General features: G+C 33.9%; 1 protein-coding gene and 1 pseudogene across 1 annotated transcript; one reads left to right on the forward strand and one right to left on the reverse strand.

Annotated features, from left to right (window-relative positions):
• Positions 1 to 17,256: 17,256 nt before the first annotated feature.
• Positions 17,257 to 17,635, forward strand: LOC124501217 (protein cornichon homolog 1-like; annotated as a pseudogene).
• A 31,542-nt stretch (positions 17,636 to 49,177) lies between these two features.
• On the reverse strand, positions 49,178 to 59,329 carry MGAT4C (MGAT4 family member C). Its single transcript, XM_047064857.1, has 3 exons — positions 59,180 to 59,329; positions 53,793 to 53,940; positions 49,178 to 50,319 (listed from the first exon to the last, which is right to left on the reverse strand). The coding sequence occupies exons 1-3, from the start codon at positions 59,324 to 59,326 to the stop codon at positions 49,178 to 49,180; spliced, it is 1,437 nt and encodes a 478-aa protein (XP_046920813.1). The 5' UTR covers positions 59,327 to 59,329.
• Positions 59,330 to 72,089: the final 12,760 nt, after the last annotated feature.

Genomic DNA, 72,089 nt, shown 5'->3' on the forward strand with positions numbered 1-72,089 from the left:
AGACATAACTGACCCCATTTTATCAGGCAGTAGGGATGCATTTACTTAATAAATGTGCTCCATTGATATCGTGGGGCATCTCTTGATACTCACTTGTCCAGCATATTTTCAGTCACCATGAACTGAGAAGAATATCGTGATCACCTCGTCTGGTAGATGTGGTGGCCCAAAGATGCGGTGGTATTTATTTTTACTTTTTATTTTAGAGAGGAAGAGAGAGAGAGTATGTGAGTGGGAGAGAGGGGCAGAGGCAGAGAGAATCTCAAGCAGGCTCCATGCTCAGCACAGAGCCCAACACAGGGCTAATCCAGTCAATCATGGATCTTAATGGGATCATGACGTGAGCCTAAAAGTAGCTGGATGCTCAACCAACTGAGCCACCCAGGCCCTTTGAGAAGGGGAATTTATAATAGAGGGTGGAAGAACTGGATAAAAATCAGTAACTAGTCTTGGGGCTGTGGATGACAATAAAATGGATAATTAATTCATACATTTAACATTTGGATACCCAATCTCATTTATTGGGAGTTGAAAAGAAATTTAAAATATGGAGGTATGTTCACATGCAGCAGAAATGGATGGTGTATTTCAAATACCTTTTGTCATTTCTCACCTGAGTTTATATAGATATATTACATGGTTCTTATCCAGATTATTGCTTCCGCTGTGATTTAATTGTCACAGTGTAAAACTGAGTCTCTTCAGGTAATTAGTCATAACGATCATTTGTTTGTTTAGTTACTAAGGTAAACACGACAGCTGCATATGTTGAAATTATAAAGTAAAATTCTGGATTTTATTTATTCACTATCATTCTGCACCACTAAACTCTAGTAATTATAATTTGCAGTTTTTAAATATAATGAGAATATGTTTTGTGGAAATTATAATTTAACAGAAAAAATACTGAGAACCTCATTGCTACAGTAAGCGTCTAAAAAAATAAAGGGCCTAGTTACATAAACAGTAATAACTAGAACAAATTTATTATTTTTTCTTTCCTGGGTGAGACATGGACATTTGAGCACTTCCTTTTCTTGATATGAACATAATTTAATGTGCATTTATAGTTTAAATGTCATTTCTTCATGTAATGAATTTCTATTGTTTAAAATTTCAAAGGGAGTTTATAGAGAGAATATAATGAAAATAGTGGCAATCATTCCAATTCAGAAGTATGCTGGCTTCAATTATCTACATTTTCAGAATAAATATATGGTAAAGGGACTCCGTTCCCTAATTTTATGTGAAACACAATGGTAAATTCTCTCAGAAAATTTAGGGAACAATGAGGTAGAATGCCACGATGCTATTTATTTCAAGAGTGCCCGTCTTCCCTATCCATAACCCAGAACTACATCCCCTAGCCTCCCTTTGTTGACTGGATTCCTATTGGATTTAGGTGATTAAAGCTACAAATAGCAATAATATTTTAAAATAAATGTTTGGTTCCTAGAATAAATCTGCTGTGATCAGAGAGTAAATTTTGGGTTACTTCAGTCCCTCAAATTTGTTGAGACTTGATTTGCTTCAACCTACTGTCAATTAAGACACATGGTCCATGTTCCACAGGCATTTGAAAAGAAAGTTTGTTCAGTATTTGTTAATGGCAAGTTTTACTAATATAACCATGGGTCAGAAGAAACAAGATGGAATTTTCCAGCCATTGATGTAAAGCGTTATAACCCTCCGAAGGGCTATTGGGAGCAGTATTTTGAGTTTTTGTCTGTATTTCTATGTGCACATTAACAAGTTGGAAAATATGCAGGAAAGGAGGTATGAAAAGCTCTACAAAACTCTGTACTTTCTCTTCTATACATATATCATGACATTTAAGTGTCTGTTTCACTTATATGATTTTTATTGTCTTTTATATTTGTGAATAATATAATTATATAGCTCTTTTGAGGATTTCACAAATACCATTGGCTTAAACAGAATGACACAGTATTATACATGTGTATACATTTTTACTTTCTAAAAAACATATACTTCGGAAATTATAAATTCCAAAATATCTGCATTACCATCTTTTTATTTTTTTGTTCTTTATTTTTGACAGAGGGGTTGAGAGAGAGAGAGAGAGAGGAAGATGGGGAGGGGCAGAGAGAGAGGGATACAGAAGATCTGAAGCAGGCTCTACACTGAAAGCAGAGAGCTTGATGTGGGGCTCAAACTCACAAACCGTGAGATCCTGACCTGACCTGAAGTCAGACGTTTACCCGACTGAGCCACCCAGGTGCCTTTGCATTACCATTTTTAAAATTCATATCTACCCAGTCATTTCAACTAAAAATGAATACTGTATCATATTTTTAAATATTTTTTTAAAAATGTTTATTTATTTTGAGGGAAAGAGAGACAAGAGGGTGAGAGGGGAGGGGCAGAGAGAGAGGGAGACACAGAATCCGAAGCAGGTTCTGGGCTCAGAGCTGTCAGCGCGAAGCCCAATTCGGGGCTCAAACTCACAAACTGTGAGATCATGACCTGAGCTGAAACCAGACGCTTAACTGTCTGAGCCACCCAGGTGCCTCTCATATTTTTATATTTTTCTTTGATTTAAACGTGATTGCTGAGACTCACTGTTTAAAGGAATAACTTTAAACATGAGTTATTTTTGTCAGTGCTAAATTATGAAAAGCTGAGATTATCTTAAAATTGAAATCTGAACATGAACACCTTCATTTTTTAATATTTTTTAATGTCTATTTATTTTTCAGAGAGAGAGAGAGATAGAACGTGAGTGGGGAAGGAGCAGATAGAGAGGCAGGCACAGAATCTGAGGCAGGCTCCAGGCTCTGAGTTTCAGCACAGAGTCTGACTGGGGCTCGAACTTGTTAAGTGGGAGATCATGACTTGAGCAGAAGTCGGAGAATTAACCGACTGAGCCACACAGGCGCCCCAACACATATACCTTTAAAATAGATGAAAGCCTTCATGCATGGAGTGCAGTTCTAAAGTGTTTTAAATTGCTATTAAAATTTGTAAATATTATGAAAGAAAATGAGAAAACAATAGAGATTGCAGTATTCTTTATTAACATGGTGAGGGGCCCTCAGCCAAATAAATCTCTTTTGCTACATAGATCAAAAGTCAGATGCCTGGGTTTGAAATTCAGGTATTTAAAACAGAGTAAATATTAGTTTATGTCAAATTCACAACACTTAATCTAATTTTGTTCTTCTCATAAAGGAAATCCTTAATGATTAGGTATTTCAATTTATTGAGTTAAGAGAATCAACTTAAAAAAAAAACAACATAGAAATAAGCTTAGGTACTTTTGTTTTTAATTCATCTATCAAAAATAAGCTTCATTGAAATGAAGGAATCAAATTTATAAAGAAATATGTTCTGGGGGCGCCTGGGTGGCTTAGTTGGTTAAGTATCCGACTTCTTTTTTTTTTTAATTTTTTTTTCAACGTTTATTTATTTTTGGGACAGAGAGAGACAGAGCATGAATGGGGGAGGGGCAGAGAGAGAGGGAGACACAGAATCGGAAACAGGCTCCAGGCTCTGAGCCATCAGCCCAGAGCCCGACGCGGGGCTCGAACTCACGGACCGGGAGATCGTGACCTGGCTGAAGTCGGACGCTTAACCGACTGCGCCACCCAGGCGCCCCAAGTATCTGACTTCTGCTCAGTTATGAGTTTGAGCCCCCTGTCAGGCTCTGTGCTGACTGCTCAGAGCCTGGAGCCTGCTTCAAATTCTGTGTCTCCCTCTCTCTGCTCCTCCCCCCCTGCTGGTTCTCTCTCTCTCTCTCTCTCTCTCTCTCTCTCTTCCTCTCTCTCTCTCTCAAAAATTAATAAAAACATTAAAAAGCCTTTATGAAGAAATATGTTCTATATGGAAAAACAAGTGTTACAGTGCAAATATTCAGCTTTCTGTTGTTACATTCAGAGTACAGATTTTCTTGTGGCATCATTTTGAGACAAATTATCTAGGATTTACTAGATGCAGTAACAGTTGTTTCAAAGTATACGCAAAGACATCCATAAAATCTTGAAGTCTGTATTATGACAAGGATTCATGTCTTTAGATGGTTAATAGGATATGAAAATTTATTGATAGCACAAACTTACATGTGCCATTTCAGTTACTTGTTTAGAACATTTAAAAAAAAGATCATTAATGGGGCACCTGAATGGCTCAGTCAGTTAAGCGGTGGACTCTTGATCTTGGCTCAGCTCATGATCTCGCAGTTCTTGAGATCAAGTCCCATGTTGAGCTCCACACCAACAGTGCTCGCAGCCTGCTTCAGATTTGGTGTCTCCCTCTTTCTCTGTCCCTCCCCTGCTCGCACTTGCTCTCTCTCAAATAAATAAACTTAAAAAAATTTTAAAGAAACAAATAGTTAAGAGGTAAGAGATAAGGTAGGAAGGAGATTAAAAAAAAGACGTTTTTAAAGGTGTAAAGATCTGAAAGTTCAGGTATAAAGGGAAATATTAAGTCAGTAGTAATTTTGATAGCAACATATGCCCACTATTAATATTTAGAGTCTGGAAGCAAAGCTCCCACTGTGTTTTCTTAACAACAAAGCAGCTGGTTCCGGGGCGGTAGTCATATATTTGTTATGAAAATAAAACACCAAGATATTTGAATGATTTCTCATTAGAGATGCCCAATAAACATCTCACTGCTTTGCCTTGTTGTATTTTGAGTATTACTATTTTAAAATCTGATTTTGGATTGTAAAAAAAAAAATCTGTGGACATAAAATTATTGGGAGTGTGAGAGAGACAAGCAGACGCGGAACTCTGTCACAATACATTATGAGCCTGGTCTCTGTCAATAAATACTGCGTGCACCTTTACTTATGCACCGGAACATATGTTTAAATTTGTCAGTGAAAAATTCTATCCATCACACCTATTTTCGACTTTATCTTCTCACAACAATTGGGATGGATGTGACACAATTAGGACATTGTGAAGCCACAGTTGTCGTGATATATACTAAGTCTCTTGAAATATATTCTGGAAAATAATACGGTTGATATAACTTTAGACCCTGAAAATTCATTTAGTTAGGCTTGCCTTTTTATCTGACTTATGTATGTCACAGTGCATCATTTAGAATGTTTTAGGATTAAAACTTAACACTACAATTCAATGAAGATTTATACTCCTGCTTCCTGAAACTCTAACTTATTGCCTGAGACTAATGCAGTGAATAAAGAACAGAAATCATTCACATTTATGGGAAGCCATCAAAATACAAAGAAAAGACTACTGGCCTGGGAATTCCAAATATATCTCAAGTTTGGCCCTGAAAAAAATTTTTTTTTCAGTCTACACAAATGCAAACTTCCTAATCCTCACTTTTTTTTAAAATTTTTTTAAAGGGTTAAGGAGCATAAGCAATGAATTAATGTCACTTTACCTTCAACAAAATACATGTTATCTCAGGATAATTTTAGTCATGTAATCATATTAATATGAATACACAATTTATTAAATTATTTTCAAAAATTGATTACGGTCATTATGAAAATTATAAGAATTTTCTGTAAGAATTAGGTGTGCAGTCTTCTTCAGCTTCCCTTTATCTAATGCAGGGAGCCAATTCAACTTTATCTTACGTTCTTAACAAAAGCTAAACCAGTAAAGTAGAGACCATTTAAATGTTATTAAAACCTCACACAATATCCACTTTTATAAACATAATGAGAGCAGAGTTGTATTTTGAAATCATTTTTTCTTTATACTTCTGCGTGTATAGTTAATTGAAAAGCTAAGTAATATGGCTTCTCCAACTGTGTTTATTATTCCTTTACAAAATTGTTTTAGAAATTGTAGTTTCTTTGCTTTTCCATAAAAATTTTCAAATCGGCTTGTCCATATCAGTAATAAAGTCCTATGGTATTTTCTTTTAAGATTTATATCTAAGTAGTTCATTTTTGGAGCTATTTTAAATTATATATATATGTGTATATTTATATATATATATATATATACACACACACATATATATATATATATATATATTTGTATCCAGCTGTATGCTGCAAATATACACAGTTAGTTTTGTGTATTAGTCTTGTATGATCTTTCATAAAATCATTTCCTTGTTTTAGGAGGTTTTGCTTTGTTTTTCAGAATCCTTAAAAATTGCACATAGACACTTATGTCCTCTGTGAACAGAAAAGTAGTTTTAACTCTGCCTTTCCAACTATAGGTCTTTTATTTCCTTTTTTTTTGATTTATTGCAGTGATTAGAACCTCCAATAAAGGTTAAATGAAAGTTGTAAGAGAAATTCTTGTCTTATCCTTCACCATAAGAAGAAAGCTTTCAGATTTTTACTATAATTATGAGGTTTCCTGTATGTTTTCTTTAGATTTCCTTAATCAGGTTGAGGAAGTTCTTTCTCATCTATTCCTGGCTTAATGAAGTGTTTTTGTTTTTGTTTTTGTTTTTGTTTTAGCATGAAAGGATATTTATTTAAATATGTTTTCTGCAAGAATTGGTATAATCTCTTTTTTCCTTTCTCTTCACAACTAATAAGGTGATTACATTGACTAATTTTCAGATATTGGACCAGCTTTTCATTTCTGGAATAAATATTACTTGGTTGTAGTGACTTATTCATTTTAATATGCTTGATTTGATTTGCTAATATTTTGTTATGGGTGTTCATGAAGGATATTGTTCTCTAGTTTCCCTTGTATATGCTCTGTAAATGTCTCATTGTGTTATCAGGATCATAACAGCCTTGTTAAATGAGTTGGAAAATGTTCTCTCCTCTTCTATTTCCTTGAAGAGATTGTATAGAATCAATGTTGTTTCTTTCTCAATGGTTTGAAATAATTTGCCAGTGAAACCACTGGGGCCTAGAGATTTTTTATTCCAGAAGATTTCAAACTATACATTCAGCTACATTAAAATAATTGAATGTTATAGAATATTCAACTTATCTATTTTATTAGGGTAAATTTTAGTAACCTGTAGCTTTCAAAAATTGGCCCATATTCTCTAAATTGGTCAATTCCTTTGCAAGAAGTTGTTCATTATATTCTCTTGTTATCTTTTAACATCTGTGGGGTCTGCGCTGATAACCAGTCTTGCACTGTTGTTATTAGTGATTTGCTTGTGTGTGCGTGTGTTTGTGTGTGTGTGTGTCTGTGTGTGTGTGTGTGTGCCTTTCTCCTGTTATTCTTTTGGTTCGTTTGTTTGCTTGCTTCATTTCATTTTTGTCTTAGAAACTTAAAAAGATAAACAGAAAGTGTGTGTGATAGGAAAGGGCTTGTTCACACTTCCCCCATCTCTCCTTCCCCAGAGGTAGGTGTCCTGACCAGCTCATCTTCCATCCATTTTCAAATTTATATGTAAATAAAAGGTCAGGTTTGGGTTTGTTTCTTTTCATAACTGGAATCACGTAGGTATTATTCTTTGATGTGTTTGTGGGAGATGTTCCTAGCCCGGCACACTCCTTTTATCCATTACGTATTCCACAGAATTGGTGTCATTTGGATTGCTTCATTCTGCTGTTACAAACATGGTCACTTTTGTGAATAAATTTGAGTACAAAGGCTGGAATTTGAGGGGGAGAGTCTGAGTTTGAGCTCCTGTTGATCTAGGTGAAGGTGTGTTGATTTGGCATCGAAGAGATGGCAGGCAGTATACAATGCCCTGGGCAGGAGAACCACTGGGCTGTGGATTTGGACTGAACAGGCCAGGGGCACTGTGTATAACATGGAAGTGGCTGCTTTCGCTCCTGGTTTAGTGGTCATGAGTTTCTTTAACTTTTGTTCTTGAAGGAAAAGAATTAACTTTTGGTTTCATGGATAATCTGTATTGTTGCACGTCTTTGGGGGACCAAATTTAATTGAAGGTTAATATATGGCTTGCATCAATGAGATTAGAAAATTCATAGAAATTATTTAGGACAATGGTTCACATGTTATGAATGAATGCTAGCTTTAACTATTAACATGCATTATTTATTTTATCCTGTAACAAGTCAGAAGTAAGTCACATGAAAAAAATATTACCATCCATATTTTATAAATGATAAATTTTGATTGCAGCAAAGTTAGAGAATGTGCTCAAGTTTAATTAACTTAGCTACTGAATGGTGGGAATAGGATTCAGAGGCAAGTAATATAACTCAAAATTCATGCTCTTTCAACTAAAGTAAATCTTTTAAAAAATTTAGAAATAAAGTACCTTTTCATTTCTTGATCTTAAAAGAACTGGAAATGTTCTATTGAGAAAATATAACAGTGTTTTAATGTGTTCAGCTTGGTCTTTGACAATTCTATGAACTAATATGGTTCCACTGAAAACATGATACAGAGGTTTTCCATTGCTCCCAGAAGTGTCCTCCAGTCCTTTCTAATCACTATCTCCTTCTCAAAAGCATTCATTTAATGGCTACTAACATCACATATTAGTTTTGCCTATTTTTGTACCTAATCTTCATGGAATCATACAGTATTCTTTTTTGTTGTTGTTGATTGGAATGTGGTGAAATCTGGCTTCTTTTATTCGCAGTAATATTTTCAGGTTCAATCCATATTATGTTTATCAGTAGTCCATTACTTTTAAAACTGCTGAGTAATATTGTATGGAATGTGTATATGACTGTTTATTTATTGTGCTTTTGGTGTACATTTGGGTTGTTTCCAGTTTTTACCTATTTTGATTAGTATGCCAAGGATATTCTTGTATAAGTATTTTTGAGGACAATTGTTTTCAATCTTACTGGTTGTACCTAGGAATAGAACCGCTCTATCATATGATAGATGTTTTTTTGATTGCATTTGCAGTGAGTAATCAAGAGATAAAATAATGTCTCTTTTTGGGACAAAAAGCAGGTGTGTCTACCACTTTCTATAAAAGCAGTGGATTCCCTGGGCTTAGAGTTCGTCAGCTACTATACAAATCTACAACATGTATAGCTTCTATTTGGGTTCCTCTGTCATCCCTTGGGATGTGGGAGACAGGAGAAACCAATGTGTACATGCTAATATTCATGCTATTTGTTGTTCTTTGGTCATACGACCCTTTATCTCTGAACCTGGAATCTCGGTCTTTCTGGCAGCATCTGTGAAACAGTAATTAGCAAAAATCAGCTAAGTTATTTAGTTTGTAAGGAAGAGGAAATCAACTCTGAGCCCTGGACAACATAAAATTTCAGCATCTAAACTTTTAAAAAAGAAATAAATAATGTAGTTATTTCTAAATGTATATAATCTAATATACAATGTAACTGTATATATTATTTATATAATGTATAAATATAGATATAATGTATATAATCTAAAGGTATATAATGTAGTCATTTCTAAAGATGTTTACCTGAACAACCAGAATTCCCTGGATTCTTCCCTTCTGTCTCAGCAATCTAGGAAAACATTATGATAACTATTTTCTGGAAAGGATAGTGGTTCAATGGACCACCTATTGCCTAAATATATACCCTAGAGAGTACTTTGAAGTTGAAAGGAAGTTGATAAGGCATTGGGTATCTCTACTACATACTTTGTCATGAAATATTTCTTATCTGTTTTAGTGGCTTCGGTTTCTTTTTCCAAAGAGGCACATAAGCAACTAATATGTAAGCAAATCCACTGACTTTATTAATATGGCTGTAATTACAGCCTCATGTAGGTTTTATTCATGCTCAGTAAGTCTAGTTTATTTTGTGATGGTAAATTTAGCTAATCATAATCCTGAAACACAGGCTATGGTTGCAGGTGGAAATCTTAAATGGTGCTTAAATTATTTCTATGAATTTTAAGTATGATTTGACAGAAAAATAAAAGGACAAAGTTTTTTCTTTGGTTCTTAAAATATGGTATGACCAGTAGCATTCTGAATGCAGACAGAATTTAGTTAAAAATATAAACCATAGGGGCGCCTGGATGGCTCAGTCGGTCGGGCGTCCGACTTCAGTTCAGGTCATGATCTCTCAGTCCATGAGTTCGAGCCCCACGTCGGGCTCTGTGCTGACAGCTCAGAGCCTGGAGCCTGCTTCAGATTCTGTGTCTCCCTCTTTCTCGGCCCCTCCCCTGCTCATGCTCTGTCTCCCTCTGTCTCAAAAATAAATAAAAACATTGAAAAAATTAAAAATATAAAACTATAAACCATAAAACTATTACAGAAAAGAGAGTTAATGGAGAGGATTCTATAAAAAGCATTGCATTAAATGATATAAGTCAGCCATTTTTTATTGTGAAAATTAAATATTTAATATATTAATTAAGATAATTCTTAAAACATGCTACTAAAATATTTTATGACATATTGATTAAATATTATGTATAAATTATTGAGGATGGATTTTAACCCTGAATGAAATTGCTTTGGTCAGAGAAATATTATTATTTTGAATATAGAATAAAATAAAGAGCAGTTTTTCATTTAATTCCAAAAAAGTTGACCCCTTTTAAAAAGTCTTTTTGGGGCGCCTGGGTGGCGCAGTCGGTTAAGCGTCCGACTTCAACCAGGTCACGATCTCGCGGTCCGTGAGTTCGAGCCCCGCGTCGGGCTCTGGGCTGATGGCTCGGAGCCTGGAGCCTGTTTCCGATTCTGGGTCTCCCTCTCTCTCTGCCCCTCCCCCGTTCATGCTCTGTCTCTCTCTGTCCAAAAAATAAATAAAAACGTTGAAAAAAAATAAATAAAAAATAAAAAGTCTTCTTTTATATTATTTTTCAACTTAGTAGAAGTTTACCAAATGGAGTTCATTTTGTAAAAGACCAGCAGTAAACTTTAATTTATGTTTGAGTAGACTGCTTTATCTGCTAATTTACAGATATGATGGTATGAATGTCCACTATAGTCAGAGATTTATCATACAGAAGGAACTCCAAAAGAATAAGAGCTATACTACTAAAGATCACTGTCTATCTGGATATAGGCTGGTTCTTATTACATGATCCTTTGAAACAAAATAAAGGATAATAGCATTTACTTTTCTCATGGATAGTTTCTCCACTATGTTTTATATACTTAGTTCACAGTGATTTTGAAGTCCTACGTATTCCAGAAAGAAATCATTGTAGAGATTTTTCTGTAAATAAAGGTTCTTTGTGACTTGAAACTGTCTCATAAAACAAAATTTGTAAGCATACTATCTGTCCCATGAGCTTTTGTTCAGTTTATATACCAAATGTGAGTATCGTTTTTATCCATATGCATAGCTTGCAATAATTTTTTTTTAAATAAGATCTTTAAAAATCAAGTTTGCCTCTAGATCATGTATCATACTTCATATCTATCAGCCAAAGATACAGGCATACAATTGACAATATTTGTCTCACTAATTTACTTAGTGGGCTTTCCATAGTACCCGCCTGGGTTAGAAAACTGTGGGAAAACAATTGAAATGGTCAGTTGCTCTAATGTGCTATCAGTGTCAATAAATCATAGCTAGTAATATTATTTCAATCTGTGTTAATTTCAGAAGCCGTGAATTAACTGACTTTTGGTGGTAGAATATAGAAGTTTTAAGATTAGTTACCAACACATGGGAGTTATGGGTACTATGCAAACAATACTCAATAGAAAGGTCTGGGTTTCAAGATTCAGAAATCTTAGAATTTATATTAGTGAAGTGTATAGCTTCAAGCAAACTTTCAGCCAACAACAGCACTCGCAGGAATTTTATAGCAGAAGGAATAACAGGACCAATTCAGATTTATATTGTTGACTCACGGTTAAACTCAGTCTTTTCAAAGAAATTTTAAAATTGTGACCATCATAATATAGTTACTTAATAAATATGGTTAGGGGCGCCTGGGTGGCTCTGTCGGTTGAGCATCCGACTTTGGCTCAGGTGATGATCTCGCGGTCTGTGAGTTCGAGCCCCGCGTCCGGCTCTGTGCCGACAGCTCAGAGCCTGGAGCCTGTTGCAGATTCTGTGTCTCCCTCTCTCTCTGACCCTCCCCCGTTCATGCTCTGTCTCTCTCTGTCTCAAAAATAAATAAATTTTAAGAGAAAAAAAATATGTTTAATCATAAGTAAAACATTACATTAGGAAAACCACATTATTACCTACCATTGCCCCACCATTACCACCTCCATAGCCCATTGATTTGGAACAAACTCTGATTTCTCAAACAGCTCTGGTGAAATCAGGGCATTGAAGAAATCCTACTCTTACCAGAAGTCAAGGAAAACAGGAAAGTAGCATCCTCTTTCATTGGTTTTCCTACCTTTTCATGCAAGGGTTCATAAATTATAATCTAAAGAATGTCTCTTCTAATGTTGTCTTCAAGGGGCAATGAGTGAAACTTTTACCCAAGAATTATTTGGTGAGAGAGAAATAACTATGGGTTTTCATTTAATAGTTTTATATAGCTTTCCAACAAGAATTATCACAGTCTCATGAACTCACCTATAAGGGAATAAAAAGGCAAGCTCAGGGAGGAGGAATAACTATTTACCAAGTAAAAGTGTAAAATTCTGGCATGCAGAAAATATCTTGAACAATAAATTTATAAGAAAAAGTAGGCAGAACCATATAAAAATGGACGGGAGCCTTGTTTAACCATTTCAAAAACGAAGACACCTGAATGTGGAATATGTATGTATCTATCTATCTATCTATATCATCTGCAAGCTCTTTAGTAGTCAGGGAAAATGAATCAAAACTATAGTGGGATTCTAATACACACTCACCAGAGTGGCAAGAGTTAGCAAGACTAACAATACCAAATGTTAGTAAGGATGAAGAATTTTTTTACATTGCTGGTGGTACGATAAATTTTGACAAACTGTGATAGTACCAACTAAATTGAATATATTCATAACCTATAATACAGTGATTCCAATCACAAGGGTATAATTAATAGAAATACCTACAAATGTGCACTGAAAGACATCTTTACAAGATGTTAATATTAGCATTATTTATAGTAGCCCCAAACTGTAAACAATCTGATTGTTAGTTAAAGGTAGAATGGTAAGTAGTTTTTGGTATATGTCTTACAATGGAATACCATTTGACAATGAAACAAATACACTAATAAAGCACACAGCAACATGAAAGAATCTCCAACATAATATTCCATGAAAGACACCAAACACATAAGATTATGTACTTGATTATTTTCATTTAGATAAAGATTATTTTCATTTAGATAAAGTTTAAAACCTAGCAAAGTTAATCTATGGGCTGTTAAACATGAACATAGCAGTGATCGTTTAGGAAGAGGGTGAGGGTGTGATTAGAAGCTGTTACCAATTTGTCAAATTAACACTTGTTAAGGGGAGCACAGGGTGCCAGATGGTGACTTCAGACCACAAGAGAAATTGAAATACAGAAGCTTATTTTTCACAGGCTCTGGAGGAATTTAAGGGGCCACAAAGAAAGGTTAAAGCAGAGTTGGGAACCTGGGACACATGCCTTTTTTAGGGTCCATGAATGGAGTTCTTTGGGGTTCCCGAGACAAGGCCAGATGGGTCAATCAGTTCAACTCATAAGATTGGGTTTGGTAAGCCCTATAGAGGTTCCTCTAATGGGCACAGAAAGGGAAGGCATTGGGAGGCAGATGCTACTGCTCATAACAAGGCTGTTGGGGTTATACGAGGAGCTTATGTTCACCTGTGACTCTGCAGGCTGCTATCTAGGGCATGCACTTGCATGAGGGGCTAGGGTCAGTTCAAGGTCCCCACAGGCTGCAGGGCCCCCCGAAATAGATGCAGAACTATGCTGCCATACCATGAAATAGCTTACCTACACTCTTCACGGAGGGATAATAGGACAGACTTCTGGGGCTTTGGTAATGAGTGCTGTTCTTGATTGGGCGGAATGATATTACGTGACTATGTTCATTTGGACAAAACTTATCCAACCATACACTTATGCTTTGTACACCTTTCTGTACATATGTTCCATTTTGATTTTGTTAAAAAGTCACATGAATTTATGAAGTATCGTAAGCCTATAGGTTTTTCAACGTACAAAAAACACAATGCATTTTAAGTGGACCTAATTAGGAGGTTGTTACAAACTGGATACTTTTTCCCGGCTTTTATTTTTCATCAGTGAATGACTCATTCCTATTTTAACTAAAGCCTCCTTAACCTTGGTTTACTGAATAATTTAAATGAGTAAACATGCTGAGGTTAGAGGCAGAATCTTTTTTTTTTTCCTATAGAAAAGGAATTGACAAGTTTTCTGAATATTTCTAATGATCTACAAGAAAGCATAACTTCAAAAAACCTATGAGACTTGATGCAAGTGGGGTTTTCTAAGTCTTTTTTTTTTTTTCCTTCTTCAAAGTAGCCTCAGTCTTTGAAATAAGAATGAAGCTTTGTTTGGATCTGTCAGCAAGACACAAAGATGAACAATGTCTGGAACACCATTGTCCAGTCGATTTGAAATGAATCCCTTCAAGTTTGCTTGGTGTATCGTCCAGTGAGCTGGGTCATTGCAACACCTCTTTTGAGCAGGATAAAGTGAAGAGTTGTATGAATAACTCCTAAACTCTTTCTAGCTCTGCCTCTATGTCAGATGAACCAGAATGAACATTCAGCTGGATGCCATGTCCTTAAGACCAGAAAGGCAGAAGTCTCAATCTAGAGAGAGAAATGGACATTTTTTTTTTTTTTTTTTTTTTTTTTGCTAGGGAGGTGGAGGAATTTATCCCAGTACAGAAATGGTGAAGAAAGGTCGCCCTACCTCCTAGTCTGGGTTTCAATGAGAGGAGCCTTATGTGACAATTTTGTTATCAAGAGGAGACTTAAATAAAAACAGTTGGAAATATTTTGAGTATTTGAATATTAGGAATTCAAATTAAAAATTCAAATATTTGAGTGTTTGAATATTAAAAAGGAGTACCTCAAATTTTGCCTCTAGGTTGATGTGGACTGATAAATGATTTGCTGGAATTGACTATGGTCAAAAGATGACCAAATAATTATGTGAGGAGGAGAGCATTTGATCAAACTCAGCTATACTTTTTCAATTTTGCCAACAGCTTTATTAAATCGAGTAAATTCAGTCCCAAACAGAGAAGGTCACATATGCTTGGATCATATAACCTACTTTAGAGTCCCCATGGTATTTTTCATGAAGTTCTAATTCTTTGAAATATTATTGTGATCTCCCTGTCTCTCTCACACATACATCCAGACACAGTTTTACACATACTCTCACACACTATTTTACAAACACATACTTATGTTTTAATGCATTTGCATCTAATTTTCTTAATGGAGTAGGCCCAGGGCAGGCTGCTCTACTCTTTCCTTTTGAAACAGTATACATTACTGATTGTCCATATCCATATACTGATGGCAGTTACATTAAGCCCTATATAGCTACAATGTGATTAAACAGGTGTTGTGTTCACTCATCAGTATATATTGTGAGTAGCATAGTTTGTGCCATTGAAGAAGTAACTTGTAACTCCTTTTAGACTCAAGTAATGTCAGTTGCTAAAGGCAATTTTAGAAACCATAGAAAGTAGTTAAACTGGAGTTTTGGGTGATATGTAAGGGTATAATAAAATCTGTAAGGCCCTGATGATTTAACTTAACCTGCAGAGGCAGTGGCCCTGCAAAGCCACTCACCTGGCTTGACGAATAAACTTCAGAGAGTATCTTCAGGGCCTGGGAACTCCTGCTATGCTTTGCTGGACATATATAAATTTATGCTTTTTTTCATAGTAAATTCTGCTGTAAAATTTATAAGTCGGAAATTCCTTTCTCAGGCTTCCAACTCAGTCCCTTGTCTACTTTATGTGATAAAATAAATTGAAAAATCCTGGGCTAAGCAAAGTCTAGCAAGCCTCTTTACTGCAGCACTTCTTAGAGCCGTCAATATACTAACAGGCATTATGAACTTCCAGGCAGAGTATATAGCATATAGCATTAGCTGAACTCACTTGACCACATAACTCTTCTGCAATGGGCTTCTTCCAACACTAGTGTGTGGTTGAACACATTTGGAAATTCAAGAGTCTATACAGTAATTAATTCAACAAAGATGTATTATACCCTACTATATATCAGGAGCTACTTGAGGTATTAGGGATACAGAAATGAGCAAGCTTTAAGGTAACTACTGGCTTGGAGATCACATTCTATGAGATGGGAGACAGAATAAAGAACTAAACAATAGATAATGATGGTAATGTTATAAATCTATGGGACAGATACTATTTGCTGTGCCAAGAATAAGAAAGGTCTTTTGGTCTGACACAGGGATCTCACAGCTTCTGCCAGCATCCGGGAAAGTGTAGCAGGTTAACATGTTTACTTGGTGGTGGAGTAAATCTTGGATCCTTTATAGTTCTTTACACTCTTCCACTGCTCCCTGGAGTGGACTGCTGTTGTTTGATAGTAGGGGCTAAGCCATTCCAATGGTAGTGGAGGGGGTTCTTGGGTCAAAACCTAGCTGTAGCATCCCTCCCCTCAACCCACCCCTTCCCCACTTTGGAAGACAAACTCTACATTGTATTTCTGGTCGGTTTTAGTCAGGAGAATTTCCTATCTCCCTCCTTCCCTAGTGGCAGTAGGTCACTGCTTGTTATTCCTGTTTTATCCTGTTGGCCCTTCAGCCAGTGGAGTGAGATATATATGTATATATATATATATACCCTAACATAGAGGCAGCTTTGCTTCTACTCTTCTATGGAAAAAGTAGCTCTTTAACTAAGGCCTGAGGACAAAAGAGTTTGTGGCTTTCTTCCCAGGGTTAAGATTTTTGCATTTGAAAGAAGGTTCCTGGGAAGTGGGTAGGTTTTCTTTTCAGGAAACCCAGCAGCAATCACATCAGCAACACTAAACGGGCTCCCTCCCTTCCCTTACTCTACCCTTAATCTTTCTAGTGTGCACTAATAAATGCTCAGGGAAAAGAGCTTGCAAGGTAGTGTAAACTTCTCTTAGATCTAGGTATCCTAGCTATTGAAAATTTTCTGTTTAGCGCAAAATTTATTAATTTTTTTAGCTGATTTCTTTCATGTACAACGTAATCATCTCTTCCTCCCATGTTCTGCAGAAGGTTCAAGTGTCCATTTTTCATTTGGGAACCCCCTTTTCTTGGTTGCCTAGCAATCTCTTCTTCCTGAAGTATTCATTAAAAGAGTGTGATTTTTGTACATGATCCAGAGTCATCTCATTTTTCACACCTAAATTCGTTGCATACTTGGGTTGGTGCGCAGGCAATTTGGCAGGGCAGGATCAGAGGTGGTTTGGCAGTCATGGCTGTGGCCTGGGAGAAGTGAATAATTTAACCAGAAGGCTGGGCACTGTCCTTCTGTGCTGCCACCAGCATTGCTCACTGCTCCTTCTCCAGGGCCATGCTACATGCTGGTGACACTGCTCACCACTGCTCTCATTTGCCAGCTTGCACATTACAGTATTTGATGAGTTGAAGACTCATTATGAGAACAGCTTAGACCAATGTAATACCCTAAATGCTCTTGTTTTTCCAGAATACCTCATCCTTGCTTTCTTCTGTGTCAGCAGAATGGCTTATACTGGATCTTACCCCCTTCCGTATATTGTATTTGGAGGTATATGAATTGGCCAATCATGAGTAGACCAGGACTCTATGGTCCCAGAACCATCATGAATGCAGATATTCTAGCATACTGTCCCAAAGAAGAATGGTGAGAATCACCTTTTTATCTTCTACCCTTTTCACTACCTCAGCAGAATGATTCATGTTTTGGTGAACTCATAGAACAACACACAGAAGAACTGGCTCAACCAATGGCTTGCAAAAAGCGTGTAAAGGAAGGGATTCTATCCAACAAGATCCTGTTTCCAAAAGCAGCCTTGGAGATTTGATCAGAGTTACCTTAAAGAATGATTCAGGTTTAAATGTTCCCACATTTTTGCTTATGGAAAGACTACTTTCCTATGTTATACTGGGATAAAGAATTTAAATGGAATTATTTATAAAGTAATAAGAAAATGATTACCTCTGGGGTCAACAGGTTTGAGCTTGCACTCCTTAGGGAACAATCATAATCCTCTGAATGATTGCATTCATTATTGGCTATCCTTAGTCCATTGGAAGTTTTTGTTTATAAGAACTTGTCAGGATCATTTTGATTTTATTGAAATGCCATCTAATTGTAAGTTAGTGGTAGACATGGGGTGATTCAAATACTGAAAATATGTAACTGACCTGTGGGAAACTTCATGGTTTTCCTCATCTATCATGTAGATGATTATATATGGATAACATTTACAAAAGTAAGAAAAGTGTGATTTTTTTCTATCTGATTTGAATATTATTCCTGTGTATGGCAGGAATGAGATTTCCCATATTTCTATCAGAGTTAATACTTGCTTTAATCCTTAAGCATAAGTGAATGTGACATAAAAATATGTGATGAACTACTTAATAATGCATTTAAAGCCATTTTAAATGTGTTCATATATGCAAGACATTACCTACTAAGAAATTGATTATTATACTTAGCGTTCTAATCTGATGGTAAAGATATTCTCAAGAATTCACAGGTACTTTAGATTTTTAAAACTGAATGAGAGAACATTGCATAGCATCCTGCTGTTCCTTTAGTGCAATACAATAAAAGTATGAAATTAAAAAAAAATGAGAGCAACATTGTTTTGCAGTGTTCTACACAACATATAGTGTTTTAAATTCTGAGTGAATACATTTTATAATATTCATAAAGTAGGTACCTGTCTACAGAAACTTACATCTTTGTGACCAGAAATAGTGGCTTGACATTCCAATTTATACCTCACTTCCCAAGGTATATACAGATTAGTTCCAACAAAATTAAAGCTATTTCCAAACATTTAAAAAATTTTTTTAACGTTTTATTTATTTTTGAGACAGAGAGAGACAGAGCATGAACGGGGGAGGGGCAGAGAGAGAGGGAGACACAGAATCGGAAACAGGCTCCAGGATCTGAGCCATCAGCCCAGAGCCCGACGCGGGGCTCGAACTCCCGGACCGCGAGATCGTGACCTGGCTGAAGTCGGACGCTTAACCGACTGCGCCACCCAGGCGCCCCTATTTCCAAACATTTTAATGTAGAACTTAATTTTAAAAATATTTTAAGTGTTTAGTGACATAATACCTCTTTCAAGATAAGTATCTATCCGAGAAATAACAAGTGTTACTAAGGATGTGGAGAAAAAAGAATCTTTGTGCACTATTGGTGAGAATGCAAATCACTGCAACCACTGTGGAAAATAGTATAGGTTCCTTAAAAATAGATATACCATATGATCCAGCAACTCCACTGCTGGGTATTTACCCAAAGAAAACAAAAACTAATTTGAAAAGATATATAAATCCCTATGTTTAATGCAGCATTATTTTATAATAGCTAAAATATAAAAGCAACCTAAATGTTGCTAAATTCAGCAGATGAATGGGCAAAGAAAATGTATACACACACACACACACACACACACACACCCACATGCCCACACACAATGAAATATTACTCAGTCATAAAAAGAATGAAATATTGCCATTTGTGACAACATGGATGGACTTAGGGGGTATCATGCTAAGTGAAATAAGTCAAAGAAATATCCCTTAAATGTAGAATCTAAAAAACAAAACAAATGAGCAAACCAAAAAACAGACAAAAAACTGGATACAATCTTATAAAAACACAGAACAAACTGGTGGTTGCCAAAGGAGAGGGGGGTGGAGAGTAGGTGAAAGAGGTGAAGGGGATTAAAGAGATACAAACTTCCAGTTATAAAACAAAATCACTGATGAGAAGTACAGTGTAAGAAATAGAGTCAATAATAATGTAATAGCGTTGTAAGGTGACAGATGAAAACTATACTCTTTGTGGGAAACATGTATAGAAATGCTGATTCACTATGTTGTTCACCTGGAAGAAACATAACTTTGTATGTCAACTATATTTAAATAAAAAAGTTGTGTCCATCAAGCCTAAAAAGATAATGGAAATTTATGTGTAGAATATAATACTTTGTCTTTTGTGTATTAAATGAATTGCCTGAATAATATTGTAAATCAGGTGCTGTTATACTGAGATTGAACTGCAGCATATATTAACATTTTGTTTTTAGCATAACGTGGAAGTAATGTTTACTGGTTATACACTCTTTTTCCATCTACATATTTAATATCTACTATGTGCCAAGCACTGCAAAAAAAAATATAGATTAGCTAGAGCCTCTGCCCTAAAAGAGTGTATGATGAGGAGACAGACAATAAAACTTTGTTGTAAAATCTAGGATAGAAATAAGTACAGGTACAGATGGCTATAAAGGAAGAAAGACAGAGGAAAGGAAAATTCAACTTTTTATTAACTAAGCTTTACACTAATTCATTGAATCCTTACATTGTCCAATTAACAAATTATTATATCAATTTTTACAAATGGGAAAAATGGAGTTCTTTAGTCTTAAAAAGAATAAAAAAACTTACTCCAAGTCTGATGTCTAGTATGTTTTAATTTGGGTGAAATAAATCTACAAAAGGAGACTAAAAATTCTACGAAATCATCCAGATAGTATGCAATTTGATTAACTTTATAATGAATTGGTATTGTTGCTCTCTGAATAAACAACTTAAGGTCATTTGCAAAAATGATATTCAATTTGTTTAAGCATTGGAATACATTATGTGTGCATTGTAGTTTTATTGACAAAACATTCTTTCCAAGCAGTGGAAAGCTATTTACTTAAAGTCAATAAATGGAAGAGAGTTATAAGGTCATATAGGACCCACAAAAAATATGAATGTATGTATCATTTATCCTATCAAATGTGAGGCTCTCTTACCGCTTATGCTTTATCTACCTCTGTTGTTTAAAATTAGTTATGTTTACCAGGATGATTTTGAGAAGGATCTTTGAAGAATGTGAGGCCCCTGATAATTTACCCTGAATGGGTCCCCTCTATTTTCTTGAAAACCCTTAAAGCAGTGAAATAAGGTTAAGATAAACATTCAATGAGTAATTTTAAGAGAAAAAGTAAAGAACATACTTTTAAGAATGTGTATGGGGGCGCCTGGGTGGCTCAGTCGGTTAAGCGTCCGACAGCTCAGGTCACGATCTCACGGTCCGTGAGTTTGAGCCCCGCATCGGGCTCTGGGCTGATGGCTCAGAGCCTGGAGCCTGTTTCCGATTCTCTGTCTCCCTCTCTCTCTGCCCCTCCCCTATTCATGCTCTGTCTCTCTCTGTCTAAAAAATAAATAAACGTTAAAAAAAATTTAAAAAAAAAGAATGTGTATGGAAAACTGGGAAGGTGGGGGGATGAGTATCCATGGAAGTACGAACTCCACTAACTCTGGAGACTTTCTTCTCACTTGGCTATAGTCTGTCATTGTCCATTCTGAGATCCAAACCCACAATTCTCAGAACAGTTGTGTAATACCAAGTGCCTTTGAAATTAGCAAAGATGAGATTATATTTAGCAGGTTTTAAAGAAAGGATAGTCTCACGGCTTTTTAATTATTTTAAAAATAGACTATACATGTTAACTCAATTAAAAAAAAAGCATTTCCTGAGGCACCTGGGTGACTCAGTCAGCTGAGCGTCTGACTCTTGATTTTGGCTCAGGTCATGATCCCAGGGTTGTGGGATCTAGCCCTACATTGGGCTCCACGCTGAGCATAGAGCCTATTTGGGATTCTCTGCCCCTCTCTCCTTGCCCCTCCCCCACTTGTTTTCTCTCTCTCTCTCTCTCTCTCAAAATAAATAAATAAGCATTTTAAAAAATGCATTTCCTAATTCTAGAAAAGATAATATATACATTTTTCTAGAATTCCAATATGAAAGAATTTCTACTATTATTTGGATTAGAACACTTGACATTAGAATTAAAAATTACGACTAATAGAATCCTTTGCTATCAAGTAGCTAAAAAGTAATTTTTATGTATACTTTTTTTCTATAACCTAATAACATAAAAATCTTGATGGGAGGATAATAAATAGGAAAATGGTGTCCCAGTTATGAGTCAAACACATAGAATTAAAAAAAAATTATTTGCAAGGAAATGAAAGCTAGAGAACACTGCACTAAAAACATAGTCCCTTCACGTTTGCCTGGTTTATAATCTGCATTACATTGTCATCTACTGGTTAAAACGGGTATTAAAAATGAAAGTATAACACCTTGGTATCAGAGGCCAAGTATATAATTAAACACATAGGTTTACTAGAAGAGATAGGAATATAATGTGTGATGTTATTGTAAAGATTTTTTATTTATTTTGAGACAGAGAGAGTGGTGGAAGGGCAGAGAGAGGGAGAGAGAGAATCCTAGGCAGGCTCTGCAGTAACGCAGAGCTAGATCTCACAAACCATGAGATCATGACCTGAACCGAAATCGAGTCAGACGCTTAACTGACTGAGCCATCCAGGTGCCCTGTGTGATGTTATTTTAAACCCAGGACCATAAATCATATTTTAAGGTTGGAGGGAGAAAGAAACCCTTGGAGACAAACTCAGTAGAGCTACAAGCAAGGACTCCAATCAGCCTATCGAGTGTTTCATAGTTAGTGATTCTTTCTTGGTGCCCAGTGCTTAGTGTCTATTCACAAGCTGCCGTCCCTTGTCTGGAAACATAGCTAGCTCCAGGCCAGGCCTACCCAGACTGAATAGAACTTTTAAAGGTGGTGATTCCACCTTAGGGCTTCATAGATTAGCTAACTCCATGAAAGCCTTACTTCTGGCAAAACAAAACACAACTGCTTACATTGGACTTTCCCAAGTTACTATGAAGTTGTACAGTACCACAGACCTTGTCAAATATGTTAACAAGAGATATTCTTATTATAGTTAAACTTTGAATGATCTCCTTTCTAGGGAATTAGGAGGAAATAAGGAATTCTGGTGATCAAATTTCATTTTATTAGCCTTAAATTCATTTTTAAAGTCAAATCTTGTTTTATTTATTTATATATTTATTTATTTATTATTTTAATGTTTATTTCTTTGTTTTGAGAGAGAGTTCATGGAGGCAAGAAGGGGAGGGGCAGAGAAAGAGTGAGAGAGAGAATCCCAAGCAGGCTCTGCACTGTTAGCCCAGAGCCCGAGGCAGGGCTTAACCTCACCAACTATGAGACCATGACCTGAGCCAAAATCAAGAGTCAGACGCTTAATTGTCTGAACCACCCAGCACCCCAAAGTTAAATCTTCTTTTAAAGAATAAAATTTTATATCAAATATGTGAGAGGTCCAACATTGCTGAGCACAGTAATTTGTCAAATTTTGGTTGGATGTGGACAAACCAAAAAGCATATAATAAAAGTTAAATTCATAACGAAATTCTTATTAGAAACACACTTGTATTTTCTTTCTGAAATTTGAAGTGAAATATGGCAGCTTAAATCTGATTAGTATTTTCTTTCATTACTAATGGAAGTATCACTCTATAACATCTCTTTATTTATGAAATAAATATGAGGACTCAGGGCCAGAAGAAGGAAAGATGATACATATAATAAATTGAGAAATTCAGGACTATTCTGGGAAAACCAGGGTGTATGGTAACTCTAAGAAGGGGTCACACTGACACTTTCCTGAATATCTTTTTGGCCTTATATACAAGTTAGTTTTTTGAGACTGTGTTAACTATTACCAAGTGTTATATTGAACTAAACACTATGGTTTATTGTTTTCTGTACAGTAGTGTAATTTCCCCTTGTGTAAATGTATTTTTGGCTTTGTTGATAAATGGTTCATTTACTGGCTTCAACCATTAGTTAATAATCATTCTCAGCCCTGTAAAATCATTGAGAATAGACCATTTTACTCTGGAATATTAAAGCTGTTTTTTGGTTGTTTGTTTACCAAGGATCAGCACATTTAGGCCATCAATAATGAGACATGTGTACTTGAATACGGTGAATATTGGATGGTGAATGGTGAATCTTCCACATTTTCATGCTTCGTTGTTGTAATTTACTTGTTTTGCTTTGTTTAAACTTGTGTAGTTAAACCTCCTTGTGGTCTGGAATAGTAAGAAGAAAGCATTAAATCTGAGGATAATTGCAGGGAGATGCCAGGGAATGAGACTTTTAAGAGTGTGTGTATGTGTGCACATACACACATTTCCTTTTGTCTTTCTCAGAATCGGGTGGCTTTTATCCCATTTGCTAATTCTACCAAAGCATTTGCAGCCTCTTGGTCACCTCAGAGGTGCAGGGGTCCTAAATTCTTCCCTAATTTCTCTGATTGACCTCATTTGTTGGAGCAGGAAGACTCTAGGCTCTATTTTTTTTTAATGTTTATTTATTTTTGAGAGAGAGAGATACAGAGACAGAGTGCAAAGACAGGAGGGTAGAGAGAGAGGGAGACACAGAATCTGAAGCAGGCTTCAGGATCTGAGCCACCAGCACAGAGCCCAATGTGGGGCTTGAACTCCTGAACCATGAGATCATGGCCTGAGCCGAAGTCAGACGCTTAACGGACTGAGCCACCCACGCACCCCTGGGCTCTATTTAATGAGTGGAGCTATGAGAGCAACATGAGAGGAACAGGAGAAGATAAGTCTAATGTTTAAGTTAGTAGGATCTGAATCATTGGGCCATTTCTTTTCGACACGTGTTAAGAAAGAAAGTTTTAAAAAATTTAGTTATGAAGACAGAATTAAGCTAGCCGTTCTGTTATTTCATGTAAGAATACGTAATTGGAATTTCTTAATAGAAATCTTAATAGAAAATCCATGTAGATATTTACTTTTTCTTCTGAAATACTAGTGATGCAATTTAACCTTCAATTTAAACTTTAAAATGATGCTAAAAATTCAGATTCAAGTTTGTCTGCCCCCATATCTCCTCAGGTCTGTTTCACTTCCAACAAAAACATCCATAACTTCGCAAATGGTTAGTCCATGACTTGCAAGAAAAGTCACTAGCCTTTTATGTAAGATTATTTAATAGTATTATCTAGAGAAAAATGGTTTTGAGCTGGCTTACTCTTCATTAAGCACAATTACCTTTGTGAAGTCAGGTAAATAGTACTATTGATGTCAAACTACATCAGTGCTCTCACAGAAATTCTGAGTGGCGTTGGCCAAATGTTGCATGCTTTCACATTTTATTGTTTTATTTTCAAAATTTTAAAGGTTTACTTATTTTTCAGAGGGAGAGTTCAAGCGGGGGGTATGGGTAGAGAGAAGGGTGTACAGAGGATCCAAAACAGGTTCTTTGCTGACAGCAGTGAGCCTGATGGGGAGCTCAAACTCAGGAACCACGGGATCATGACCTGAGCTGAAGTCGGATGCTCAACCACCTGAGCCATCCAGGGACCCACTTTTACATTTTGGTATGCTGTTTGTTTTTTTTTCAGGTTTCTGTTCTTTTTCTTTATTAACACTAAAATGGTTAAACTGGGGATGAAACAACTTTGTTTTACATGATGCAATTGTTAATACTTATGCTTTTACTGTTTTAGGTAAATATGTTGTCACAGGATTAGAAAAGTTTCAGATACTTTTGTAAAAAATTCAGAACATCTGAACTGATAAAGGAAAAGTATATTCAAATGAAAATACTGGGAATAGGGGTCTTCAGGTCACTCATACTAAGAGGTGTGAAATTTGACCACTAGATGGGGCACCTATTCCAAGTAATCTGTAATTGAACAGTCCTCACGAGAGCTTCCCGTATCTTCTGGAAGTTCATTTTATTATTTTGAGTCAACTTTTACTTGTTTATTTCATAAAACATTTAATTAAGCATATTAGCTATTTCTTGTTATATTTTCCATCAATTTTACTCTCATATAGGAATGTTTTGATTTATATGCCCACATGATTTAAAATAAAAGAATAGAAGAACAGAATATTTTCTTCCCATTTCCGTTCATTACATTCTCTCACTTATCACCTTTAAAGTTATGCTTAAGACAAATGACAGTTTTTCTCTTTCTTTTTTTCTTTTGGGACAAATACAAGATACAGATGGTGAAAACAAATATTTATAAAAAGTATACACAATGCTTTTATGTTTCTTAGTCTTCACAATTCTGAAGGATTCTCAATTTGTTGCTTCAAATAAATGATAAACTGCAAGCACAAGTATAAAAACAGCAAGCAAGTAACAAACTACTTCACCATGTTACAGACTTCAAAAAATACAGGACCAAGATTTACAATAACTATTTGTGCTATCTAATGAAGAAACATCTAGAGCGTTAGTTTTTATGCATTTTATATACGTACACATTTCAATCAGTAAATGTGGACCACACAATCAGTATAATGACACTCTTTAGGGAAAAATTATTAATATTTCTGATGAAATTAATTCCATGAACACATCTAGTAAAAAGTAGAGTTTTTCATCTAGTGTAATGGAAGTATGATTTTTAGAAACCAAAGTCATAAAAAACAAACAAAAAACCAAATCTCTCTTCTGGAGGTCAAACAAGAGATCTAACTGGTAGGTAGTTCCGATGGGTTGTAATTTTTTAAAACTTGGACATAAGATTTAACTTTGTGTGAACAGTGGGGATTGCAATAATATTCTCTGAAAATTCTCTTTGGCCATGCAAACAAACAAGCATCAAATTTTCAATCAAACCAACTGGCAGAGAACCGAAAATATAGATTGTTCTCTTATTCAGTTTCATAGAAGAAACTAGATGAGCCATTTACACTAATATGGGAATTCCTTCTCAATAGCTTTAGTATTTTGTGCTGAAGCAATAGAACTAATATATGCATTATATTTGCATTTTAGATACCTCAAGGTAAACTTTTAAAAAATTACTGAAGCAATCTGATACACTTACAAAATATGATTTCAAGATTTGAGAAAATTCACAGAACGCTGTTTGGATTATGTTTTGGCTTTTAAAAAGATCTAGTTCAATCAAGTGAAATCCTTGATATAATGTAGAGGAAACAGAAATGACACAAAAATGTTCATTTTTCAGTTTTTTTTTTGTGTATAAGATTTAACCCAAACCACAGGGAGCAAACTACATAAATAGACAATAAATGATGAGGCCCAATTCTCTCCTCAGCTAATGCTAATCATGCAAATATGAAACACAGTTGAAGATTAGGGACACACATCATTTATGACGTAAGATTGAAAAAAGATTCTGAATCCACAGAAAATTTTTTTCTTTTACTATTGCCCACATTATATTTGGAATATCCTCGCTTGGAGAGGCTTTGTTGAGATGACACAAAAAAGCACAGAAATAGACCCATACGAAAATACCAAAGTCAATATAAAATCAGTTACACAAATGCTCAAGGAGATCTTCCTGTTGCAAAATCTGATTTCGTGCTTACAGACCTTTCAAGCAGGCGTGGAATCATTGGTAGGTCAGACAAAATGATGATAGAATATAGGTGAAAGCACTTTGCCAGTGTCAAACCTTAAAAAATAGAAGCTATTATTTTGCTGTCATCTATATTTCCTCATAGCAGTTCTCTTAAAGACCGCTATTCAGCATTCAGTTATTTATCAAAGAAATGATGTTAATTAACATCCTACCTGGCTGGAGGCAGGGAGCTGTGCTATGTTTACACATAATTGTTACTGTTTTTTTGAAATACATTTATGCCTAGTCTTTAATCTTTTTGTTTTCATCCGTGAGTGAAGCATATTATTTGTGAAGGACCAAGGTCAAGGATCTTGCAGTCATTCTATGATGAGGCCATGTCATTTATTCATTGCAAAAATTCAAGAAATTAGTTCTATTTCAGTCTATTTGAAGGGCATCTGGCTAGAGGTATATGTATAGAAATTGTTCTTCCAGCCTTCCAGTGGTTCTCTGACCACACGCATGAATTCCAGGAGCGGCCAGAAAGGAATTAACAGTTTTGGAAGTTGAACAACAGCCCTTAAGAGATACTTTTAAGTATCCTGCAAATGTCAGTTTGCTACAAAGGACGAAGAAAATGGACCTTTATCCCAGTATCCTTCTTCTAAATTTAGCTAGAGATAGCTTTGTTGTGTCAAAGAAAACCATGAATTTTCCTTTTATTGCAGAGTTGAACGAGAAAGCAAAAAACCTATCAGTCACAAAAAGAATGAGTCCAGGCAGCTCACATGGTAACGATATAAACTGAAATCCTTCAGCTAAAGATTTCATCTGTTCAGGGGAGTGCAGATGGAACAAGGATTTTCAAGATAGTTTAAGATATTAGAGTGTGATAGGTGCCATCATTGTTTATTGCTTCTGTTGGTTTGTTTCCATGTAAATTTGGAAGTGCTTCATTTGGCTCAAATTATTTCCCTTGGATTATGTTTATCCAGTAAGAGATTCACTAACTACAGCAAAATTCACAATTCACCATTATGCCAAATTTATATAAGACTTAATTAAATTTTCAACTTTTTTGGATGTTTCATATCATGTAAGCTTCAGCAGTCAAATATACTCATGTCTCAACTTCATTTAACTTTGTTATGGATCAATCTTCTTTCTTCCAAGATAGAAATTATCATATATCATAATAATTCACATTGAGTACCTACAATTGGCTATATACTGTGAAGAACTGAAATGTATATAAAAAAAGAGTTCATTGATATTTTAAAACTTACTGGAAAACACCAAGTTATTTGACAGTTAAATAAGCAAAGATAATTCTATTTACTTGTCCAGCGAGTGTTGGCACTTACCAATTCATCTTTGAAAAATTTATCAGAACTAGTGCTTTTAAATGCATATATGACTAAATTGAAACTTCTTTGAAAACTGGTATGTATTCATTAAGGTTAAACACAAGTGGCAGTGGGATGAATATTTAATTTCACTAAGCTTAATTAACACCCAAACTAAGTACTAGATGGTTCAATTGTATATAATCTTACAAAATCTTTACTTTGGCATACACCTATCCTCACATTTTGAAATAAGAAAAATACAAGTGAATGGGGCAGAGGACATGGTTCAGTTACATTTGCTATGTCATTAAATCTCTGCTAACTATTGATTACAATATATGTAGACTCCATATCCAAACTGTAGTCTTACTCTTCAAGTTCTACCTATAATATGGTAGAATAAAAACAAACTGCTCTATAATTTTGTTTAATTATAATCACTGATTCATAACCAAGTAATGAGAATTCTTAAGCAACTTGAAGAAACGAAAAGGGTAGAAAAATTTGGAAAATCTAGTGAGGACTAGATGACGCACACTTTTTTTTAAATTAATGTTCATTTATTTTTGAGACAGAGAGAGAGAGAGATAGAGAGTTGGGGAGGGGCAGAGAGAGAGGGAGACACAGAATCCGAAGCAGGCTCCAGGCTCTGAGCTGTCAGCACAGAACCCAATGTGGGGCTCAAACCCATGACTATGCGATCATGACCTGAGGGGAAGTCAGACGTTTAACTGACTGAGCCACCCACACGCCCTGAAAATGTACACTTCTAAACAATTCTTTCAATTTCTTTAGATACACTAATGAAAGAAAGAAAAAAAAAAGAATCAAAAGTTTGGCAAGTTATTAAAATTTTTGCTTTTCAGGCTTCAGGTTAGATTTTTCTTCCCTTCCTTTACTGTCTCTGTTCCTCCTCCTTCTTCCTCTTTATTTTTGACATTTCTTCTCAGGAGATCCTGTAACTTTAAACCTTGGACATTAGATTGAATTTGAGGAGGAAAATCTATATACAACTTTAGTCTCAATTTATTTTACCAGTTTAGACAAATGGAGGAAACTTTATTCAAAAATTGCATTGAAACCATGATTTTAAACCTGACAGTGATCTTTGAATGAATACTTTAAGTTGTACTATAGTTTCCCAGAGCAACTTCAGCTTGTCCCTCAATCCCCTTAAACATTTTGTCTGGTTTACTGCATTTTTCCATTTTTTGCTTTCTGAATTTGAATCAATATTTATTCTCTTTTAGGTTAACTCTCTTTAAAGTTAGCTGAAACAGTTTTGGCTTTGTTATTTTATGAAATTACTTTTATGTAGAATGTTGATGTTGATATATTAATTTTTAAATAAATATTGTGCTTATTAAAGAATTAAAATTCATGGGGCACCTGGATGGCTCAGTCGGTTGAGTGACCTACTCTTGATGTTGGCTCAAGTCATGATCCCAGGTCGTGGGATAGATTCCCACATTGGGCTCTGTGCTGAGTGTGGAACCTTCTTAAGATTCTCTCTCTCTCTTTCTCTATCTCTCTCCCTCTCTCTCTCTCTCTTTCTCTATCTCTCTCCCTCTCTCTCTCTCTCTCTCTTGCCCTCTGCCTCTCTCCTCTGCTCATGCATTCTTTCTCTAAAATAAAAAAAGAACAAAAGAAAGAAAGAAAGGAAAGAAAGAAAGAAAGAAAGGTCACTTCTAAACCTCTTGAATTAAGAGCCAATATTTCACTCTTCTGTAAAACTGTAAAAATAGAATATCCTGATCTCCTTATTTTGTAGTTTTATTTTGATGATCAGGGAAAAATTGCTTAAAAACTGCAATTCAATATCAAAGTAGTGTTGCATTCAGTACCTTGATTAGGGTCTTATTCGGCTTGTTGTTTCTGTTATTTTATTTTGCTGACCATGGTGTATCACTTGCTAATCTCAGACTATTAATTCAGAATGAAAGCATAATATAACTGGAAGATATTTTCATCAGACATCTTTGTCCTATCCCCTCCTTTTACAGATTAAAGATAGTGAGAACCAAAGAAGAAATGACTTAGAACAAACATCCAGGACATCTCACTTTCGGAGAGAATTTGACATAGGGAGGGGGGGCAGAATCTTAAGTCTGAATCCAACTTCACTACTAAGTACTGTGTCTTCCCTGGTAGAATAAGGATAACAATACTTCCCACACAAAATTGTGGTTTGAATCGGCTGAGAGAAATAGATGAAAAGTCTAGAAAAAGGTTAGTGTAAGGCAAGCTCTCAGCAAATTAATCCTTCACCCCCCATCTCCCTTCTTCTTTAAACTTCAAGGTAATTAGGATAATGATGATTGCTCTCTGTGCAGCCTACAATCACATAGAGAATGAGGCACATTGTTCTATGTATGGGGAATACTTTGCAAAGTGAGTCACAGGGAAAGTACTTTGAAGCCCATCCTGAATGAACTGGATGGACAACTTTTGACAGTTGGAGCCCTTAGGACATGAAGGGGCTTGTACTATAAACTCTTACTAAATTGAATTGCCAAAAAGGAATCATTTGATGTGAAAATAGGATGTTGAAAGAATTCTCTCCTACCACTAGTTTGATCTATACTGAACCTCTAAGTATTTATTTATATAAGATATGACACTTTATTTTATAAAACTACACTTAGCTTAAAAGAAATCATTTTATTCACACACCTTTCCAGGGTGGTATGCATTTTTTAATAAGGCAATACACTTGCCATCTATTTAAAGAACGGGGTCATAGTCACTTCAATGACTTTCTGACTATAAATTAGAAAACAATATTCTTTCTGTAATATATGTGCCACCAGGGCTAGAATTACAAATTGGGAGCAAGTAAGGAAATGGTTGTTGCTTCTCATTAGTATTCTAGTTCAGCTTCAGTCAGATTTACAAAGTGTGACCTATAGCATCTGGGTCCATCATTTCACAATCATTCTTGAGACTGTCAGCTGGATGGGCATTGTTTAGCAGCCTCAAAACACGGAGATCTTTATTGTCCTATTACAGAGAAGAGACAATTAAATGACAAAATAAATTCTTAAGAGCTCAGAAGAAATGTCTAACAGGAACATTAAACATCTTTGTTTTGTTGTTGTTATTCCCAGAGAGTGAGAAAAGTTAAGAAACTTTAACTAGGGAATGACCCTAGTGAACAGTGGGATTATATGATTAAGACTATATTCAGGAGAAATTTATACACATATAGTTTCATTCCTAATTTACAGTCATCATTCACCAAATAATTCCTCCAATATCTTCTTTTCTATGTCTTAATACCTGTGGAATATTTCATGTGCTTGTCTCTATACAAATTTCACTCGAAGGAGATTTCTATGCCAGATATAACAAAAATAGTTAAAGAAAATGGCAAAACACAGTCTCTTACTTCCTTGATTTTTTTGTTAGCCCGACCTTGCTTACATGAACATTCCTACTTCATACTATATATAGACAAATTGACATACACTTTTCATTGACCCTAAAATAATGGATTAACACAGGAGGTTTGGAGTTGGTAGCATTAAATGCAGTTTTCAGCCCCAGTAGTCCATTAAAATCCTAACATTATTTTGTGATCATGGAGCTCGTGAAGTAAGAATTGATTACTCATTGTCAGAAATGATTCCCCATCATCAAACAGAGTAGTAAGACTGTGAGTTATGTCCAGTTTTATTCATTCTTTTTGTATACCTGACTGAGACATGTGGAAAACACAGCAGTAGGATATAGTTACAGCATGCCTAGAAACTTTTAAAACTGCAATGTATAAAAACCATCCAAAGACATTAAAAGATTTGTATAGGAAAAGAAGTACTCGAGTCATTGAGCTTGATAAGCCCCAGATGGTATGTATCGGAAAAAATGTGGAAGGTTTTCTAGAGTCAGTACAGTCCTGTGTAGCCTGTCACCTCATGATAAGTGTCAAATACTTTCCTTATAGTACTATCATACATTTTCTGTTCGAAATATCCCACCATATCTTTTGTTTCTGATACTTTCAGAATAAACTCAGTATCTGAAATCAGATGTGACTGCTTTGACCATTTTAATGCAAATGTGTAATTGCTAAACCAATGGTTTAAATAACAAAAATAATTTACAAGGTCGAATAAAGTAAAATTGCATTGGGGCACCTGGGTGGCTCAGTCAGTTAAGTATCCGACTTCGGCTCAGATTTGTGAGTTTGAGCCCCTGCGTCCAGCTCTGTGCTCTGTGCTGACAGCTCAGAGCCTGGAGCCTGCTTCATAATCTGTGTCTCCCTCTCTCTCTCTGCCCCTCCCCTGCTCATGCTCTGTCTCTCTCTGTCTCAAAAATAAATAAAACATTAAAAAAATTTTTAAAAGTAAAATTGCATTATGTAATTGCTTAGGTAATAAAATATTAACAATAATTGAATATTGACTGTTTACTTTTTGGTCCTCACAAAAATTCAACACTATATTATTACTATTTTTATATCTATTTTACAAATCATGTTGTCAAATAAGTAATAACTGTATTACAGGACTGAGTGGAGGAAGAAGTGAAAGATGACAGATTGTGTAAATATATTCAATTAGGAATAAACTGCAAATTGCATTCATACATGATTTGTATGTCTTTGTCTTCAACTACATTTTATATAGGATGAAAATAAAGTGTTATTAATTTGATTAATCCCAATATATTTTATTTTTAAGGTAAATGAAATAACTTATCCATTAAAAAAACGTTTATTTTTACTCAATTCACTAAAAACAAGCTATCATGTAATTAACTGAAAAATTGAATCAAAACACTTAGTTGTTTATATTAATATTGTGAGGTATTTACTTCTTAAGCTTTTATTCTTACCTCACAGAAACACTGCACAAAAAACAAATATTTACTAGAATTAAAACATTGGTCCTTTCCAATAGTAAAGTGTCTTATAAAAATACAATTAATATACAATTAACAAATTCTTTAAAACAGTTGTCCATATGCTAAAGTAATACTGATTTTGTATTGCCATTGGAAAAAAAGGGTTTTTTTTGTTTCATGGGCTATCAACATCTTTCATTGATATATTTTTGTGTAATTCCAAATGGTTTCTGGAGGTTGTTACAAAATAAAAACCTAAATGTTTAAAGTGGAAGAATTGGATTTTGATATCTTGTGATTATTTGAAAAGCACAGATTGTTCCATGGCTTTTTTTCTTGTGGAATAAATACAGCATTTTTGCATAGAAAAATATTCTTGTAGGATGACTCATGTATACTTAGTGGTTCTTAACCATTTGAGGGTCATGAAACTTGACAATATGATGAAAATAGAGACATTCTGTCCAGAAAACTTACGTGCACACACACACACACACACACACACTTTATTAGAAATTCTAGAAGTTTAAAGATCCATTAATAACTATACTTGGGTTTACCTTGATTCATAAACACCAAGTCAAAGACCATTGGATTTGATTCTCAACAAACCCTTGTGGTTGACAGACCAAGAGAGTATTGACTATTAGCCCTGATATGCTCCCAGAATGTAACTATCAATGAAACATGTCCATCAAAATGATTTGAATAGGTATTACCAAAGTTCAAAGATTTTTAATGGTATAGATGATGCAGTACAGATCATGATCGTTGAAATGGCAGAGAAGATCTTGCTTTACTGTGTAAGTGGGCTCTGGGACAGAAAATATGAAATTAAAATGTATGTTAAATCATATAAGCTGTCAAACCAGCAATAAGTAAAACAAAAGGAAGTGGAATGGTAGGAGGGAATTTGCTTAAAATAAACGATGTATATTAAAAAAAAATTGAAACTCATTGGATAACTGCAGTTATGGATGAGAAAAATGGTAGCTATTCTTTCCCACATTTGTAAGGAGGTGAATGATTAAGGAGGAAATAAGAATGGTTCTGCCTCCAAGCAAACTGAGTGGTTTTATTTACTGAACAGGTATGTGATTGTTCTGTAGTTCCAAATGCTGGTGATTGTGGGGATAGGAACTATTTGGAACATTATCCTTACGAGATGCTTCCTGATTTTTGGATGGCATATGTACAGGAGTGTTAAAGCAAGTAGATTTTGCCTAGTGTTAAAATGAAGAAATTAGAGTGAACCATGGGAAAACAAAAGAAAGTGCTTGGTTATAACAAAGAAAAATTGAAAAAAAAGCATACTAGATGCATAATATTCATAATAATTGCCCCAATGTGATACTCCTAAATTGCCAGTGTTTTCTGTAGTTCTCAGGTTATAACTGAGATTATAGTTTAGAAAAACCAAATAATCAGAAAAATAAAATCAGGCGGAGTAACATAAAAGAACGTCTGGTGTTAATAATAGAAAAGCAGTATCACTATCATATGATGAAAATTGATGAAAAGATAATAAAACTACAATGATTAGGTTGTATAATTATAAAAATGCCACACAGAGATACAATTTACCCTTCTCTGTTGTACCACTGACAAAATTCCTCATGGAAATTTTCTAATTTAACTCTCAAATATTTTATTTTGTGAAAATGTAAGACATAAGTATAATATATTTTCTGTATGGCTATGTAAAGTTTTAATGGTTACATTGGCCTTAGAATTATAAAATGCTGGTTATGGAGAGAATTTTCAAGATTTTTATACTGGGCATCATTCTATTTCAGGACCTTAGGCAACATCCTTCAAACTAGATTGTTATCTTGAATAAACTATGCTTTAACCATAAGGAAATCCAGGTGAAAGAAATTGACTAGATTAGGGCAAATATATTTACTGATAAAGACATCATTAACCATTTATGGAAGGTGATACACTGTTATCTGATATACAGGCCAAAAATCTGCAGCTCCTAGGAAAACTATAATTATTTTTTCCCAACATTGTAGCTTGATCTTAAACTTTCACTATTTGTTTCTTCTGACATTTGTAAGGTAAAGGAGAAACTATTATCAGCACCCATATATATTTTTTTTCCTACAGAGTCATTCGTATGGATAAGTAGAATTACTTGCCACTTAGATAATGCAATTTGTTAAAAAAAAACTCCACCCTGAGAAAGGTATCTCATCTGTGGCTTGATGCCTAAAATTCCTATTATTAGGCTCATTTTTCAGGTAAAATAGTAAGACTGCAGGAAGCCCTTGAGAAATGCTAAAAAACTATCACTGATCTTCCTCAGATTATTATGTAGAGCTTGGAGCCTTTTATTCTCTGTCAAATATGGAGGTCACAAATTCTTCCTGGTATGTCAGATGAAAGCTCATGAAATGTGCATTAACCTCTGTAGACATATTTTTTCACTCAATTAGAAAGAGTTGTTCAATGTTGCAAGAGAATTCTTCATAACACCTATTGCCTTTAACATTTCTTGTTGCTTTGTGCCATTATAAAAATCATAAACTTGGCAAAAAGGTCACTGAACAAGTGAACAGCAACCATTCTAAGATCTAGGGAAGGAGTAATTATGAATAAGTGTGATTTCTTGAAGTGAAAACTTGAATCTGAAACTGAACTTCTCCTATATTCTGAATGATTAGAACCTTCATCTATGTATTAAGTGAAACTCATTTAAAATTGACTAATTTTGTTCAATTGTTTGAGTCGTGGTTCATACCAAACCCATAGTTCTAAAATTATCAAATTAATCATGTTTTCACTTATGTGAATTGTTTCTGCGTTTAAAAGTAGACTTCCATAGAATATATCTATTTAATAAAGTTGCACAAGACTGTCTTATAAGTCTATGATAGAAAAGGGGGCACACCTAGACCACAGAGGACATTCATTAAATAGCTGATAAATAAGTGACATTTAGTTGTGTAGAACAATTGAAAGGGTCAATGTGGTGCCTGGTTTTCCTATTAGTCCCAAATTTTACATTATGGTTATATTACCTGAGATTGCATCCAATAGTTATAAAACATTCACTTTTATATTATCAGAAAACTAAATAACAATAATATTAAGATTAAAAAAGTGATATTCTATCATAGGCCATTCTCTATTCACTCATATTGACTCCTATCTGATTTGACCATCTTCTCTCACTTTCTCTTGTTTTTGCTAGGCTTCTGTATGATGCTGCAGGTTTCTTTTCTTAAAACTGACATAACTTTTTCTATCACCCATCACCCATTGTTTACTACTATGGAACTTCTGGGTTGCATAAGGCTTCAGGGTATTTAATCAAGGTAGTCTTTTTCTTTGTTTATTAGTGAATTTATTTGTTAGTCTTGGTAGGCAGAGCATTAGATGCTGATGAAATAATTTTTGATTTGTGTTTCTTCTTTTATAATAACTAGGAATAAATCCTCACACATTTTTGTTAAAACTTCTGGCATTTCAGATTCATAATCTATTAATCGAAGGTATTTAATTATAAATCCTTTGGTTTAAGTGGTGTTTGACAAAAAACAGGTTTTGATTCATCTTAGAGGAAAATGTTTTTTCTCTTAAGTTAATAGGAAGCTTAAAGATTACATTGGCTGTCTTGAGACTATCAAATAACTATACAAAATCTCCACACATTATGTTTTAAGTATATAAAATCCATAAACTTAAGCTTAATAACTGATATTTCTGGTAATACTTGCTAAGAGCAACTAAGTGACACAAATGAATGTTCCTGAAACTCTAATTTTATGTAGATCAAATATGAAAATCACGTGAGTCCAACATAAAAAATGAGCTCAGAGTGTTATTTAAGAAGCCTTTCCATTGAGAGAAAAAGCCACTTTTTTTTACCTGGAGATTCTGTTCAGAAAAAATACATTTGAGAATAAGACAAAACATGAAAATGTGGTCTCAAAAACAAATGACTAGATTTTTTTTACAAGTAAGTTTACTTAGATAGACATGTTTTCTCTTTAGCCAGACGGTATTGAGAATTTGTAAGCTGAGATTGACACAGGGAATTCCTGGGAACTATGTGTGAATGGATGTGTGAATGGATGTGTGTGTGCATATAATTTATTTTAGTTATTACTTTTGCTCTTTTTGACTCAGCCACCACAAAGGTATTTCACACTTTACAGGTGTTTAAGAAAACACCTTATATCAAGTAACCTCAAGGTCTCTAAATATGTAGGGCAAGCCAGTGTGTTTTCTGTGTGTTGCCTAAAATTTGAAAATTTGACAAATACATTTTTAAGCACCCAGTTGCTGGAAAAAGAAGCACAAATACATTAGAGATTTAGATAGTATGGGCTGTGACTGCATGAGGAAAAAACATGTTGACATTTAAAAGATTTATGAAAAAATGTCTACTAGAAAAGTTGAAACAAAGCTTAACTAAGTGGTAGTTTTTCTCCCTCTTTGTTAAATAAGTTTACTGAAGAAAGGAAAGTACTTCAGCTTACAAACAGCAGTGAATTGAAAAGCATTGCTATTTATGTTCTTATATTTTAATAAGTTAAAATGATGGCACCATTGGATTTTATGTATTAGAATGAAGATCCTTACTTTCTAATTTATAAGATATATATGTCCAGACCCATATTTAAAAAAAAAAAAGATTACTAATGCAGTTTTCCAGAATTTTTCTATAAAACTTCTAGTTTTCTGGAATTCTAGTTTCCATAAGGCATGTATGGTCACTTCTATAAACTTGACAAAGCAATAAGAAGTTGGCTGGAGCTTCTATTTTTTCAATCCAACTATAAGAGTATTGAAATAATCTAAGGGGAGCCTGGGTGACTCAGTTCAGCCTCAGACTCTTGGTTTCGGATTCAGATCATGATCTTCTGGTTCATGGGATCAAGCCTCACATTGGGCTCCATACTGACACAGCATGGAGCCTGCTTGGGATTCTCTCTCTCTTTGTCTCTCTCTCTCTCTCTCTCTCTCTGCCCCTTCCCAGCTTGCACATGTTTTCTCTCTCTCTGTCTCTGTCTCTATCTGTCTCAAAATAAATAAATAAACTTGAAATAACCTAATAACCTAACAGGACAGGGAGTGACAAAGGAAAATCTACACTATCCACCTCGTCTCCTAATCTATGACCTTTTCAACTTGGGTAAATGATAAACTTTGGAATTTACCATTGTTCAACGATTCTTAATTGTACAGTTTTCCTAATTATGGATTCACATTAGAATCATTTAGGAAGAATTTCCTTTTTAAAATACTGATTCTTAGAAACTCTAGAAAAATTATGATAAACTCTCTGAGAGCAGAGCTCAGGAATGGGTAAAATGTTTCCCTGGTGATGGTAATAAGCAGTCAGACTTAACTTTAGGGGCTCCTGGGTGGCTCAGTTGGTTAAGCATCCAACTTCAGCTCAGGTCATGATCTCACAGTCCATGAGTTCGAGCCCTGCCTTGGGCTCTGTGCTGATGGTTCGGACCCTGGAGCCTGCTTCGGATTCTGTGTCTCCCTCTCTCTCTGCCCCTCCCCCTCTCATGCTCTGTCTCTCTGTCTCTCTCAAAAATAAACATTAAATTTTTTTAAAAAAACCTACTTTAGATAAATATGAATAGAGAATAACGGAGTTTAAAGAGTTGGGTTTAGGATTTCACTCACAAGGTCAGAAGTTTGATTCATCTCTACTGTGTGAACTTGAAAAAATTATTTAACTATAACCCTGAAATATCTCATCTGTGAAGTAAGAATTATAGTTATTTCTACTTGACAGAGTTTTAAGGGTTCAATGCAGTGTTTCTAAAAAACTCAGGCACCACTTGCATGAGTGTTAACTGAAATACATTAAAAATGCCAATTTGTAGACCCATCTCAGGTCTACTGTTAAGAATCTAGTAGCCTGGCATATGCATTTTGAATAAACTATCTAGGTGATTCTTTTACATAATGATTTGCGATAACCATCATTTTAATGTACCCATTAGGAGAATACCCATCACATATTAAGCACTTAATACATGTAAGTGCTAAGCTAATAAATGAAGCTTTAGAGTTTGTCAGTGTCTTATAATCTTTCTAATATATTAGCTGAGAAGTTAAAAATTCATTTAATCAACGAAAAATGTTATACACATATTGCCAAACCACCAATTTGCAGATTTAAGGTCTGATTTTAGTCTGGTGTTACAAAAGACCATCGTTTAATGCATTCATTCAAATTTACAACTTTTGGAGCCCTTTAATCTACCCGGAATCCGTGAGTTTCATTTCTCTCTTAAATAACTAAAATTAGGAAAAAAAAAAAAAGAGTTAGATTTCCAGGCTGTAAATGGTGTTCAATGAAATACATTATAGAAGCAAGTATCTTAGATACTCAAGTTTTAAAAATTGTGTATAAATATTTCCCTTGAAGGGCTTATAATTATCTAAATTCATTTTAAAACTTTACATTATTTTTAATATAGTCATGTTTTGTAGATAGTCGTTTTATAGCCATATGCATTGTCAATATACTTTTATCATAACTAGGAGGTATTTAGAAACATAGACTTTTGAATTACACAGACCCAAAATAGGATCCCTGTCTGCCACTTACTAGTTATATGACTTTGGACAGGTTTGTAAAACACAATTTCCCCATATGTTCTTAGGTTTAATAATAGTTCCTATCTCATATGATTGTTTTACCTATTAAATACAATAATGAAATGAACATGAAGTCTCACTGTGTCTCATAGTTGCGTAAAACATGTTGCTTACATGTGAGAGTTATTCTGGGTGCTGAACCTACGTTAAATGATCTGTAAATTGGAGAAGATTCATTTTTGTTTCCTCTTCTTATTAGCACAGATGCCTTTTCTTTGGAACTAAAACTAACTAAATAAACTAACTAAATCTCTTAACCTCACTCTGTGGCCTCCTCTTTTACTCTCCACTAAATATGAATTATTAACATCATGATTTCATTACTCAATTTTAAAGAAATATTATTAATTTACTAAAATTAATTAAGAGTTAATAGAGGGAACTGAATGTCTTTCCTAGGTCACTCTTTAATTAAATGGGATAAAATCCAATAATTCTTCTAGTGGTTTAGTTTGCATAATGACCAACATCTGATTTTTTATATTTTTATATCTCTCCAATAGATTAATAGGCAATTTCATTAAGGATGGAAGCAACTGGTGAATTATGAATTATCTGGTAGATGCGAGTAATATAATAAATTCTATTAAATAATAAACTTGAATGTATTATGAAATTGGCAAAATTTGTTTTTTTTTTCTTGTGATCTGGAAATATAACCTAAATTATTGGGTCAAGTCACTGAAAGCCATTGAAGTGATTATGAATTAGACACATTCATAGTATAGTAGTAGTTATTACTACTTAGTAATAGTAATTACTAAATTACTAAATTAAATCAATTTAACTACTTGAACTTACCATACTTCGATTATTTCAAATTTGCAGTGCTTTTAAGATTCAGATATTAATTTTCTGTGAAATCAAATGGAGGAATTTTAAGAAATTCAAATAAAAATGATCAATGTTTTGCATTCTATTCTATGTGGCAAGACCAATAAATTGACTAATTTAGAATGTTGACATGTTACATAAAGTTGATATTTAACTTACTAAAAATGTGTTTTTGAATCTAAACAGTGTCCACCTCTATGACTTCTAAAACCTGTGACTAAAAACGCAAAACCGATTGCATACTTATGAGATTAAAATATAATGAAGCAGTAGCCTGTTGTGTTAAGTAAAATTGTGCTTTTCAAAATCTAATATTGTGAGAGCAACTACAACAGTTTTTATTAAATTTACTAATGAAAATCAGAAAAATTGTGAAAATTTTATATATTTATAATAAATTTAGTTATTCATAATGATAAAATTTACATTGATAGTAATATTTTAAGTATATTCATAAAAATACAGTAAATATTATCCAAATAACTTAGCAAATGTTACTTTCTTCTTCTAAAACAAAATATTACATGTTAGGGTCACACCATATGAACGGTATTTATGATTGCTATTTTCAGTCGTGCATCAGATCATTATTTATTAAGCACCTTTTTACCTGGTGGTATGCTGATTAATAATGTGTAGCTCCAGCTACATTAAATTGGTTTAGTCAACTGAGATATTTACCAGAAAGAAATACTGCAAAATATCTTTTCACTTCTCAAAGATGGTCAGCTCAGGTTGCTTTATCTAGAAGGCACTTACATTTTTTTATCAGTTTTATAAAAAACACATGACTCAAATTCTTCATTACCCAACTTACTTTAGACATCTTGCTGTAACATCCCATGGAAGAGAAGAGTTTATCCATGTAGTAAAGTGGCAAACAAAATAGACCTTCGAGTCTAAGCTGGAATTCTGATTTATTTGGTCAAGTAAGTAAAAACACTAAATTTGTACTTAGTCTTTTGACACTCTCATAAATTGCATTTTGATGTGCTTGAGTAAAATCTGAGGGATAGTACAGACTAAAAAGTTAAGTCATGATCATTTGTATCTCTGAGAGGAAAGGTAAGAACTTAAGGCGAAATCATGAAGAAAACCTTTCCTTCTGAATCCTTCCAGCTTAGGTATGTACCACCACCTCTGCTGTGATTTTTACCTTCCCAGGGTGCTCAGCAATTTCTCCTTAGAGAACTTATTTGAAAGGAGTACCTCATCACCAGTTGGAGTTAAATTAGAGGCTGTTATCGTGGCTCATTTGATTATGACGTGTTAGGATGGAGTATTTTGAGTGGATGTTTCTTGCCTGCTTTGACTGTGTTCAAGACTGGTTACAGTAAGTCAGCAGAAAGAGGGTAGAAATGTACACTTGGGCTTATGGATTTAAGTGACTGTGTCTCCAACCTTTAAATTATAGATATTTCAAATACACACTTAAATCTTAGAAAACTTCTTCACTATTACTGACAAATTTCTCAAATGATTTTCCAATATAATTACTTCTCTTAATTGATTTTGAAGGACATTAATGAGGTCATGATTGATTACTAAATTATGGTGGATAAAGATTCCATATACAATAAAAAAAGTTTTTGTGCCCAATTACATATGACTTAGAGCTTAAGAAATGGTGAACATTTGAGGTGAAAATTGCATTAATGGGACTTTTATATTTTTAATTTGGATATTTACTTCATATGAGAAAGTTTCTTTATTGTAATTCTATACAAAGCTAAGGTTATAGATATTTTCATTTAGGGAAAAAAACATCATTCATCCTATTAGCAGAAATCCATTGCCCTTTTGAAAATAACTGTCTTAGGTTGATTTATAAATCAAGGAAATGAGTTTTTGGGGAATCATCCTTCTTATGTTTATTCCTTTGTTAAATAAATAGTAAAATTATTTGAAATATAATTCAAAAATATGTCCAATGTGGTACAAAAACATATAAAGGTGTAAACTCCCAATACCTTTTGTAATATTAATTGTTAAAGTGTAAAATGTAGTTTAAGTTCTTGTATTTATTTTGTAATAGGAGGGAATAACATTTAAAAAGACAGTCAATGGTAAAGGAATCAAGATCACTATTTTAACTTTTTAGAAATGTACTCCACTTATGGATAAAGTAAACAGTGTGAAATAACAATGCTTAAGTGTGGCAGACTATCAATATGTTTAAAACTAGGAGGGAAAGATAGATTATTTAAAGATAGGAAAATAGGATATGCCAAAGAGTGAAGCCAGTGTGAAGCATTTCATGGGGAAAAGTATGCATTTAATGTTTTAAGAACTGTTTTCAAAAAAGTTAGGGACATATTGCAGAGTAAGTTGAATAAGAAAATTGACTTAGATGAAATTACAATAAAAGCATTTTGTAAATGTTTGCTTTGTAATAGAATTTAAAACCTTGGTATTGAAAGCGGGATTACCATATATGTCTGTGCAGTACTTCAGATATTCTATATCCTTGGTAATAGATGGTGAAGTGAGCAAGAAGGGAGAAGAGAAAAGTTCTTTACATTTCTTCCAAATCTTTGAGTACACGTTAAATTAAATATTTTAAATATTTTTGCAATAGTTAGCTTTCAATTATGAGTGCAAACATTTTTTATGCATTGAGTTTTGATTATTTATGCATTAAAGTTGTATTTATCTGCAGCTAGGCAGAATGATTGTAAGTTACATTGGCTATGGTAGTTAAAGCTGTAATAACACATAGTATGTTGAAAGTATAGGCTAAGGTTTCGAATGTTGTTTATTCGTTGTCATTGGTCACCCTTAAACAATCATTAAATAAAATTAAAATTTCCTACATATTAAATTTAATGAGTATATACCTTATAAAATTTTCATTTTAAAAGGAAAAAATATTGAGAATCTTATCAATGTATCTTTAATTCAGCTATTTAAAGAGATGGCTATTTAGGGTATTACTTTTCTTCCAAGAAGACATGAAATTTGAACATACTATATTTTTAATATGATTATATTTTTCTATGAGCATAAAAATTTGACTCATTTTATCACTCTTATAATAAAATGAATTTTCGGGAAAATTTTTGAAGAGACTACCTAGGCAGTAAAATGGGAAGCTGGAACAATAGTTCAAATAAGAAACTACTTTGGTCTCAAAAATGTTATGTTTTTCAGAATAGATGTTCATATCCAATTATCTAGAAAATGGCCTCAAATCTACATTTCAATTTCAATGTTCAAAATAGAACATTAATACATCTCAGAGGGTTTTGGAATTAATGAAGGGAGTACTACTGTGGACTTAAATCACAGTAACCAGGATGAGTAGATTAATGAGGTGGAAGAGACAAGAATTTGGGGAAAGTATGGCCTTGTTTTCGTAGTATTTATAGTTTAGAAAGAGAATGCTTTGCAACTTATATTTTAGACTTCAAATGTTAAGAAATTAAAATAAAATAAATTTAAACTCTAAATTCTAAAAGTGAAATCCTGTTTGGAGAGACATGGGATCCTCTAATAAACAAATAAACTTTTAAGAAATTTAGAGAATCTAAGAGGTTGTAAAAAAATTTGTAATGAATTATGATTTTTAAAGAATGTGATGTATAAAATATTAAGGACATGTAACCAAAAGCCAGTTCAGAAGGGGGACAAAACCAGGAAGACAGTGTGTTAGGAAAACTAAAGCCAAGAATAAGCAGAGGTGTGGAAGTCACAAATAATATCAAGGATACACACATCTCTCAATCCTTTTCTCTGTCCTCTTGCTCTCACAAGCATACAAATGCACTCAAATGGACATATATTCAAATATATACACACACAGTGATATCTACGGGTATACACACGTATGTATATGTATACATATAGGTGTACTCACACACACACACCGATAGAGATCTACCTAGATGGAGATCCACATAACCATCTATGCAATGATGTGATAATTTTCAAACATTTTTAAAAAAGAGTTAAAAGCAAACAAAAAACAAAGAACAAGAACTAATCAAATTATGTTTTGTTATGACCTTCTTCCTTCTAACAAGAATAATCCTGAAATGAACAGAGAAGAAATTCAAAGCAGTAGAATTCTAAGCAATGTCATGGTAGAAAAGGACGTATACTGCCTGTTTTCAAGTTTCAACATCATAGCCCGGATAATTTATAAGCCAGTGCACTTAAAACTTTTACCAGTAATGGAAAAAATACCAAAGAACAGAAACTTGATATTAAAAAAAAAAAAGATTCTGCTAACTTCACCTCGAGTAAAATTTTAGAAATTACAAAAAGCCTTTTTTACTTAAATTTTCAAAATAAATGTCTAGATTTCTTAAATATTAATGATCATTAATACAATGAGAATATTAAGAACAAAAGATACAAATTTTGGATGAGATTTCTAGAGTAATATAATAAAATGACAGGACTATCTTGATTTTAAGAAGGCATTTACATGATTGTACATGACATTTTTTGGACCATATAAATATAAAAAGGTGGTCAGAATCAGATTTCAAGAAGATAATGGAATTTATGATATTGATCAGGACGATGGCCTCTGGTTGTGTTTTGAAGGGCCATATCTTTTCTTACATATACAATATGGCTAAAAAGAGAGGAAACATGTTTCTTGATTGATTAGTTTGTTATCTCATTTTCAGTTCTAACAGCCTACAAGGTAAAATTATTTCAATTTTATAGATGTAGGTACTAAGATTCAAAAGGGTTAAATAACTTTCCTCATATCTGGAGGAAATCAGTAATTGCAAAACTGGATTTCAAACTCAGGTCTATGTGACCCTTCCATTGTATCTCCTGAGAGGAAAAAAAGGCACACATATCAAATTTGTGGTAACATAAAGCTGGGGAGCTATGTTAAAACCCTGAATGATGGAGTCAAGAGCAGAAAAGTATGGGACCATGGATCAGAAGAAACACTGAAATTTTCTTGAAATTAACATTAAAATTTAAAAGAAACATTCAAAGAATTGATTGAACATATACAAAATGGCAAATCATGTTTTTCCAGTAATAAATGTCATGAAGTTTGAAGGTGAGCTCTATTAGTCGATAGTATGGTGATAAAAATGAATGTAATCTTAAACTCTTATTATGGAAATACTGAAAAGGCAAAGGAAGAGAATCACGCTCTTATCATATGTTAGAGGACACTGAGAGTAGTGTTTTCCATATTAATCCAGGGCACCACATTCTAAAGAACATGTTGACAAACTGGCAAATATTGTGCCATATGGACATTTAGAAGACCAAGTGCTTTCCCTTTCTTATAATTTGTAAATATTTGTTTTGTTTGTATGCCATTATTGTACATTATAGTCTTCCTATGATAGCTTTATAAAAAGTCCCAGAAACAATAGTTCAGTAAGAAATGTAATGTTCTAGTCTAATAAGTGTAGCTGTATGAGAAAAGTAGTTTTAAATGATACTTGGTTTCTAAATTATATTTTTATATCTGGAAAATATCTATGTTATAAAAGCTGATAGGTTTTTAGTGATACTTCAAAAGTGCTTCTATTAACACTTTCTATGTATTTTTACCTAGACATGTTATTGCTGCTATAATGTGTATTTTCCAAAAATGTGTAATTTCCATATTTTTATTGTGCTTTTACAAATGCTTTTCTTTGATGTTCATAAATGCTGAAAAGGCTCCCTTAAGGAGAAGAATCTTAAATGTAAATAAACTTTTTAGTCAGTTCACAATAAACAAACTGAGACATTATTTAAGGTACATATTTTGTGCTTGAACCCTGTCAGCATCTTATTTACATAGCAAATAAATACCTCAACTGTCATGTTACATTCCAGTGTTTTTTCAATAGATATTTGTAACAAAGAAAATTTTATATATATATATATATATATATATATATGTGTATATATATATATATATGTATGTATGTGTGTGTATATATGTATATATATATGTATATGTCCATATATATACATATTTAAAAAAACTGCCAAGAGAGACATTGATGGAACATTATGCCTAATAACAGATTGAATATGATTAAACCTAATAAGTGTCTTTTTGCTCTATGTCTCGGAGACAAGATTATAGGAGCCTTATTCAGAACTTTTAAATATAGGAAATGCAACATTGAATCAAGTGAAGAATGCTTGGTCAGATTATCTTTTGAAAAAGAAAGGTTATTTGTCCCAGTGTCCCTAATAGAGAATCTTTGTCCAAGTCTTTCCTTAAAAAGGTTGACCTCCACTTAATCTATAAAAAAACATAGACACATCCTTAGGTGATTGACTAGCTTATTAAAACCTGGGTTCTATAATGAAAAGATCAAGCTTAAGATAAAATGTAACCACTTTAAATCACATTTGCATTTATAATTTTCTAGCAAATGTTCAATTTCGCCCACAGCAATATTTCTTGAAGCATTTTCCAGAAGTTGATATCAATGGCTGGTCTTTGGAAACACTCTCAGAACCTAGGCAGACTCCATGAAGTTTACAATCACTTCAAGGAGTCTGCCTAAGCTTTGATATTACATGTCTTTGTTGTGTACCTTTTATCATTAAAAGTGGAGAAAGTGATAATCTGTAATTTCTGAGATATATGTAGAATATTATACAACTAGCCAGTTAATGAACAAGGATGATAAAAGCCAATAAAACAGAATATCTTTAAGTGTCTGGCAACTATCCTCCAAATCAAGGCAAAGATTATAGTTTAGTGGCAGTGTTCATTTTTTTGTTTGACTTTAAGACTCAGTTGTGCAAGGAAATATTAATATTTATAGATTCACATTTTCTCTTTATTATACTATAGCAACTGGATGCAAAAAATACACAGTAGCTATTGTATCAATAAAAGAAAAAAATTCCCAATTTTTTATGAGTTTCTAATTTAATCAATTTGGATAGATTGAATAAAATGCTTTCTAATCTATAAAAACATATATATTTGAGTCTCTCCATAAATTTACCTGAAGTACTTTTCATATATTCACAGTAAGCACCTTCATCTTTGCTGTTTGTCAAAAAATAGAGAGGATCCGACAAGCTCAGGGTATTCTGAACAACCAATGTCTTTACGATGCACTAAGGTGGCCTGAAATGCTTTGATAGGACACATGGTTTTAGCACAACTGTCCAGTCCCTTATAGTAATAGTTAGCAAAGTTTGTTCTCCATTTGGGTGCATATACAAGAGCATCCTTTCGGGCACTTTTAGGTTTATTCCACAGAATGAAAATGAGACTTATGAAAGAATTATACTAGCTGTTTCAAGATAGCATGACTTATTATCTCAGACTCATGTAGAGGCGAACAGAAAGCATAATTTATGTGAGGAGCAATCTCCACATAAGGGAAAGAGCACTGTGGATATCAGAACATCCGATCTCTCGCTTTGGCTTTAGTATGAACTAGCTGTGAATACAGAAAAGTTAACTGATTTCTTTGTTTCCTACTTTTCTCTTTTATAAGATGCCCATTTAAACTCTAAAAAAAGTATATGATAGATTACAACGATTTCAATTGTATGAATTTTAATACAAAACATATAAAATCAATTTCAAAAATTTTCTGCATACACTGAAAATGTAAGAATGAACTAACTATAGGCCTTCTCTAATTTCTTCTATTAAATGTAGGTACCCAATATAACTTGAAAATATCGAGCATAACTACTCTTTTTTGCAAAAGGGAAACTAGAAAAGACTGCTTCCCACAGAAAATTTATTAATAATAGGTGCTCAATTGTTTTTATACAATGAACAATGCCCCTTTTTATATAAATAATCATGGGAGAAATATTTTTAAGCCATTTTTTTCTTTCCATAACCTCACCTACACATAAAATTTTGCTGTAAAGACATCACTTCTATGAGGAGGTATTCATTGTAGATGCCTGGAAGTCTATGAAAATCTATGTTTACAAGAAAAAAATTATCATTCTAACCAACTGCATATTCACACAGATGCTTAATAAGAGCTATCTGATGACATAATGAATTATCAATTCTTGAGGAAGTGCATACAGTTGGCCACTATTTTTTAAGACTCACCATCCAGCAAACTAAATTTTTTCATTTTGAATCCTTCATGTCACCTTTTTGACATTTAGTTGAAATTTTGGAACAAACACGATAACATTAAAAATATAAATGAAATTCACAACGGACTGATACTCAACTTCAGAAGTTAAAATAAACTCAAGTGTGTATTAGAGTAAAATTATGTTGACAATATGCAAATCAAAACTGCAAAAATGCTTAGGCTTTTCTTTTAAAATGTCTCATCCATTGCCTTCCCTCCAAAGGACAAAAGTAGCAAAAGAGGAAGGTAGCAAAAAAGGAAACAGGAAAGCCTGTTTTAGGAACTGGACATCTTGGTTTAATTGGCTAAAAAGTCCAAATGCTAATACTCCTAATAATCAGCCATTCCTTTTGTGTCTTGGTAACATATATCCTTATACAATGAATATCAAATGGAATTTTTTGATTCACCTCTGACATTTCAAAGTTTCCATTTTTGAATTCCCCTAGTCTTAAGTAAGTAACACATTGTCTACTTTGTTTGAAATCTATAACGTTTTCCCCAACATCTAGGGCTCCATGATGCAAAATGTCATTTTGCCGATCTTCTGTTCCAGTACTCACTTTAATTTTTTTAATTAAAATTGGATTTTCAAATATAATCACAAAGACGTCTCCTGCTGAAGGTGGTTTTCCCCAAAAGTACTCATCGACACTACTATAAGCCTTGCTTGCTTCATAATTTTCAAAAACATTCATGTTGGTATACAGATTTGCAGGAGGGTTATCGGGGATGTCAAATGACTCTTCTTCAAAATCATCATCCTTCAGCTTATTCTCAGTCCCTTTATATGATGAATAATAACCCATGTGCTGAAAGAGAGATGGTTTAAAACGGATCACATTTTTCTGAGCTAAAAGACCCCGAAAATGAGTCAGTAGCCAATCACAAGGCATTTCTTGATAAAACATTAATAAAAAGTGTGCCAAACGTGGGAGATCATGAGAATGATAAAGTTTTCCAATGTAGCCAAGCTTAGAGAACTCAAGAGTTACCCAGTAGGTTCCTTCAAGGGATGTAATGACTTTCTTGATGGCAGTTAAGAAATTTTTTGAACATCGAACATCATCTTCAAGCATTACATAATAGTCTGAAGTATTGGCACAAAAATTAAGCAGAAAAGCATAATCTACATTTTGCTTGGAACGAAATCTGACTCTGTCTTCTGGATCATTGTAATTTCTTTTAAGGCCATCCAGGATTGGGTAATACTCCTCTGGAGCATGTATAACTACTAATCTTCCTGCAATAATATGGTGGGCAAATTTCTGTGTAATATCCTGGACTATGACCTCACGCCAGGATGAATTAAAGTCTGCTAGATGAACCACCACTGAAATTTCCTTCAGCTCTTCGTAGCTGGACTGCTCAAAAATTGACTTGATTGTCTCAAGTAAATAGTTTCCTTTTTTTCGTTTCACTGACGACAGTCCAATGGTAAGAAACCCTGAACAAAAGAATTCAGAAGGAAGACAAATTAAATGTGAAATAGGTTTTGAATATCAGAGACAAAACTCTTTTCCCCTTAGGCCTGCTACTGTATTAGGTAAATCTAGTAAATGATATGTATAGCGTATTTTGTGATTAAAGTATTATGCTAAACATATAAAGCCTATAGTACTTAATACATAATTGATTTTTCTATGAAAAAAAATGTCTCTTAAGCACAATGACATATGAGCGTTGTTGCTGTAAACATTTGTTTATGGAATAAAAATATGATTTAAGGTGTTTTACAGCTTAATGCTCTCATATATGCCCACTAAAGAAGATAGATGTTTGGATAATATCCACACTATTAAAAAATGCAAAAGGAGAAGGGAATTCACACTTAAGGATGACAAACTAGTCTCAAATGATAAAAAAGAAAATTAAGCCTAACTTATTCTTTTACACATCTTTACAATTTTCATAGAAAACATGGAACATTTTCATTTGTCTTTGATCACTGTCAGTATTTTGCACCAGAAAAATTAATAATTGGACTTCACAAGTTTATTTTGAAATTTACCTAGTATTTTAATTAGAATGCCAACAAAATTATAACTACTTTTTAAAAACTGAATTATTACTCAAATGTGTTGTACATTGTTCCCACACATGAATATCCCCGTTTTCCTTATTTTGAAACACAGTTTTACAGCAATTTTGTCTGGGGAAATTTTTTAAAAAAAAATTTTTTTTTTCAACGTTTATTTATTTTTGGGACAGAGAGAGACAGAGCATGAACGGGGGAGGGGCAGACAGAGAGGGAGACACAGAATCGGAAACAGGCTCCAGGCTCCGAGCCATCAGCCCAGAGCCTGACGCGGGGCTCGAACTCCCGGATCGCGAGATCGTGACCTGGCTGAAGTCGGACGCTTAACCGACTGTGCCACCCAGGCGCCCCTGTCTGGGGAAATTTTTATTCAGACATCTAAAATCTAAAATTAGAAACTGGATATTTGTAGAAAATAAAGTAAAAGCTTGTGAAATGGCAGTTTAGTTCTAATAAGTATGGATGTCTTTTTATTGAAATATTTTAACTTTTTAAACCTCTGATTCTCACCATGATTCAGAACTGAATAAAATTTCATAACCACTCTTTGGAAAATAGGAAAATGTTTATATTCACCAAAATCACTGTTTTTTTAAGTTTATTTATTTTTGAGAGAGAGAGAGAGAGAGAGAGAGAGAGAGAGAGAGAGAGAGAGAGAATGAGTGGGGGAGGGGCACAGAGAGAGGAGAGAACAAATCCCAAGCAGTCTCCTAGCTCTGTGCCAAGCCTGATGTGGGACTCAATCTACTAACCTGAGCTAAAATCAGAGTCCAACGCTTAACTGACAAGCCACGCAGGTGCCCTGAGGTCACTGTTTTAATACAGACACCTGTTTCTTGTGACTTATACAATACTGAAAGAACCCTGATCAAGAAAAATCTTTCTCACTAGTCTGTCAGAGAGGTAGACAAGGACACATTTTGTTTAAATACCTGGATTTACCACACTAACTTCTTTTGAAAAATGAGTATGTTCTCTGGTACCAAAAACTCAAGATACCAGCCTTTACTAATAGCTTTTACAATAGTCAATGGTATCAGGTTACTTTCCACATAAAAGGCAGGAGTCTATGAACTGTACCCTTGAAATTATCTTGAAAATTTACCCTATGCAATTATCTTGAAAATTCCTAATAGTCTTTTGGGATAGCTTTGCACCTATCATTGTTCCTACTTTATAGATGAGGAAACTAAATCACAGGGAGATGTGTTAACTGTGCAAAGTGTTAACACTTCGTGAGACGTAGGGTGCCAAGATCCCAAATGTGCTGCTTGTACCCTCTGTTTGTATTGCCTCTTTGTATAAAGCAGCAGCATATGTGCCAACACACATTAGTAAACTGAGGATGGAGAGGGAGAATTAGTAATGTTTGCACAAAGGTAGTGTAACAGATGGAGATAAAAATAAACAGTGGCAAACTTATGCAATTAGAAGAAAGCTTAGGAGCAATCAACATTTGAAATGAAGGAATGAACTGAAGATCGACCTAAAGAAACCTGCATTAAGTTACAAATTTTCTCAACCTGGTTATCACAGACTCACGTGTACAAACATTTCTTAACGGGGAACTCAATTTCTATGGTCTCTACAAGATCTGTTAAGAAATTCATGATATCACTTGTTTCCTTGATTCCACGAGTCATGTTTTTCAGAGACATTTTTAAAGCAGTTTGAATCCTACAATTGATGGCATCTTACAATTAAAATGATAATGTGTATTTTCTTGGTGGCACATTAATTAGATCATTATACTCTGTAGAGTCTATAGCGTCTTGAAATCCATGAAGTGTGTGTAGTATGTTACTTCTCAGATCCAAACTGCCTGTAGTGAGTTGAATAGTTTTTCTATTCAACTTCAGAATGTGACCTTACTTAAAAATTGAGTTTTTGCCGATGTAATTAGTGAGAGATCTTAAGATAAATCATATCAGATTGACAGTGGGTTCTAAATTCAATGACAGGTGTCCTTGAAGAAGAAGAGAGGACACAGAGAGACACAGAGCAAGAGAAGTTCATGTGGAGATGGGGGCTGGGATTACAGTTATGTCCCTACAAGCCAAAGAACACCAAGAGTGACCAGAAGCTGAAAGAGGCAAGACAAGATTCTCCCCTTAACTTTCAGAGGGAGAGTGACTCTGCCAGCACCTTGATTTTGAACATTTGGTCTCCAGAAACACGAGAGAATAAATTTTTGTCGTTTTACACTACCTCGCTTGTGGTAATTTGGTATAGCACCTTGGGAAACTAAAACAATGACTTTCACTTTTTCAAAAGTGGTGGCAAGTCATAAACCAAAGCATTAGAGTTGCAAAATATATTAATATTGGGAATAGTTGTTTTTAAAATACACCTTTACAATTTTAAATAAAATTATTTTTCTCAGTCTTTCTACATGGTTCTACAATAAATTGTTTGAAAGTTTATATTACAATTAGGCATGTTAAAAAGATTCTTTTTTTATTATTATTCATGGATGGGATCAGTGAGTAACTGCAATTTGTGAAGAAACATTGAAATGTTTCCCAAAGAATATATTATATTAGTAAATAAAGCCCATAAAATTTTATTGCTCTACAAATGAAGCCGGTTGTCATTATTTTAAAACAAAAATATTTTATGTCCTATATTCTTGATTTAAAAGTGTAGGGATCATGGGCACCTACGTGGCTCAGTCGGTTAAGCCTCCGATTTCAGCTCAGGTCATGATCTCCTGGTTGGGTTCGAGCCCCGCTTTGGGCTCTGCGCTGACAACTCAGAGCCTGGAGCCTGCTTCGGATTCTGTATCTCCCTCTCTCTCTGCTCCTCCCCCGCTCACTCTCTGTCTCTTTTTCCTTCAAAAATAGATAAACATTAAAAAAAATTAAAAGTGTAGGGATACTTACGCTTTCTTTGTAAAGGTGTGGCAGCTAAGTAGCGATATGTGACATTGATGGCTCCTGAGAAATTCGATAAATCTTTGAAAGTATGCACATAGCGTTCTGAATTCAGCTGATGTGTGGATGTTTCCCTTATAAGCTGTTTGTCTCCTTCCTGAATGCCAAGAAGGAGGAAGAGAAAATAAATATAATAGATGGTCATGGATTGAAGTTTCTCCTTAGGCAATGAATATATGGGGCTGATATATAACATGGTTATTATATAAATCTCAACTACTGGTACCACAAGCTGTAGATCATTATCTCTTACCTGAATTCTTACCTAAAGTCTCTGTTCCAGGCTCTTCTACTCTATTGCACTCTTTATATTCCTCTTCCATTTGCTTTTCTACAGCATACATTAATAATGGCATTTACTTGGCCAAAAAAAAAATCTCCACATGAAAATTACAACTGCCTTTATGTTAAAATTCAAATTCATCACAATAATTCAATGGTCTTAAAAATTCATAATCATCTACTTTATAGTTTCATGTAAAACTAATTCTTACTAACCTTCCCATATTTGAGTCATATTAAGCTGTTTCTTCTTCTTCAAGCATTGTTGAATAATATTACACAATATTTCTGTGTAATTCTTTCTGGAGAATTTATTAATCCAGAAGTTTTAGTCAGTTACTTATATGGACACTATAATCAAAGACTGTTAAGAATAGATAGCCATGGTCCTTGTGACATTGTGGTGTTTTTTTCAAATGTCTTCAAGGTATCTTAATTAAGGTAACTTTGTACCAAGTCAAGGAAATCTCTTCAGACCTTGCATTAGTTTTTCTCACGATACATTTGCTCATTGTGTGTGTGTGTGTGTGTGTGTGTGTGTGTGATTTTCTGTTGCAGGTGAAGTCTAATCCTTTTATATTTAAGATGCCGATTATGTAATTGGTAATGGACTTATGTCATTCAATCTCTGGGCAAGTTTATTTAAAAAATACATATTCATATTTAGTTTAAAATATACCTCATTAACCATTAATTGGTCCTCTTTTCTCCCTTCTTCAGTGTAAGTTCAATAGTAGATTTTGATTAGCTAGTCACCATTTGATCAAGTCTTTACTGATTATACATTATTAGCAAAATATCGACTTTTTTGACCTTTGTACATGGCTTACTACCATGGGTAGAATATATTTAAAGATAACCGATTTAGAAAGAATTTTGTTGTTTCTGGCAAGTTCCTACTGTACTGTGTGGTGTTATATAGATCTATTTCTACTATTCCATATAGAATGGCAAGTCAAGCCTGAGAAAGCCATTAAGAAAATAGAGAAAGTGAATGCATTAAAAACAAATTTGGTGCTCATATTATCTGCCTGTGCTCAATAAAACTTTAATTAAACCCTTGCTATAAAAAATTAGAAAGGATTCTAATATAGTTTTTACCTCATTTGGAACATTCACCAGTTTACATCAAGTCAAATGTGAGTGGAGAAAGTGACTGACTCAAAATTTAAAATCAATGGCCAGACTGGAATTGTCTTAGAATAAACATTGAGAATAGCAGGCCATGACTGGGAAGAGCTTTCAATCTGATTGTTGCCAATTCAAGATCTATTCTAAATATCCTTTCTGTATGTTCAATTATGTTTATAAACCTATACTTGGTCTTTAATACTGTATTTTTATATTTTATATTGCCTTGATAATTGCAAAAAAAAAGTTAGTCCTTTAAAATATTTATAATATATTTGCCATCTATAAGTTACAGGCTTTCAAAATATATGAAGTTATACCTTGAATTCTATATTGCTTATAAATATACTAATTGAATATTTACTTAACCCTGATTATTTCAATTTCATTATGAATAAATATGTTTATGTTTTTCTTTCTGAAAACCTATATAACATTATTAAAGTTTTAAAATCCACAAATTTAGGATTGCCAAAATGTAACTAAGGACTCAGTTCAGCATCAGCTACATTAATAGTAATGAAATAGTGCCCATTATCAATAGAGTCTAGAAGAAATGTCTATAAAAATCACAGCTATCACAACACTGAATTCATTTTACCATTCTGTTCTTATGTGATGTTACATTCTAAAGGCAGTGCAGGATATTGAATATTTCTTTAAGAATTCTATCTTGAATGTGTAAAAATCCAGACCTTTTCTGTGTTAAGATAGAGTACATTCATCCTGATTGAAGGACATAACAGAATATAAAATGAAATGGAACTTATATGAAAGCACTTTATTAAATTCTCAAGAACAAGCTTCTTTACACTTTTCAGCATAAATAAATAATGCAACTTTCACCTGAGTCAGCCTTGTTGGCTGCTTTCCAGAGGCATCTACCTGAACAGCTAGGCTCTCCCTGGATACCTTCTTTCTGTAGCTACTATACTGTGGTGTATTTCTCAGTAATAAGACAAAGCTTTATGACAATCATTTTCTGGATAGGAATGCAATTCAATGGACTAGCTACAGACTAAGTATATACCCTGGTGGCTACTTTGAAGATGCTCACAGCCCAGAGGCTAAGTTGATTGGGCATGCAGCGTCTCTTCTACTTAGTTTGCCTTGGAATAGCATTTGTCTATTACACTGAGCTTGGCTTCCTTTCCCAATGAAAGGCACATATGTCCCGAATATGTAAGCAATACATTAAACTGTTATATGCCCAGTATTTCAGGATACAAATGGATTTTCTAGCAAAAACACAGCAGAATACAATGTACTAAGTAACTCCAGAGATCTTTTATTTGCAATTGTTTATCTGTTTTCTCTGAATTGTGACTATTATGTCCCCCTGAAATAAGGGAGGCAGGAAAAAAAGATCTACTACTGTCTATGTTTAGAAAATTGTACACATTGTGGCATTCTAAAATAAAAAAAAAATAAATCAGATGATTTTATGAAAACTGAAATAAACACAGATAAGAGGGTCAAAGGGAGAAGTGTTAAGAAGAAACTACGTGTATACTAGTAGGTGGCTGGCTTTCCATGGATATTAAACACTTTTAGAAAAACAATATTAATGTAATTTTATATTAATTATTTAAAGAATGTTTAAATCTTTATGCATATTAGCTTTGGAATAAAAATTAGCTCCAAATGCAATTTAGGTAAAAAATCATCTAGTAAATAGTGAGAAATTAAACTAATAAAAATACTGTCATTAAATTTTCAGTAAGGTTATGCTTATATTTAACAATCATTTTAATTCACTCTTTCCACTTTAATATAAGTATTTAAAAACAATATTTTTTTAAATTGAGAGAGAGAGAGAGAGAGAGAGAGAGAGAGAGGGAGAGCATGAGCAGGGGAGAGGGGCAGAGGGAGAGAGAATCTTAAACAAGCTGCATGCTTAGCATGGAGCCAGACTCAGGGCTGTATCCCTTGACCCTGGGATCGTGACCTGAGCTAAAGAAAAGAGTTGGATGCTCAGCTGACTGAGCTACCCAGACACCTTCAAATAATTTCAATTTTAAAACTAAGGAGCAATCCCTTCTCCCTACTTGGGCTGATTTGTGAATTTGACTAGATATATGCCTAATATAGCCAGAGAAAATTTCATCAAGAAAGTACTCTTTAGTAAGAGCTGCTTCATTAAATCATACCTTTTTACATTAGATGGCTGGGACTGAAGTGTAGATAGAAATGTGTAAAAGAGCATTAGTATTTGATCTTCTTACAGCTCTATACTCTACTAGTTCTTACACATTTTATAATGAATTTGAAGAGCTTTTAAATCAACAAGATAGAAGGATGCTTGCTGCATACAATGGTCTTTTGTCTGTTTAAAATGAGACACTGCAATTGAGTTTGAAAGTGTCTCATAAATGCAGCAAATCATTAAATGCAATAGGTATCCTGTTAATACTATGCGTTTCCTTTACAAGATGTGATTTACTGCTACCAGTAGACACAAATGTAAGAAATAATTTTTATTACAAAATTAAATCACTTATCAAAAGCTCTTCTAGTTAATTTATGATCTTTAATTTTATCCAGGAAAAAAATAGCTGGATCACATGGGTCTTGCTATATTGTCTTTAAGTCTTATAAACCTAATAATCAGGTTTAAAGAAAAATCAAAATGCATATCATTAGTAAGTGTCTCCAATTTGCTATGTTTACCTAAATCATCCCTAGTCAAATTCTATGAATCTGTGGTGATTTCAGCCTTTGTGAATTGTCTGTGGATAATAGAATGAAGGGTCCACAAGATCAAGACCTATACATGAATGTAAACGGCATAGGCAGAACCAAAATCTAGGAATCCGGCAGAATTTCATCATCAAACAATGATAAAGGAAGTAAAATGTTTTACACAAAACTTCCAAAGAATATCTGTACCAACTAAGATCAAATGGTTAGGTTATAAGACATAGAATAGTATATGGCAAATCATGGGTAGTTAAAAAAATGTTCAATTAATAAAACATTTTACTGGGAAATGCTTTTTGTGGTTATTGTCAGACTTTCTCTTGATAAGATATTAACTGAAACTTTCAGCATGCTTGCATAATGTAAAGTACTTTTTAGTCCTCTGTATGTCCAAAGATTTTGATTTTCTGAAATATGTGAACAGGAATAATAGTGTAAAGATTAGGACTTTTCCAGATAACTTAAGCTCAATTTAGAATGAAAGTGAATAAGCAATAATTACCGTGTTATTCTCATCAGACATGAAATGATGTGATACTTATAACAATAACAAGTAATAGAACAAATTGAGTTCTCAGAATTAACCAGAGTAAGTCCTTTGTCCATTTCTAGAATTTAATTAAAAGTTAATTTATATGCTATATTCTAATTTATCTTTTTTTAAACTACTGAATACTTTTCACATCATTGTTTCTAGTTCTGAAAGTTCTATGTTATTTTTCAGTGAATTTAAATGTACAACATGGTGGCCATTTATGCCTATTCAAAATCAAATGAAGTGTCATATATGATAACAAAATAGCATAATTAGTATCATTAGTTAAAATGTAGAATTTTGAAAATTTTGATAAGAAAATTGATAAAGGACTCATATCTTTAAGCAATTTTTAAAAATCTATATTTTTAAACTAAATCTCAAAATGGTTATATATACTATTAATTCAGCATGGTGATGATAGCTAATTTATTTATACAATATACATATTTGAACTACTATGTACAGAATTAAAGAAAACATTGTGACATAAATCAAAATAATTATAATGTTGGTAATATATAATTAATAAAAAAAGTAGCTTGATAGAAAACATAAATGTCATAGTTTTGCTCACACTAAGGTTATGCCACCAGCCTAGGATTGAAGTTATGTTACAATTGGACTAAATCTAGTTTGACTTCAGCTTTATGTGTAATAACAAAAATAAAAAACCTCCAAAACTTACCAGAACATAGCTGTCTTCAATGTACAAGTTCATAAAGAGAAGGAAAATGACAAGAACTCCCAAAAATGACACTGTGGAACGTTTTCGCAGGCATCTCATTTTATCCAGTATTTCAAAAATATGCTTCATTTGATAAAATTTAAGCATTCTATACTGTGGAAAAGAGGCACAGAATTATTGACAATGAAATTTGGATGTAAATATTTCTTCATCATAGATATCAAAAACCAGGCCTTAATAAAATGGCACCCTTCAAATGTTTGCACTGAAATTTTCCCATTTTCACACATACAACTTTCACAGATTGTTAATATCTTAGCATAAGGTCAACGCACTAGCTTATATTGTGGAGTGGTTTGCTTGTTTGTTTTTCATGGATAGATTTTTAATATACCTAGAATTTATCTTTGTGTCTTTTATCATGTAATATGATAATTTCATTTCTTTATTTTTCATATGGAGAGCCAATGGTCTTCCACTTTCTGTGCACTGGTTGTAACTACTAGTTACATTACTAATCCTGACTTCAAGTGTGTGGGGAAGTGTAATCCCCCATGCACTGCGAAGTAAAGAAGAACGTTACTATTGTATACCATATTTATATCGAATCATCCATTCTTTTGATTTGTGATGCCACTTCTAGAATAAGGTCACTTTCTAATTTGCATTTCTAATTTGCATAGGTTGAAAATGTATTTACAGATCCATCATTTATAATTTTTTTCCAATAAGGAAATACATAGCAATTTTGACCAAAACCTTCTAAGTGAAATTCTGTTATTCTGTAGATAAAACAGCATTATGTTTGCAAAAGATTTTTTTAAACTTTTTTAAAATGTTTTTTAAATTATTATTATTTTTGAGAGACAGAGAGAGAGAGAGGAAGGATGAGAGAGGGAGGGAGGGGCAGGGAGTGAGCTAGACACAGAATCTGAAGCAGGCTCCAGGCTCTGAGCTGTCAGCACAGAGCCCGGCAGGGGGCTCAAACCCACAAACTGTGAGATCATGACCTGAGTCAAAGTCAGACTCCCAACTGACTGGGCCACCCAGGTGCCCCTGTAAAAGATTTTTATCTGGATTTTGAAAATCGGCGAAAATACAAGGGATTGCAATCTAATCATACACCAAGAGACAAAATATTTTTAAATGTCAGACAAAATATTTTTAAATATAAAGACTTATCTATAGCATGAAATGCATGTATTCCCTCTAACTTAGCAGTTATACCTCTAAAAATGTTTTCAAAGGCAATTGTATTTGTGAGTAAATGTTTAGCTGGTATTACAATGGTATTACAAATGGTATTACAAGACAGTGATGTTTATAAAATGAGTTGGAAACGATCTGTAAGATGTTAACAACTGTTACCTTGGTATAGAAGAATTATCAAAAATTTTCAATCTTGTTTTTACTTTTTTCAATTTCTATACTTTCAAAGGTACATATATTCAGTAATATTTAAAAACTTACTTTTAATTTTCAAAATTCTCTATTGTCCGAAGGAAAAAAAAACCCTGCATTTTATTTTGGAGGCACAGCATAAACACACCAATTTTTTGTCAAGAAAAAAATTTAAAAATGTTACACTTTATGGTGTGTTTTGGATGTTCTGAATTTGAAGGTTATAACTTATGTAAATGCTAAGTCAAGAGGAAGTATATTCTAATTCTATTCCTTTGAGACAAAGGCTAAATGTAAACAATGTGACCACAAATTGAATCTGTAAAGTTCAAATGTAAACAATTATATATAAAAAATAAGAATATTTATTAAAATGTATTAAATACTAAATGCTGGACAATACAGTTTGCATGGGTAACTCACTGATCTTTCATAACAATGATAAGATTTTAATATTGCCATTAGTTTACAAATGAAAAAAAAAAAGAAGAAAAACCCTGGAGTTTTCTTGAGGTGTCTCCATAAGGGATGAATCCATTTTTTAAAACTTAAAATTGACCAGAGTCTGATCTATGAACCACTAATGGTGTATCATTTAGTAATTAGGTTTCATATGATATATATATTTTTTTATTTTTTTAATGTATTGATTAATTAATTTAGTTAGAGTACATACATAAGCAGGAAAGGGGCAGAGAGAGAGGGAGAGAGAGACAACCCAAGCACTCTCCATGCTGTCATACAAATGGCCAAATAGTACAGGAAAAGACACTCAACATTACTTACTGTAATGGAAATGTAAATAACAATCACAATGAGATATCACATCACATCTCTTTAAATGGTTATTATCAAAAGGCTAGATATAAGTACTGGCGAGGCTGTGGAGGAAAGAATCTTGTGCTCTGTTGGTTGGATGTAAATTGTTGCTGCCACTATAGAAAAGAATGACATTTCCTCAAAAAGTTTAAAATAAAACTACCATATGATCCAGCAATTCCACTTCTGTGTATATATACGAAGGAAAGAAAATTACTATCTTGAAGAGATATCTGCACCTCCATGTGGACTGCAATATTATTCACAATAGCCAAGATATGAAGAAAAACCCTAAATGTCTGTCAACAGATCAGTGAATAAAGGGAATGTGACATATACATATAGGTATGTGCATATATATGTAGTATATATACATATGTATGTATATATACATATATACATATACATACATATATACTACATATATATGTATGTATATATACATATATACATATATATGTATATGTATGTATATATACATATATACATATATATGTATATGTATGTGTATATATATATATGTTGGTATATTATTCAGCCATAAAAAAGAAAGAAATCTTGCCATTTGTTACAACATGATTAGACCTTGAGGACATTATGCTAGGTGAAATGAGTCAGAGAAACAAAAATACTGTGTGATTTCACACACAGAATGTGAAAAGGCAAATACACAGAAACAGGGGTTTAGAATAGTGGTTGCCAGGGGCCGGGTGGGTGGCAGAAACAGGGAGATGTCAGTTGAAGGGTATAGACTCCAGTTATGAGTAAGTTCTGAGTATCTAATGTATTACATAGTGCCTGATAGTTAACAGTATGGTATGATATATTTGAAAGTTGCTAAGAAAGTAGGTCTTAAATATTCTCACCACAGAAAACAAAAAGGTAATTATGTGAGGTGATGGAGGTGTTAACCTTATTATGGTAATCATTTTGTGATATATACATGTATCAAATCATCACATTGTATATTTTATACTTACAAATTGTCTTATGTCAATTATATTTTAATAAACCCAGGAGAAAATGTAGAAAAGAAACCTCATGTTCATATGGCTTACTGGTGAATTTTAACCAAATATTTTTCAGGAAAAAATAATACTAACTCTACACAAGCTCTTTCAGACAATAGATTTAAGAAAAATTGTTAGTGAAGGGGTGCCTAGGTGGCTCCGTTGGTTAAGCGACCAACTTTGCCTCAGGTCATGATCTCGCAGTTTGTGAGTTCAAGCCCCGCATCAGGCTCTCTGCTGACAGATCAGAGCCTGGAGCCTACTTCAGATTCTATGTCTCCCCCTCTCTCTACCCCTCCCCTGCTCACACTCTGTGTCTGTCTCTCAATAATAAATAAACGTTAAAATATTTTTAAAAAATTGTTAGTGAAGTATTCTTGACGCACAATACTACATTAGTTTCAAGTGTACAACATGTTGATTTGAAAATTCTATACATAACTCAGTCCTCCCTATGGTCAATGTAGTTGCCATCTGTTATTATAGTATTACTGACTATATTCCACATGCTGTACTTTCATATTTGTGACTTATTTATTACATGAATGGAAGTTTGTACATCTTAACCCCCTTCATTTGTTATGCCCATCCCTTCACCTACCTTCCGTTTGGCAACAACCATCTTGTTCTCCGTTTTTAAGAATTTGTTTGTTTTATTTTTTAGGTTCCACATAGAAGGAAATCATATGGTATCCTTCTTTCTCTGACTTATTTTACATAGCATAACCCTTAATCCATCCATGTTGCTGCAAATGGCAAGATCTCATTTTTTTAAGCACAAGTAGTATTTCATTGCATGTGTGCATGTGTGTGTGCGTGCATGTGTGTGTGTGTGTATAAATATATGCATATAGATAGATGATACAGATATAGATACAGATGATATAGATATAGATGATGATATATAGATATATATATATAGATGATATGGATATAGATATAGATATAGATATAGATATAGATATAGATATAGATGTAGTATAGATATACCTTCTTTATTTTTTCATCTATTGTGGGACACTTGTGTTGCTTCCATATCTTGGCTATTGTAGCTAATGCTGCCACAAACATGGGGAAGCATCTGTCTTTTCAAATTATTGTTTTATTTTATTTGAGTAAATAGCCAGTAGTGAAATTACTAGATCAAATGGTATTTCTATATTTAATTTTTTGAGAGAACTCCACACTATTTTCCACAGCGGTTGCACCAATTTACCTTCCCACCCGTGGTGCATGAGGGTTCCCTCTTCTCCACATCCTCACCAACACTTACTATTTGTTGTTTATGATATGTTATGTTATGTTATGTTATGGTATTTATTTTAGTTTTTTTTTTTTATTTTGAGAGAGACAGACAGCATGAGCACTGTAGAGGCAGAGAGAGAGGGAGAGAGAGGATCTCAAGCAGTACAGAGCCTGACATGGGGCTCGAACTCATGAAACTATGAGATCATGACCTGAGCCAAAATCAAGAGTCAGACAATCAACCAACTGAGCCACCAAGTTGTCCCATCTATTTCTTGTCTTTTTTGATAGTAGCCATTTTGATTGGTGTGAAGTGATATCTCAGTGTGGTTTTGGTTTGCATTTCCTTGATGATTAGTGATGTTGAGTATCTTTTCCAATTTAGACAATAGATTTCATCTGTTATTTTAACTCATTTTACAAATAATTTTATAAGAGTAAAAAATGATTATGAAAACAACTTCATTATAAATATAAGAATTTAAACATAGGTAACTCAAATGTTATTCTTAATTTTTTACAATTTGAAAGTATATGTCCCCCAAGTATATGATGCTTCAAAAACTGCTCAACCATCATTCCTGAAGGAAGAACATATCCATCTTGTAAGTTCTGATTCCAAATTTCTAGTACATCTCAGGTATTGTTACTTCAGGTACCCTGAACTTGCAACATCAATACTCAAGACTCTTGGAAAATTTGATGGTTCATAAGTTTGTTAAAGCAAGAACAACCTTCTTATTTGATTCATAATAACTGTAGAAACACTAATCTCATGTGTCTACATCATCTATATCTTTCCAATTATTTTTGTTTACACACCTGCATTTGTGTGATGATAATCTTATCAAGTAAATTTTGTTGCAAACATCATACGAAATGAATGAATACTGTTCCATACCTGTTTAGCAAAATAGAATTGTTAGGCTTTTGTTGCATCATGTTGTGAGATGAAATCCTCTCTGTCTGAGGATGTTCTCAATGAAAATACCACATTTTCTTTATTCTTTAGACATCTATCCTTTACTCAGCAATTCATATGAGTTTTTATACTATCAATTTTACCATTATCGTGTTGTCAAGAGTACCACTCTTTTTGCATTCATCATCTGATTCATCTAATAATTATGAAGCAAATCTTTCTGTTTACATTTTTCTCCTTGTCATTATCAGAAAATGAAATGAAAATGAAAAACTCTGAATATTCAGCTGTGTTCAATGAAAGGTTAAATCCCCTGCAAAGATAGTGTCTTTAGATTTCATTTTTACCTACTTGAAAGATCATGCAACACTGCACAGCACAATAACAAGAGATTTAATGCACAGTATAGTGACTAGAGACACAATATGGTATTAGAATCATCAAACATGTTAAGAAACCAGGTTTTAATTACTCCCATCAGAACAAAGAAATGATCATTACATGATATGATGGAGGTGTTATTACTATAATGACAATTATGTTACAATATATAAAGCTAGCAAATATACATGCTTATAGTTACACAGCATTATACATCAAATATATTTCAATAAAAATAAAGGTATACCAGAAAAAAAAAGGTTAACAATGCCTTTTGATGAGGAATAGTTTTTTTAATGTTGGTGAAGTTGAATTTATCATTTTTTTATTGTAGTGCTTTTTTGTGTTCTAACAAACTATCACCTAATTCACATCATACACATATTTTCCTGTTTTCTTGTAGGAGCTTTATAATTTTTGCTTTTAGGTTTAAGTCTACAAATGATCTCAAATGAATTTTGGCTTATGGTGTGGGGAAGAGGATGAGGTTCCTTTTTTATCCTATAGACTTCATTAGTTGCTCAAGTACCACTTGTAGAAAGACTATATTTGGTGCCTTTGCTGAAAATCAATTTGATATATGTGTGGTTATATATATTTGGTATATATATATATATATATATATAATCTATCTTTGGTATATTAATCTATTTGTCTATCTTTTTAAAAATTTTTTTTATGTTTATTTATTCATTTTGCGATAGACTGAGGGAGCAAGGTAAGGGGGCAGAGAGAGAGGGAGAAGGAGAATCCCAGGCAGGCTCTGCACTGTTAGTATGGAGCCCAAAGTGGGACTCGGAGTCATTAAACGTGAGATCATGACCTGAGCTGAGACCAAGAGTCAGATACTTAACCTGCTGAGCCACCCAGGTGCCCATCTATTTTTCTATCTTAATGACAATACTACATTATCCTAATTGGAACCTCATTATTATGTCTTGAAATAACATAAGGTGAGTCCTTTATGTCACTCTTCTTTTCCAAGATGTTTCTGGCTATTTCAGATCCCTTGTATTTCTATGGAAATTTTATCATAATTGTCTATTTTGACAGAAAAAAAAACTAGTTAGAATTTATTAGGACCTAATGGGTGTCTGCAAATAAATAATCTTATAATCAATACAAACTTCTACAAAAAGAAAGATGCATAGGATTTAAGAATTTGTTGGATGTACAGCTAACTTATTGGGATCTAGAAATATACAACTGATATTTTAATATTGACACCTTGAGTCATGTGACCTTCTTAAACAGTCATTGCATCTGTAAGCAAAGGCAGTTTTAATGCTTATTTTTGAATCTATAAGCTATTACAATTTGTTGTTGCTGCTGCTGCCTTATTTATTTACTGGCAACAGCCTCCAGTATATTAAATAGAAGCAATGAAGTAGTGACAGTAAATTTGTTCTGATATTATAGGGATGCATGTTATCTCACTGAGGATGTTTCCCTCTATCCCTAAATTGTTGATATTTTTTACCATGAATAAATATTGGATTTTGCCAAATACTGCTCATCTGTTAAGTTGATCATATGGAAGTTTTTGTCTCCATTATTCTTTCAATATGATGGATTATACTGATTGATTAGAATTTAAACCAAATATAACCAAATATTAAGTAATCATATATATATATATGTGTGTGTGTGTGTGTGTGTGTGTGTGTATATATATATACATACACATACACACACACGTGTGTGTGTGTGTGTGTGTGTGTAATTCCCTTTCTAATCATTATCCTCTTTATTGACTTCTGCTATCAGAGTGCTTGTTTCAGAGAAGTCTCCAGTCTATGGCTAATTTTACCCCACTGCTAAGGCAATACTCTTCTGAGTACTCTATCTGACGCTCAATGTATTAATTTTTTTTCTATTCTAGATGAAGAAAACATGATTATTACTGCCTTTGCATTCCAGAAACCATTCCAATTGTTTTTTTTTTTCAGTGATTCCTTACCAGTGTTGGATAGTGTTGTCACACACATGCAGTAGGTGCTCAGCTACAGACATAAGGAAAACCCTTTGTAGATTTCTCAATCTCTTTTTCTCTCTCTCTCTCTCCACAATTGTAGTCTCCATGCAGCTTTCTCCTCTCTGGTACTCTGCCTAGAAATCGTAGCCATTTCAGAATCTCAAAATTCTCAACTACATCTCGTCACCTCAGGGAGACCACCTGTCTCATTGGGTTCTCTCCCCTGGTACTATAGCCTAGAAACTCTGAACAGTAAGCTGTGGCGATCACCCCAATTGTTTCCTTTGTATCATGAATCATACCTTTTTCTGCTTATTGTTCATGTGTATAAATTTGTTTCACACATTTAGTCTGGTTTTTCAGTTGTTTAAGGAGAGAAGGTAAATCTGCTGCCTATTTCTGCATCGTGGTCAGAAACATCTTGCTGGTTATACAATTCCTTGCCTGTGCTTTCTTCCCCTTTTCTTGAGAAATATTATTACATTATTGTCTTGCTTTTAATGTTACTTGGGACATCTAACGCCACCTGTTTTTCTTTCCATTATAAATGATTTGGCAAATGTAAAATGAGTTGGTTGTGTTGCCTACAGTTGTTAAATATTCTTTTTTATATTTAAGATGGAATCAGGTATGTCTTGAAGTTAACCATTCTTGAATAGCTTGAGGAAACTTTGACAAAAGGCAACACTGCACAGAACGATATCAGTATATCAATATATCTAATTTATTTAATACATTTAATTGTACATCTATTTTTTTAAACACATGGAGAGAATATGGTGGAGGAATAGTTGTAAATGCTATATATTCTGACAGTACAAAAAATTAACCAACTAAAAACGTGGGGTAAAGAGAGGAAGGGGAAGTAGAATAAGCTCATCGATATCTACAGTGTGTAGATAACAGGTGTGAGTCAAAGACTATGATTTAAAACAGACAAAACAAGTATCAGAAGCTAAACTAAGGAAATGGGACTAAGAGCACAATTAAAGGTATTAATAAAAGATAACCACAACAGAAAAATTTAAAAACTCCAAATAGCAAGTACCAAAAGAAATTAAAGAAAAATATATAAAAAATCTACCACATGGAGAAATATACTAAATATTCCATCATACAGAGAGGAAGTATACCATAAGACAACAGAGTTGAGACCAAACACATTAGTAGTATCAATAAATGCAAATGGGCTTAGCTCATTATTTATTTATTTATTTATTATTTTTTTAAAGTTTATTTGAGAAAGATAGAGAGAGAGAGCATGAGCAGGGGAGGGGCAGAGACAGAGGGAGAGAGAGAAAATCCCAAGCAGGCTCTGCACTGTCAGTGTGGAGCCCAATGTGGGGCTTGAACCCACAAACCATGAGAACATGACCTGAGCCGAAGCCAAGAGTAGGATGCTTAACTAACTGAGCCACCCTGGGGCCCTAATTCATTTTTTAAAAGAAAAAGATTTTCAAACCGTTTTGCATGTGTGGATGCACACACATGCACAAATACACACAAACCTGAACTTTAAATTGTATAAAAGAAACATATTTAAAACAGTTATTCAAGAAGGCTACTGACCAAGGGATGAGCAAAGTATTTTAAGCAAGTTTAAATAATGAGAGCACAGTTTGACACCCTGTTATACAATGTGAGTGAATATAGGCCATAAAAGCATAAAACTACTATATTTGAGCCACGTTGTGATGCTAGATGACACAATTCTCTACAAAACATGAGCAAATAACACAATGAGCAACTTCGTAAATCTGAAACAAGAGAAGATTCTTAAGTCAAAATGTCTAATGTTAGGAGCCCATAAACACTCACAGAACAAGACAGGTCAAGAGGCCAAAAATTGTCAAGCATGAGAGCAGACGTTTATATAAATCAAGAACTCTCAGAAACATAAGCATATGTATATAGATCCACAAACACAGTGAGAGATAGCTATATTCTTCTCTCAGAATCTGACAGTTTAAATAGTCAAAAAAAATAGCAAAGACAGAGACTCTAAATAATCCAACGTTATCTCTTAATATTTAAATTTTGTGTGCGTGTTTTGGCCAACAAAGTATATATGGTATGTAGGGATTTTAAAGAATGTTTCCTGTCTGACCATAAATCAGTGTAATACCAAATAATCCAACAAAGGAGGAGAAAGCATCTATGAAAGAGATGCTGCTGATGGCTTGGGTGGAAATGTGATGGCGGGAAGTAGAGAGATTTAAAAGCAAGGTAACTCCCAGATATCATAATAGCATTACTGGGTAGCCATTTTTAAGCCACAGATGCTCAACAACAGCGTTAGTCTCTCAGGGTCCCAGTGTGAAGAAAAAGGATGTTGGTACAAGTAACTAATAAAACTGAGTATCTATTGAAAATCACTGAATTGAACATGGCAAACCCAAGCTCACCATCGTTTACAAACTGAAAGTATTAAAAGAAAGTAAAGGGGCACCTGGGTGGCTCAGTCGGTTAAGTGTCCAACTTTGGCTCAGGTCATGAAATTCTGGTTCATAGGTTTGAGCCCCGCATTGGGCTCTGTGCTGACAGCTGAGTCTGGAACCTGCTTCGGATTCTGTGTGTGTGTGTGTGTGTGTGTGTGTGTGTGTGTGTGTGTATGTCTGCCCTTCTGCTCCTGCTCTGCCTCTCTCTCTCAAACAAACAAACAAAAAACAAAACAAAACAAAAACAACAAAAAAACAAAAAAACAAAACACCATTAAGAAAATAAAAACTTGGTTTTCAAATTATTACACAGGTGAGCACATCCTGATAACATAGACTACACTAGCATGCTCCTGCTTAAAAACATCAGTCACACAAATGAAGACAGGTTATTTGAGCCGTATTTTGGTTCCATGTTCAAACAATGTTTTATTTGTGAGAAATTTTCCACATAGTCTTGGAATAATTTTAGAGAGGTAGAAAGTGTTTTTCAGAGGTCATGGTTGATTATTACAGATTAGGTTCATTTAGAAAAATGATAACTCCTATTATCATGGTTTGAGTGAATTATTTTTTCAGGATGATATATCATCATCTTTATATACCCTAAATGTCACAAGAGATTTATTTGCCGACAACATATGTTACAATATACTTTCTCTCTTGCATGTGTAATGGGACATGTTTAGTAGTTTGACTGCAAATGTTTCAAAACCAGCTTCTTTGTCAGAAATCTATAATACAACACTGTTAATTGTGAATATAGTTATGGAAATAGGGATATATAAAATCCCTCCTCCCCTTCTCCAAATGCAAGCAAAGTTGGCACATCTGGTTCAATAAGATTTCATTTTTTTTTTATTTAAGGCAGAATCACAGCCTCTTTGGAAGACCCAGTGCTGAATGTTCACATATATGAAACTACTTCAAAGACTTAACTATTTAAGAATCATTTTGATGTGACACTATACCAAATAATTCATTTTTTAATGGAAATAAATTATTTTCACTCTTTCCTTTCATAAAGATTTTTATACATGAATATGTGGATAAATATATCACATATAAATTGTATATTATATATTCATGTATTTATATATAATTTTGAAATTATATAGTGTAGCATATATTCGTATACACTGATATACACATAATTATACATAAATAGAGTAATATTCACCAGCAATGTAACTAATAAATCAGTGAGAAGGTACTATTTTTTTTCACTATTTAATACTAATCCTATCTGAATTCTTAACTTTACAAACCATTCCCAAAGAGGATATAAGACATTATTAGTAATCTTTCCCTCCTATAATATTGTTCTTTCCCACCATTCGGTCCAATCTTCTTTTCTTTACAACCTTTGGCATTACGTAACCTCTCTTACAACCACTTTTGGAGCAAAATTCAAACTTTAGATCATCAGCTAGGATTTCTACCTGAGTCTATTTCCAATTTTTGAATAATGATTTCCTGCTGATCACACAAACACATTGAATCTAAAACTACAGGATGATTTTCCATTCCAGCTTGCTCGTCCCTGTAGTCTCATTTTTCATAGGGCTAGATTTCTAATCACCTACTGAAATCACCTCAAAAGTTTTTTGCCTCCGCTCCCCAAACTCAAATATTCCAAGTTCAGTCTTGAGCCTTCAATCTCTCACCTGCTACAATTTCTCCCTGCCATTCTCACAGCCATTATCAAAGTTCAGGTTCATACTTCCTTTAACTTTGGCAACAGAAATTGCTTATGCTAATGGTTTTTCCTACCGGCATGCCATTCATCATTTGTTTATTATCAGCCACTAAACAGGAAGCAGGACCTAGTTTTGGAAGTTTGGCCCCTCAGCTCCAAGTGAGAAGACCTAAGCTAGATGTCAGGATGCGTTTCCAGGTTGGGGGGGCTTTCAAAAGATGACAGATGGGTGAGGTTAGGAGGAAAAACTAACAACAGGGCTCGGGTGTGCCGCAGGGCAGAAATCAAGAAAGCGGCCTGCAAATGATCTCAGTCATCTTAATGATAAAACAATGCGCTGAGGTAAATTGTGTGTGTAAGTAAAAGGACTGTGCTGCCCTCCCACTCTGCCCCCACCTCCCCTCCGTCTCCCCTCCCCTAACCCCCCTCCCCTCTGCCCTGCACAGATCTCAAAGAGTAGGTTCATTTGGATCCCAACATTCCCTGCCATCCTGGACCCCAAGTTTTATGTAGTGAAAAGTGTTTAGATGCCAATTTAGCCAGTCTGTTTCAGTTCTACTCTTTGCAAAAATGGGGGAAGGGGAACCTAATGGCTCTTAAAAAGTATTTTGTTTGATTTTCAAGTTCTGGAATTAGCTGCACTTTTATTTGTATTTTCATTTCCCGAGAAAGGATACTTGGAAGACAGTCAAGGAACCCTGGGCAGGTAGAGGAGACAGAGAATCTGAACAATTCTTTTGGATCAAAACTACAATCTCTTCATCCTGTGTCCTATTTCCCCTCCCTACTCCTGAGGTAAAATAACCAAAGCTTGTTGTGTTTTGGAATAATGAAAGTAGTTTTATATTAAACGGAAACTACTTTTCCTACAGGAAATAAAAAAAATAGCTTGCATCTACTATGGTGGGAGTCCCATTGCTTTGGGTACTCTCTCCCGTTTCTGACTCCCTACAAGCTGTGTGTTCTGCAGTCAGCAGAGAATCCATTGCAGGCCAACACCACCCTTCTTGACTATATGAA

The sequence above is a fragment of the Lynx rufus genome, unplaced genomic scaffold, assembly GCF_022079265.1.
Source record: "Lynx rufus isolate CCGP_SWC_20201006 ecotype Redwood Valley unplaced genomic scaffold, mLynRuf1.p SCAF_7, whole genome shotgun sequence".
Taxonomy (NCBI): domain Eukaryota; kingdom Metazoa; phylum Chordata; class Mammalia; order Carnivora; family Felidae; genus Lynx; species Lynx rufus.

Excerpts from the sequence above, each read along its gene's own strand:
- MGAT4C (XM_047064857.1), bottom strand. The coding sequence starts at position 59,326 with ATGCTTAAATTTTATCAAATGAAGCATATTTTTGAAATACTGGATAAA. Across the intron at positions 53,941-59,179 it reads TTGAAGACAGCTATGTTCTG|GAAGGAGACAAACAGCTTAT; the intron begins GTAAGTTTTGGA and ends CTTGGCATTCAG. Across the intron at positions 50,320-53,792 it reads CACACCTTTACAAAGAAAGC|GGTTTCTTACCATTGGACTG; the intron begins GTAAGTATCCCT and ends TCTTTTGTTCAG.